This window comes from Sturnira hondurensis, unplaced genomic scaffold (genome assembly GCF_014824575.4).
Source record: "Sturnira hondurensis isolate 20B ecotype Veracruz unplaced genomic scaffold, ASM1482457v3 Scaffold0025370, whole genome shotgun sequence".
In the NCBI taxonomy this organism is placed as follows: Eukaryota; Metazoa; Chordata; class Mammalia; order Chiroptera; family Phyllostomidae; genus Sturnira; species Sturnira hondurensis.
The window spans coordinates 14,128,868-14,200,956 of NW_028098001.1; the positions used below are offsets into that span (position 1 = coordinate 14,128,868).

The window sequence follows — 72,089 nt, forward strand, 5'->3', positions numbered from 1 at the left end:
TGGAGTCTTACCATCCCAGGCAGTGCCAAGAAGTCAGCTCATGAGAAATACCTGGGAGACCTGGCTCCCACAGAGGTCCTGTGTAGCTTCCAGGCCCAGGGCCTTAAAGGGTCTTGCTGATACGACCTTCCCTGCTTCTCCTCAGGAGTGCGGTGCAGGGAACCACTATTTCTAGGAAGATGGCTTGCTGGCCTGGGGCAGCCCCATGTCACAGGTCTAGAAGCCCGGGGCCTCTAAAGGCAGGTGCTGCCAGGACAACTGCACATGGGTTTGGGGCACTGGCTAGGCCTCCAGGCTGTGTAAGGATAGTACTGGCCCTAGGAATAGTGAATATTTATACCATGAAGTTTTTAGTGATGATAAATATTTATAATGTGAAGTTTACCATTTTAATTACTTTAAGTGTATAAAATACAGTCGTATTAAATATATTCACAATACTATCACCAATATTTATCTCTATAACTTTTTCAGTTTCATTCCAGACTGAAACTTCATACCTAGTAAACAATTACTCTCTCTCCCCTCCTCCCCCAACCCCCTGGAAAGCTCTGTTCTACTTTTTGTCTCGATAAATTTGCCTACTCTAAGTAACTCATATTAGTGGTATCGTATAATATTTGTCCTTTTGTGACTGGTTTATTTCATTTAGCATAATACTTTCAAGGTCCATTCATGTTGTAGAACGTCATTCATTTTTATGCATGAATAATACTCTATTGTATGTATATATCACATTTTGTTTATCCATTCATTGACTGATGGACATTTAGGTTGTTTCTACCTTTTGGCTGGTATGGATAATGCTGTTAGAAGTTTTGGCACATGGTATCTATTTGAATCCCTGTTTACAATTATTTTGGATATATTATTCAGAGAAGTTTTAAAGCCTCCCTTCATTGTGATCATGTGTAGGGATGAAATGCCAGTTGTGTGCATCGTGCCATCAAGGGCTCTAATTCTAAGTACTGTTTCTATTGCTCAGAAGAAGGTCAAATCATGCAATTATTCATTTGTGGAAGTGACAGTGCCTTGAATTTTACTTCCACTTTTGAAGTGGAAGTAACATTTTTGTTTCCCAAAGTTCAGGAGAACAACTGCTTGTCATTTGCCCTCACTCAGTAGTATGTACGTGTATCACAGGTCTTTGTACAAACACTGGGCATTTCCCCAGGAGCACATAAAATCTCCATGGCACTGGCCACTCGGTGTGAAAGCCTGGAAAGAAGGAAATTGTGCCATTGAAATCCACATCGTCTTGAAGCTCCTCTTTCTTAGTAGCATCCAAAGTTAATGCTGACATTAACTCTCATGAAAACATGTGCTGAGGCTGTGAGATAGTAAAACTGAATCTCAAGTTTCACTATGTTTTGAATCAAGGCATAAGTGTGTGTGTAATGGAGATGGGTACTGTGATCATACCATTTGCAAGGAGCCTTTATAAGTTTTTTTTTTTTATATGTGAGGTATTGGCCATGGAGTAGATTCTAAGCATCTACCTTTCAAACTGGATCATCTCACGGTGTTAATAGTGATTAGTGGTTATCACTAATCGTTTAGTGATAACCAGCACCCAGCTTTGTGACAGATCTATAGACAAATGGAATTAGCCAGAATTCTAACCATCAGGACCAGGACTACACACTCCTGCTCAGAAGCAATTTAATTAGCAACCCCCTTGAGCATGTAGACTCTGTCCAAAGGCAGCGAGAGTAAGGTTCAAGTGAGCCTTCAACCTTGTAGGTCCAGGGTTTTTTAGTAATATTTTGTGTATTTACACATTTATACCAAACTAAGATACTGAAAGAAATACTGACAGTAAAGAAATTCATCAAGAGTAATTTCTTTGCAATAGAATTCCCTGAGGATGAAAACAAAAAGAATATTTTAACTCTGTGTTTTTGTAAGTTAGAGGAAAGATAATTTTAGTAACTCATCTGTTTTATTTATGTCTGCTATCTCTTCAGTGAGAGAGGAGGGATACAGCCATTTATGTCATTTTTGAAGATACGTACCTCAGAAATCCTTGGGACAGTGACTTGGATTTACATAAAGGTTTAAATGAGTGAATTAGGATGAGGGAGGGCATGAGAAGTGCACAGAGGAAGAGACAAGAGCCACTGAGTCCCTGTGGGGAGAGCTGTGTTGGAAATGCTTTCAAAGGAAAGACTTAGGATGCTGGGAATGAAAACAACTGACTTTAAAATGACCCAGGGCTAACTCTGGATACACATTATTATTTTTAAAATTTAAATTATTTTATTGTTGTTCAATTACAGTTGTCTGTATATTCTCCCCACCCCTCCTCCCACTGCTTCCAAACCCACTTCCCTCCCTTGCTTTCAACATCCCCCTTGGTTTTGTCCATGTGTCCTTTATAGTCATTCCTGAAAACCCTTCTTCCCACTGTCCCCCTCCCTGTCCCCTCTGGCTATTGTTAGATTGTTCTTAATTTCAATGTCTCTGGTTATATTTTGTTTGCTTTTTTCTTCTGTTGATTAGGTTCCAGTTAAAGGTGAGATCATATGGTATTTGTCTCTCACCACATAGCTTATTTCACTTAGCATAATGCTCTCCTGTTCCATCCATCCTGTCACAAAGGGTAGGGGCTCCTTTTTTTCTCTCTGGATACACATTATTATTAATTTAATTTGACATTAACCATTTCTTAAAAAGCCTTCCGGAGTTAAACATGTTAGAAAGTTTCTGAGAAAAGGCTTTTTATCCTCCAAGCCTCTACTTGCTGTGTGTCTGTGTGTACTGCTTGTAGAGTATGTTCCTGTGCAGGGAGACAGAAGCACAAATTCTGTGTCTGGGGCTTCATTCAGGAGAGAAAGTCATATTAAGTTCTTCCAGCCCTAAATTAGGAGTTACTAGTCCTTGGGACTTAATGTTGCTCTATTCGCTGCAGCTCTGCATTCCGTGGATTCTCCTGAGGAAGCAGAGGAATCTTCTTTCATCACAAATCACTGCTGGTTTGGTGACTACTGCTCCCGTCATTGTCTTTGTCTTGTTGTACATCATCCAATTTGGTGTGAAAAAGAAAGGTACATCATAGGAGTTACTGACTTTGTTCTTGGTTCTGCATGGCTTTAAAAGCCAAGCGCTTTTTGGATACTTCTTATCCTTACCTGAAAGTAATGTTCAAGGAAGAGAGAAAAGGAAGCAGAATATGTTCAGACTTTCAAAGGGAGTGGTATTATTCTTTATTCTTTTTTAAAAACTTAAAATGATAATAGTACTTCAGTGCATTTAGATTGGTCCTGTGCATTTGATAAGGCACTGCATTTATTGACCTATTGTCAAGCCGGAACAGGAGCCCCTCATAAACAAGCTGTGAGCTGGTTTTTTTTGTTCATTCTGGAAATGTAGCATCAGTTTGGAGGCTCCTCTCCATTTGTCTGAATTTGTTACAAGGAAAATAGAATATAAATAGAACATAGGAGCCTTCAGGCAGGGATTTAACTTATTTGAATCTTTACCAGACATTAATTGATAAAACGTAATTCTCTTTAAATTTAAAAAATATGTTTTCTGATTTTTTGTGTGTGGAATAAAGAAAAAAATTCAGAATATATTCTGAAGATAATTGAGAACATTATAGTATTTTAAGGTAATTAAATTAAAAGGTAATTTAAGTCCGTGTCCAGGAGGATTTCAGAAAAATATATTTTGAGCCAAAGCAAGAAAGTATTAGCTGGACTCAAGACAGACCGTTGCTTGGTGCTAGTAGAAAAGCTGGGTGATCTGGAACTGACTTTAGATTCTATGAAAGAAATGATTTATTTTGATGAAAACTCTTGGAATATATATGAAGTGAAGCCAGAAAGTGAAAGAAAATAGCAATGGTAATTCCTATTTTTGCTTCTCTTAAGCCTGGTAAAACATATTTGAAAATTCGTAATAACTGCATTCCTGGCTGAAATGTAATGTGAGCAGAATAGGTGGCATGTCTCTATGCTGTCTGCTCAAAATTCTGCTATTGACTTGAAATGGATACGTACTTCAGAAACAATTATTTCAGTGTACATTCATGCTTACCAATGTGCTGCCAGGGCATCAGGACTCTCAATGTAGTAAATTTGCAAAGCAGAATGTCTCCAGCCCTAGAACAATGGTCCACCCATATCTGCTATTCAATAAATGTTTGTTTAATTAATTAATGAAAATTGACAGAGAGGAAACTTCATCTTTAGTGTGTATAAGTGTAATCTTTCTAATAATGGGAGCTTTCCTTGGGGTGTAGGGGTTGTTCATGGCATTCAGAAATTTATATGAGAATATTTAACTCTTAGAAAGATTGGTCAGGTTGAAGGCTGGGGATAGTTACTAAAACAATTTCACCCTGGTCTAGAGACTCTTAAATTCTATACAAGTTACAGTTTACACAGGAAATAGGTTAGAGCAGAGGTTCCTAAACATTCTTAGCTCCCAGTGCTTTTTAGTGTCTTAGTGATTTTTTTTTTCAATTTTTTTATTTAATTATTTTTCAAGTACAGTTTTCTGTCTATTACTCCCATCCCATCCCACCCCCATCCTCCCCCCTCCCTCCCAATTCCACCCTTCCCAGTTGTTGTCCATGTATCCTTTATATAGGTTCCTCTAAATCCCTCCCTTATTTCCCGTGAAATTCCCTCCCCTCTCCCCTCTGGTCACTGTCAGCCTGTTCTCTATTTCAGTGTCTTTGGTTATATTTTGCTTGCTTGTTTGCTTTGTTGTTTAGCTTCCTGTTAGAGGTGAGATCATATGGTATTTGTCCTTCTTAAATGATACTTCTAGACCAAAAGAAAAAGCAACCAGTTCCATTTATTAGTTAGTTGGTTCTATAACTTAACACTTATTGAGTCTTGAAAACTTAATAACCATTTGAATAAATAATACACACACACATTAAAAGAAAAAAACAAGATTCTCATTTTGTTCTAAAATAGGTACAACTAGGCTCAGAAGATTGGGCATCATCCCATAAAGTGAAGGGTCGCTGGTTCTGTTCCTGGTTGGGGCACATGCTGGGGTTGTGGGCCTGGTCCCCTGTTGAGGTGTGTGTGAGGGGCAGCTGATCGATGTTTTTCTCCCTCTCTTTCTCCCTCCCTTCTCCTCTAAGTAAGTAAGTAAATAAATAAAATCTCCAGAATACCTACAGTTAACTAGCAATGGGATGTGTGTGCATGTTGTGCACTGCACAACTTCCCAAACTTCGGTGTTACTGTCACCCTCCTTTTCCTTTCCACACTAACTTGTATGCACTACTTGATTTTTATCCCAGCAATCACTGAAAACCAAGTTTCACAAAGATAGATATTTTGAAGAAAACAGGCATCTAATGTTAAAATGGTCCATATGGTATCTGACAGATGTCTGGGATTGCTACATTTTCCTCAAGAATTTAAAATGTCCCACTGTGTTCTGTGAGTTCACTGCTGTGTCCCAGAGCCCCTTGGGCAACATTTAGAAACCACAAAGTTAAAGTGTTAGAAAATATGCATAATGATGATAATGTCAACTGTCAAATTTCCAAAAAGAATACCAATGTAAACAAAACCACATTTATTTTTAACCCTGTAAGGGAGACTAATAATCTTGTTGAGTCTTAGTAACAAATCTGAAGTGGGAGGTGAAGGCATAGATATTTATGAGGTTTTGGGAGTTCTGGATTAAAACAGGTTTCTGAATGCAGCGACCTGATTGGGATTGGACAAAATGTGGGGCATAATAGTTTAGAATCGTTTGCCATGGTAAGGTCAGGATGTCAAGAGATTGTGGAAGCGTACAAGTAAGTAAGCATTTGACAAGCTCAGTTGAGGTTTATTATCGTGAGAAGGGAGGTAATTAGAGCTTATTGAGAGTTGAGGTATATAGATTTGGTAGAAATTCCTGAAATAAAAAAATAGTTATTAGCCCTTTCATTTTTCTGGACAAGTGTTTCTTGCAAGAGTAAAATCATGTTAATGTAAACATTAGATGATATGGTTATGGTTTTCAATAATAATGATAACTATAAATATCATTTATTGAGATTTTTTTGCTAGCCATGGTTCTCAGCACTTCACATGTATTCTATTTTAAAATACTCTCAACAGTTTTTAATCTTCACCTGAGGATATGTTTATTGATTTTTAGAGAGAGGAAGGGAGAGACAGAGAGAGATATATCAGTGTGAGAGAGAAACATTGATTGGTTGTGGCCCAACTGGGGAGCAAACCTGCAAACCAGGTATGTGCCCTCACAGGGAATTGAACCAGCAATATTTGGTGCATGGAACAACACTCCAACCAACTGAGCCCCCAGCCAGGGTGAAAATATTCTCAGCACTCTTATGAAGCAGATCTTGTATCTCCATTTTTAGAGCAAAAGGATATGGAAGGAAGACAGACTGGCTAATTAAACTTGCCTATGGGCATGGAACAAGGATAAGACAAAGTATGTGTTTTTTGTTTTTCTTTTAAAATAGTGAAAAGGCACAACAAGTGGGATAATTGTAATGTACAGGTTTGTGCATTGAATATTTAGTTTTAATATTTAAACATTCATATTATTCCTGCTGTGGCCGTATAATGGTCTGTGGGGCTCCCCATGCATTGATAGAGGGGCTTCCCTGGCTTGACCACACCTTAGGTGCAGCTTGTTGCAGCTTTCCTGCTTCCTAATCCTGGTTGTTAGCGATCAAGTGCCCTGGAGCTGACGTCAGGCCTCACACTACTGCCGACTCTGGCAGATGCCTGAATGGCAGCAAAGCCTGTGGACATGGAGAACAGACCTTCATCTAAGCAGCACAGTAATGATGCACCAGATCTCCTACGTTATTGTATATTAGTTGCTTAGTTATTGAGCCATGTTACAGATTGTGACTTCATTGTAAAAAAATACAGTGTTAAAGTGATTTGTATTCTTGCTAGCTTAAAAATATTTTACTTTAGGTATCAGCACTATGTAAAAAATCAGATTTTGTTACAAGAGTTCAGGTTCTTCCATTTTCAAGCTGTTACCTGAAGGAAGTTACCTAAACATCTATAAATTTCAGGCTGTTCTTTAGTAAGTTATGGTGAATAGGTACTTCACAGGGTTGTTAGGAAGTTCCTACAAGGTAATGTCAAGGTATATTAGGTATATCAGATTTTTAGCACAATAAGGTATTATATATGTGTTAATAATAATTATTATTATTATGTGGTTCTGTGAAAGTATGTTACATATAGCTAATTACTAGATAGCCCTATAATTCTATTTCATGCTACTTCATGCTAATAAGTTTATTCCCTGAAACACAGGAATTCATATGAATCATCCTCTAATTCTGGGCATATTGTAGTCTAATATCCTGGCAGCTCATTTACAGTAGACTAGAGATTTCTAAGCATAGTGCATAGTGGATTGAAAATGTATTTCTCCAAGGTATATTTTGAGTTGGTATTTTAATTTTCATGCAGACCCTTAACTGCAGGCATTATAATACGCAAGAATGTGTCAGTTCAAACATGTACCCACAGACACATAAATGCCATCACAGAATTGCCTACACACTGAAATTCATCTTTAGAAACCTTCCTCACCCCAAAGGAAAGCTCAAAGGGACTTTCACTATGATCTGATGTTCTCTGAGGGACAGTCCTACTTTTTGATTTTCTTTTAGTCCTTCAGGATGTACATCTCTCATTTACATAAAAAATAAATGCTGAAGGTGAAGGAGAGGATGGGGAAAAATACAAGAAAAGTAATATTTTTGTCCTTCCAAATTACTAAATGCCACCGAATTTATTAATCAGCTTTAAAAAGTCAAGTTATCATTTCTATTTATCAAACTAAAACATAAGTTATTCATTCATTCCATTAATTTTGACCACATATCTGAAGAACTAGAACATATAATTTACCAGTTAAGGATATACCACAAAGTTTATCTCCTATTAAGTATAAAAGAACACCTAATTGGCTATGTGGCCCTGGTCTTTCATTTAACATTAATTATAATGTCATACACCAGTTTTCAGTGGGTCTTGAAGTCAATAAAGTAATAATCATGACTTTTTATATAGTGATTTATTTTGTTTTTATGAAAAAGAGCTCAGTTAGAAGAATACAGTATTTTCCCTATAGCCAAGGATAGAAAGCTGGTAGGGACACTGTGACAGGAACTAGAACTGAAATTCAACAGGACCTGGGCACATTTTCTTAGCACATTGCCTGTCTCTGGAAATACATGGGACTATTTCTAGGCATCTCTCATTGTTATTTTCTTCCTAAAGTAAAATTTCTTTTACCCTACTTATAACTCTCTATCATGGCTTACTCAGAGGAGGATCCGCTGACCTAAAATTTTACAACATGTGACAAAGAAGCAGTCACCACTAACTGACCTTTCTCCTCTTTTATCCAGTCCCAAATTTCTGGGAGAGAGAGACTCATTGGCCCAGCCCAGTGTCTTGGTTATTAGTCCTTAAGTAAACTGGCCTAGAGCCGTAGAGTGAAGGCCTGAATAGAAACATGACTCCAGGGACAGGTTATGAGAGTTCCCAGAGATGGGGGTTATGGCAGGATAACAATGCCCAAATCACAATACCATAGTGAATGAAATAGTAAAGTAAATGAGTTCTTTAACACACTCTACCTGATATATTTTTATAAAGCTTTCTGCTGGTAGACATCACTTAGATGAAACCAGTTATTCCAATTCACTTTAGTTTTATACTACTACTTTGATTAAAAGAAAAAAATGGAAGAAACTAACTGGTTGGTATCGCAAGAAACAGAAAGCAAACAGTCTGTGGGCTGTTCTTATGCTAATATTATGATATGTATTATCTGTCATTATTGATATATTAAGTACTTGAGAATTAACATTATTGATATATTTCTTTGATATACTTCAAAAGTTATACATTTGATAAGAGACTTAGGGATACAATTAATCAAGGAGGTAAAAGACCTATACTCAGAAAACTACACAACACTGGAGAAAGAAATTAAGGAAGACACAAATAAATAGAAGTATATACCTTGTTCATAGATTAGAAGAATTAAATCATTAAAATGTCCATATTACCCAAAGCAATCTATAGATTCAATGTAATCTCTATCAAAATACTAATGACATATTTCACAGATATAGAATGAATATTTCAAAATTTTATATAGAGCCATAAATGACCCCTAATAGCCTCAGCAATTTTGAGAAAGAAGAACAAAGTTGGAGGGATCACAATACCTGATATCAAACTATATTACAAGGCCACTGTAATCAAAACAGTCTGGTACTGGCATAAGAAAAGACACACAGGGCAATGGAACAGAATGGAGAGCCTAGAAATAAACCCATGTCAATATGGTCAACTAATATTTGACAAAGGTGGCAGCAACATAATATAGAGTAAAATAGCCTCTTCGACAAATGGTGTTGAGAGATCTGGACAAGTACATGCAAAAAAATGAAACTTGACTACCAACTTACACTATACACCAAAATAAACTCAAGATGGATAAAACACTTAAATATAAGCCATGACACCATCAAAGTCCTAGAGGAAAACAGAGGCAGGAAAGTTTCATGTATCTTATGCAGCTATATTTTCACTGAAATGTCCTCTAGGGCAAGGGATATAAAGGAAAGAATAAATAAATGGGACTTCATCAAAACTAAAAGCTTCTGCATGGCTAAGGATACCATCAAGAAAGTGAAAAGGGAACCAACCATATGGGAAAACATATTTGCCAATGATACCTCAGACAAAGGTTTGATCTTCAAAATATATAAAGAACTCACATGACTCCACACCAGGAAGACAAGAAATCCAATTAAAAATTGGGCAAAAGACCAGAACAGACACTTCTCCAAGGAGGACATACAGAGGATCCATACACACATGAAAAAATGCTCAACATCACTAATCATTACAGAGATGCAAATTAAAATCACAATAAGATACCACTTCACACTGGTTAGAATGGCCATCATAATAAATCAAAATACAAGTGCTGTTGAGGTTGTGGAGAAAAGGAAACCCAAGTACACTCTTGGTGGGAGTACAGACTGGTGCAGCCACTGTGGAAAATAGTATGAAATTTCTTCAAAAGACTAAAGATAGAAATGCCTTTCAATCCAGCGATCCCACTGTTGAGACTATAACCTGAGAATCTTGAATCACCAATTCAAAAGAAACAGTCCAATGTTCATAGCAGTGTTATTTATAATCACCAGATGCTGCAAACAGCCTAAGTACCCATCAGTAAATGAGTGGATCAAAACACTGTGGTACATTTACACAATGGAATACTATACAACAGAAAGAAAGAAGGAACTCCTACCCTCCTTGGCAGCAATGATGGAACTGGAAAGCATTATGCTAAGTGAAATAAGCCTGGTGGCAAAAGACAAATACCATATGATCTCACCTGTAAGTGGAACCTAATCAACAAAACAAACAAACAAGCAAAATAGAACCAGAGACATGAAAATAAAGAACAAACTTTATTTTGTTCTTTATTGATTTTTGTTCTTTATTTTGTTCTTTTGTTCTTGAGAGTGACTAGAAGGGAGGTGGGAGGGGGATAATGTAGGAAGGAAGGGAAAGTGTCAAGTCAAAGAACATGTAAAAAGGACATGGGGAGGATTGAATGTGGGAGGTGGGTAGAGCATGGGAAAAATGGAGACAACTGTAATTGAACAACAATAAAAAAAGAAAGAAAAATCTACAAAAAGCAAAAATAAAACACAATCAAATATAAAAAATTTAAATAAAATAAAATTTACTTTTTCCTTTTTTCCCACTTCATTCCTGTTCTATTATTTCTCCTCTAGCTATCTCTCAAAATCATTATTCTTTTTAGTCATTTCATACACTTTTTCCTTATAATAATCATACTCTTTATAGCTTTATTAATCTTTGCCCATTTCTCATTCATATTGCTGTTGTAGTTAATTTTCTTCAATTTTGTCCTTATTTTTTCAATATTTTTATATCAAATTTCATTTTATTTTACTCTTCCTTTGTATTACTCCATTATGCCTTCTTCTTTCACTTTCTTACTTTCAGTTGAAATTATTTTTTCTTTTTCTTCACCTTGTTTCTATTCTTTGATCTTGTTTCTCCTGCCTCTATCTTATCAAAATTATTTAAGTTTCTTTTTGTCATTTCATATTCTTTTTTTCTGTCTTATAATATTCTCTTCCCACCTTTGTTGATCTTTCCTCATTTGTTGTTGATATTGCTATGGCTATAGTTTTTTCTCAATTTTGTTCCTATTTTCTCATCCTTTTTATTATTTTCAAACCTTTTCTTGCTCCATTTTGCCTTCTGCATTCCCTTTCTTGTTTATGTTTTAGATTTTCCCCTTTCTTCACCTGTTTTTATTGCCAATTCTTATTATTTCTCACTGTCTACCTTCTCAAAATCATTTTTCTTTCCTTTAGTCATCTCATATTCTGTTTTATCTTTCTTATAATATTTTTATTCACTTTCCACCTTTATTAATCTTTGTTCATTTGTCATTCATATTATTGTTGTTCTTGTGGCTGAGTATTTTTGCTCATGTGGGTTTTGTTTTCTCTGTGGTTTCGTTTTCTTTTCTTAGCACCTGTACAGGAGATCAAGGAGCACAGGAGATCAAGGTGATTGCACAGAAGATCAAGGTGATTGCACCACAAAGTTGTACAGGTCCCCTACTACAGAAGGCCACTTGATGAAGACAGGGAGTCAAATCAGATCAGTCTAATACGTAGAAACAAACAAAAAGAGTACTTAAAATAGGGAGAGAAAAAAATCCCCAATCAAAAGGGAAGAAGCAATCCCCAGAAAAGGAGCTAAATGAAATTGAGGCATGCAGTTTATCAGATACCAAGTTCAATGTAATGGTTGTAAGAATGCTCAAGGATCTTAGTGAGAACTACAAGGAACTTAGTAGTAACTACATCAACATGAAAAAGGACATGAAAACTGTTCAAAGAACCAGGAGGAAATTATAATACAAAACTGAAATGAAGAATATACTAGAAGAAATTAAAATCAGTCTGGATGAAGCAGAGGATTGATTCAGCATGTTGGAAGACAGGTAGAAAAAGCATCCAGTCAGAACACCAAGTTGAAAAACAAAACAAAAAAAAAGAAAGAAAGAAGCTAGTTTAAGGACAAAATGAAACATAATATTTCCATTGTAGGGATACCAGAAGGAGAACAAAATGATCCAGGGATAGAAAATCTGTTTGAAAAAATAATGACAGAAAACTTCCCTAACTTGGGAGGAAAAAGTAGCACATATCCAGGGGATCCTAATCAACACGAATCCAAAGAGGGCCATTATAAAACACATCATAATAAAAAAGCAAAATGTAAAGAGAAAGAGAGAATCTTAAAAGCAGCAAGGGAGAGAATGCTAGTTACATACAAGAGAGTTCCAATAAACCTATCAGCTGATTTTTCAACAGAAACACTACAAGCCAGAAGGATTTGGCATGAAATATTCCAAGTAATTAAAAGCAAGGACCTGCAACCAAGACTGCTAATCCAGCAAGGTTCTCATTCAAAATGAAAGGAGAAACAAATAGCTTTCCTGACCCCCCCCCAAAAAAAAGGCTAAAGAGTACACCTCCATCAAACCACCATTGCAAGAAATGCTAAAGGGACTGTTTTAGAAGTTGAAGAAAGAGTGAGAGAGAGGGGAAACACAGGTACAAAGGGAAACAAATGGCATGAGCAAACACCTATTAATAATAATCTTAAATGTAACTGGTTTAAATGGTCCAATCAAAAGACATAGGGTAGCTGAATGGATAAGGAAACATGAGCCACATATATGCTGTCTAAAACAGATCCACCTCAGAATAAAAGATCCACACAGACTGAAAATGAAGGGATGCAAAAAAAATCCAAGCAAATGGACATGAAAAAAAGCTGAGGTAGCAATACATATATCAGACAAAATAGACTTCAAAACAAAGGCCATAAAAAGAGACAAAGAAGATCAGTACATAATACTTAAAGGAGTTGTCCACGAAGAGGATATAACCTTTGTAAATATATACACACACAACATAGGAACACCTAAATATAAGAAAAGTTCTTGGAGGACTTTGAGGAGATCAATAGCAATACAGTCACCATAGGGGATTTTAACATACTATCAAAAATGGGTAGATTGTCCAACCAAAAAATCAACAAGGATATTGTGGCATTGAATGACACCCTAGATCAATGGACTTAATTAATATTTACAGAGTATTTCACCATGAAGATGCAAAATAACATTCTTTCCAAATGTACATTGATTATTTTCAAAGATAGACCACGTCGTAGGACACAAAACAAGCCTCAACAAATTCAAGAAAATTGAAATCATATCAAGCACCTTCTTGCATCACAATGGCTTGAACCTAGAAACCCACCTCAAGGGAAAAACTCAAAAGCATTCAAATACATGGAGGCTGAACAACATGTTATTACATAATGAATGTATTAACAAAGAGATCAAAAAGTACATGGAAACAAATGAAAATGAACACACAACAACTGAAAACCTATGGGACACAGTGAAAGCAGTCCAGAGAGGGAAATTCATAGCAATACTGGCTTACCTAAAGAGCATACAAAATCCTCAAATAAACAGCCTAACTGTACATCTGAAAGAGTAGAGGAACAACAAACAAAACTCAGAGCAAGTAGGAGGAAGGATATAATCACGATTACAGCAGAATTAAATGACATAGAGGCTAAAAAGACAGTTAAAAAAATCAATGAGTCCTTGAGTTGGTTCTTTAAAAAGATAAACAGAGTGGACAAACCCGTAATCAGATTCGTCAAGAAAAAAAGAGAGAGGACCCAAATAAATAAAATCAGAAATGAAAGAGGAAAAATAACAACTGATATTACAGAATTACAAAGAAGTGTAAGATATTACTACAAACAATTAACTATGCAAAAAAAATGGACAACCTGGGAGGAATGGGTAAATCTCTAGAAACATAGAATCTTCCAAATATGATCAAGAAGAAGCAGAAAACCTTGAGACACTGACAGAAAACGAGGAAATTGAAGCAGCAATCAAAAAACTACCAGCACACAAGAGCACTGGGCCATATGGCTTCACAGGTGAATTTTACAAAATACTCAGAGATGTAATTCGTATTTTCTCAAACTATTCCAAGAAATTCAAGAAGTCAGAAGACTCTCAAACTCTTTTTTATGATACCAGTATTATCCTAATTATAAAACCAGGTACATACACAACAAAGAAAGAAAATTACAGGCCAATATTTCTGATGACCATAGATCTAAAATCCTCAACAAAATGCTAGCAAACCAGATCCAGCAACACATTAAAAAGATCATACACCATGATCAAGTGGGATTTATTCCAGGGATGCAATGATGCTGCAATATTAGCAAGTCAATAAATGTGATAAATCACATAAGCAAAATGAAGGACAAAGCCATGTGATTCTATTAATAGATGTTGAAAAAGCATTTGATAAAACCCAGCACCCATTTATGATAAAAACACTCAGAAAAGTGGAAATAGAGGGGCCATACCTCAATACAGTAAAGGCTATATATAAAACCCTGCTGCCAACATCATACTTAATGGGCAAAAACTAAAAGTGTTTATCTTAAGATCAGAAACAAGATAAGGGTGGGCCCTTTACCACTCTTATTCAACATAGTACTGAAAGTTCTAGCCACAACTATCAGACAACAAAAGGAATAAAAGGCATCCCATTGGTAATGAGAAAGTAAATCTGTCCTTATTTGTAGGTGACGTGACAGTGTACATAGAAAAACTTATAGTCTCCACCAAAAAGCTACTCAACCTAATAAATGAATCTGGCCAAATAATGGGACAAAGTCAATATTCAGAAATCGACAGTATTTTTGTACACTGACAATGAGGATTTTGTATACCAGAAAGGGAAACAGGAAAAAAAATCCCACTTACTGTATCAACAAGAATAATACAGTACCTAGGAATAAATTTAACCAAGGAGGTAAAAAGTCTGTACTCAGAAAGCTATAGCCCTGGCTGGTGTAGCTCAGTGGATTGAGCATGGGCCTGTGAATCCAGACAATCACGGTTCAATTCCCTGTCAGGGCACATGCCTGGGTTGCAGGCCAGTTCTTGGCAGGGGACACACCAGAGGCAACCATACATTAATATTTCTCTCTCTCTCTCTTTCCCTTCCCCTCTAAAGATAAATAAATAAAATCTTTAAAAAAAAGAAAGCTATAGAACACTGAAGAAAGAAATTGAGGTAAATACAAATAAATGGAAGCATATACCCTGTGCATGGAATGGAAAAATTAACAACATTAAAATGTCCATATTACCCAAAGCAATCTATAGATTCAACATAATTCCTGTTAAAATACCAATGGAATATTCACAGATCTAGAACAAATATCTCCAAAATTTGTATGGAACCAAAAATAGACTTTAAATAGTCTCAGCAATCTTGAAAAAGACAAATAAAGTTGGAGGGACCACAATACATAATATCAAACTATACTACAAGGCCACTATAATCAAAACAGTCTGGTACTGGCATAAGAACAGACATACAGATCAATGGAACTGAATGAAGAGCCCAGAAATAAACCCATGTCTCTATGGTCAATTAATATTTGACAAAGAGGACATGAAGATACAATGGAGTAAAGATGGCCTTTCCAATAGATGGTGATGGGAGAACTGGACTGGTATGTGGAAAAAAATGAAACTAGACCACAAACTCACACCATGCACCAGAATAAACTGAAAATGGATAAAAAACTTAAATATACATCAGGATACCATAAAACTCCTATTGGAAAACATATGCAGTACAATTTCAGATATCTCATGTAGCAATATTTTTTTATATCTCCTAGGGCAAGAAGAAAAAAAGGAAAAAATAAACAAATGGGACTGCATCTAAATAAAAAGCTTCTGCACAGCTAAAGAAGCCATCATCAAAATGAAAAGGGAATCAACTATATTTGCCAATGATACCTCGGACAAGGGTTTGATCTCCAAAATATATAAAGAACTCATACAATGCAACATCAGGAAGACACACAATCCAATTAAAAATGGGCAAAGGGATCTCATTACTTACTTCTCCAAGCAGGATATACAAATGGCTCTTAGACATATGAAAAGATGTTCAACATCGCTAGCAATCATAGAGATGGAATTTGAAAACACAATGAACTTTTTCACCTCAGCCCTGCCAAAATGGCTATCATTAATCAATTAGTAAACAGCAAGTGCTGGAGAGGATGTGAAAAAATGGGAACCCTGGTGCACTGTCGGTGGGAATGAAGACGGGTGCAGCCACTGTGGAAATCAGTATGGAATGTCCTCCATACTGTTATTACAAATGGAAATGCCTTTTGACCTAGCTGTTCCAGTGCTGGGAATATCACCTAAGAATCACAAAATGCTAATTGAGAAGGACTTATAATCCCCTATGTTCATAGCAGCATTATTTACAATATCCATGAGTTGCAAATAGCCAAAGTGCCTATCAGAAGATGAGTGCATCAAAAAAATCTGTGGCATATTTACATAATGTACTATTATGCAGCAGAAAACAAGAAGGAATTCCTACCTTTTGCAACAGCATGGATCGATTGGAGACTACTATGCTAAGTGAAGTATCACACAGTAAAAGACAAATATCATATGATCCCACTTATAAGATAATATAATGAACAAAATAAACTGTAGTCATGAAATCGGGGATATACAGACACTTGTGTGAGGGGAAGGGGAATGTGGGAACTAATTGAAAGAAGTTGAAGAGATTAGTAAAGAGAGAATCACAGGGGAAAAGGGGAAGGACTCACATGAACAAGTATAAAGGACACATGGACAATAACTAAGGTGGGGGGTGGAAATGGGAGGGAGGTGGGGAGCACTGCGGGGGGCAGGGCTGGGAATATAACACAGAAAACTGTACTTGAACAAGAATTAATTTTTTTAAAAAAAACATACATAAAGGACCCATGGATGTGGACAGTGGTGTGAGGAATAATTATGGAATTGGGTAGGTGGGCTGTGTGGAGAGGGTAAAAGGGGAAAATTGGACATCTGAAATAGCATAAACAATAAAATATCAAAATGAAAAAATAAAGAAAAATTGACATCTTATTACTGTTTTCCTATTCAAAAACATAATGTCCATTTACTTAAGCCTCATTTTATATATCTCGTTAAAACTTAATCATTAAAAGAACAAGTAAAATCTTCATACTAAACAAAGCAATCTATAGATTCAATGCAATTCCTATACCAATTGCATATTTCACAGATCTGCAACAAATACTACAAAAATTTTATGAAATGAAAAAAGACTCCAAATAGCCTCAGCAATCTTGAGAAAGAAAAACAAAATTGGAGGGATCATAATACCTGATATCAAACTATATTACAAGGTCATTGTAATCAAAACAGTCTGGTACTGGCATAAGAACAGACACATAGATCAATGTAACAGAATGAAGAACCCAGAAATAAACCCACATCTCTGGTCAAAGAAAAATTTGACAGAGGGGGCATGAGCATACAATAGAGTACAAATAATCTTTTTAATGGTGTTGGGAGAATGGGAATGGTACATACAAAAAATAAAACTAGGCCACCGACTCACACCATACACCAAAATAAACTCAAAATGGATAAAAGACTTATATATAAATCAGGATACTGTAAAAATCCTACTGGGAAACATAGACAGTATAATTTCAGGTATTTTATATAGCAATATGTTTTGCTAATATATCTCCTAGGGCAAGGAGAAAAAGCAGAAAAAAATAAACAAATGGGACTACATCAAATTAAAAAGCTTCTGCACAGCTAAAAGCCATCATCGAAGTCAAAAGGGAATTGACTGTATGGAAGAACATGTTTGCCAATGATACAATGGACAATGGTTTATCTCCAAAATACATAAAAAAACTCATATGACACAATACCAGAAAAAAATCCAACTAAAAAATGGTCAAAGGCATCTGCACAGATACTTCTCCAAGAAGCACATACAGATGGCCTGTAAACATATGAAAGGATGCTCAACATCACTATATCACTAATAAATCAGCAAACAACAAGTGCTGATAAGGATGTGGAGAGCAGGGAACACTAGTGCACTATTGGTGGCAAAACAGATGGTATAGTCATTCCCCAAAAACTAAAAAATAGAACTGCCTTTAAACCCAGCAATTCCACTATTGGAATATACACTAAGAATCATGAAACACCAATTCAAAAGAACTTATCCACCCTTATGTTCATAGTAGTGCTATTTACAATATCCATGAGTTGGAATCAGCCTAAGTGCTCCTCAGTAGATCAGTGGATTAAAAAACTACAATACATTTACACAGTGGAATACTACACAGCAGAAAGAAAGATGGAGGTCCCACCCTTCATGACAGAATGGATGGAACTGGAGGCTACTATGCTAAGTGAAATAAGTCAGTTGATGAAAAACATATAGCACATGATCTCACTTATGAGAGGAATCAAATGAGCAAAATAAACTAATGAGCAAACTAGAACCAGAGGCATAGAATCACAGAATAGGCCGACAGCAGTAAGAGGTGAGGAGCAAGAGCAGGGACCGTTTCAAAGTAAGTGAAGGGAGCCATCACGGAACATGTGTGAAGGACCCATGGACACAGACAATGTGGTGGTGATTGACTATGTAAGTGGTGAGTGGGCTGGGTGGAGGGGGCAAAGAGAAATAATTGCAACAACTGTGAAACAAAAATTTTAAAAATAAATGAATAAAAAGAGTTGCCAATTTCTTCTGATTCTTTGCTTCTTTTCTGAAAGCTATTTATTCTCAAGATGTAACCATGTCAGACATGATTCCTCCAATAACTAAGTGCCAGTAAACATGTCCTTATGGAACGTCTGCTAATAATCAAACTTATTACCTCAGTACTCGTTCATTCATTCTGGAACTCCTGATAAGTGCAAATCTGACAAGTACTGAACATGCAGACTGATGAAGCATTTTTTCTTGCATGGCAGTGTCATGACTCATATAAGTTCTAGCAAGTGTGATGATTCCAGAGTAACGCTGAGTGCTGAAATATTTTTCTCTTGTCAAAATGCAATGAGTACAGAGTTTGACGAGTTCTGAAGCCAATGAGTACAGAGCTATGACTGTATATTTAAGCCCAACTCCATTTTTCTCTTAACTTTCATGCTTTCGTCTCCAAGTCAGCTCCTTCTACACACCCTGAGTGTTGAATGTCTCAGTTATATAGCATAGGTTCGGAGGCACTCGTGTCTTTTCTCTCCTTCTCCATCCAAGCTCACTGAGATCATTTTTTCTATTGTTAGTTAAAATTAATGATACTTAGCTTATCAAGGGTGACACTTTATAAATGTATAGTCAGATATCAATGAAAAAGACTAATAATAGTGAATTATAAATGGAAATTAATCTCCTAATAAATTAATAAGCTGTAAGAAATTAATATTTTATTTTTTGCCACTTCATTACACACATTAATGCCTTAAATGAAAAGCTATTACATATTCCTTAAGATCTGGTTGAATCATTTGTCAAAACAGGTATTAAGAGAAAATTCTTTGAGATCTTCACGAGTCTTTTGTTAATACAATTTTGGCCAGACATCAGTTTAAATATTTTGCTTTATTTTATGTATTTGAATTCTGGTTTAAAACATCACTGTTTTTTGAGAAACAGACAGCTTAGCTCATATTTAGCTAATGTTTTCTTTTATTCTACTTTGCATTGAAGGAGGTATTTGGGAGGCAGCTGTGAAGTACCCCGTAGAATTTGTAAACAGGGGTAATGAAAATCGCCCTTTGAGAATTAAATTATTAAGTTAATAGATAGTGGATAGTGGATCAGAGATCCGTAGTCATTTGGAAAAAAGAGATACACTGGCAATGTCAGAGCAAGACTTGACTGATTTACATTTAAAAATATAAGGGAAAAATAATAGTTAGTGGGCACATCATTAATCAATAAAGGCATGGAAAGTTGACCTAGAGGAGCAAGCAATGGCTGTGTCCATCCTTTAACAAAGAAAGAACATATTGCCCAATGACTTTATTGTGGAAATTATTCTTCAGGCCATCATTTGAATTATATAACTTATTTTTGTTGTGATTCTGTTCTCACCAAGGACCATTCCCATTGAAGTTTGACTTTCCTTAAAGGTCTGCCTTTGGGAGTGAGAGCTGGTTATGCTGATGTGTTTAAGAAGGTAGGACCACCATATCCCTATCTATTAATGAGAATTCTAATTTAATACATGATTCCCTGTCTACTGGGTGAATGAAGTCCATCTTCTGAAAGACAAATTGATTCTCAATGTGCTGACATTTATGGTTTTTCTCTCTAGCTTTATTGAGACATAAGTGACACATAAAGTTGCATGATGGTTTGATACACATGTATTTGCAAGATAACTACCACAATACGGTTAGTTAACACATCTGTTACCTCACATGATTACCATTTTTGTTGTGTGTGTGTGGTAAGAACTTTTAACATATATTCTTTTAGCAACTTTCAAGTATACAATACAGCACTGTTAACTATAGTCAACATGCTGTATATTAGATCCTCAGAACTCATTCATCTTATAACTGAAAACTTACACTGTTGCACCATCTTCATCCATTTCCTCCACCCCCATTCTCTTGTCCCTGGCAACCCCCAGTCTACTCTTTGTTTCTATGAATTTGGCTTCCTTAAATTCCACATATAAGTGAGATCATACAATTTTTGTCCCTCTCAGCCTGATTTACTGCACTTAGCATAGTATCCTCAAAATTCATCCATATTGTTGCAAATGGCAAGATTTCCTTTCTTTTAATGGCTGCATACTATTCCATAGTGTGTGCCTATATCCAAATCAGTAAAGTTATTGGTGAAAACAAAAAACGCATCTTTTATTTTGTGGAAAAACTAAACGGAATTGTTGGGCAACCCGATATTTTGAGTTAATTTTTGTGAGTGGCGTAAATAGGGGTCCAGTTCCTTTTTTGTTTGTGTGTTTTATCATTTTTTTATTGTTGTTCATTACATTTTTTCCCATTTCCCCTCCATTGCTCTCACCTGCCCCATCCAACAACTTCCCTCAAAGACAATCCCCTCCCCACTGTCCTTATCCATGAGTCCTTTGTACATGTTCCCCTTCTTTCCCCAGTTACCCCCCTCCCCCACTCTCCTCTGGTCACTGTCAGTTTGTTCTTTATTTCCATGTCTCTGGTTCATTTTTCGTCATTTATTTCCTTTGCTGATTAGGTTCCAGTTATGGTGAGATCATATGGTATATGTCTTTCACTGCCTGGCTTATTTCACTTAGCATAATGTTCTCCAGATCCATCCATGCTGTTGTGAAGGGCAGGAGTTCTTTCTTTCTTTCTGCTATGTAGTATTCCATTATATAAATGTACCACAGTTTTTTGATCCACTCATTTACTGATGGGCACTTAGGTTGTTTTCAACATTTGGCTCTTATAAATTGTGCTACTATGAACACTGAGGTGCATAGGTTCTTTTGAATTGGTGTTTCAGGATTCTTAGCATATAATCCCAGCAGTGGAACTGCCAGGTAAAAAGGCAATTCCATCTTTAGTCTTTTGGGAAAATTCCACACTGTTTTCCACAGTGGCTGTACCAGTCTGCCTTCCCACCAACAGTGTACCAGGGTTCCCTTTTTCCCACAACCTTGCCAGTACCTGTTGTTTGTTGATTTGTTAATGATGGTCATTCTGACCAGTATAAAGTGGTATCTGTGGTTTTAATTTGCATCTTGCTGATGACTAGTGATGTTGAGCATCCTTTCCTATGCATATCGGCCCTCTGTATGTCCTCCTTGGAGAAGTGTCTGTTCAGGTCCATTTTTATATGAATATTCAGTTTTTCCTACAAAATACTTTGAAAATACTATCTTTTGCTCCATTGAAAGTTCTTGGTTCATTTGTTAAATGTTAGTTGACTATATATGCATAGATTTGACTATATATGCATATATATAGTTGACTATATATGCATATTTCTGGGCTTCCTATTGTGTTCTATTTGTCTATGTGTCTGTTTTTATGCCAATACCATACTGTTTGATTACTGTACCTTTATAGTATAGTTTGAAAGTGGGAAGTATGATGACTCTAGCATTTTTCTCAAAATTGTTTTGACTACTAGAGATCTTTTTTTTTAAAGATTTTATTTATTTATTTATCTTTAGAGGGGAAGGAGAGAAACATCAATGTATGGTTGCCTTTCCTGCGTCCCCTGCTGGGAGTTGGCCTGCAGGAAACCAGGCATGTGCCCTGACTGGGAATCGAACCGCGATTCTCTGGTTCACAGGCCCGCGCTCAATCCACTGAGCTACACCAGCCAGGCTACTAGAGATCTTTTGTGGTTACATACAACTGGTAGAATTTTTTCTATTTCTGCAAAAAATGCCACCAGAATTTTGGTAAGAATTACATTGAATCTGTTAATGGCTTTTAGTAATATCATTTGCACATTATTAATTCTTCCAATCTTTGAACACAAGCTATTGTTCCATTTATTTGTGTCTTCTTCGGTTTCCTTGATCAATATTTAATAGGTTTCAATGTATAATTTTTCACCTCTTTGGTTAAATTTATTCCTAACTTATTATGTTTGATGCTATTGTAAACAAGAATGTTTTCTTTATACCTCAGATAGTTTTTATTTGTTTGTTTATTATTGTTTATACTATTACAGTTAATCAAATTTCCCCCCTTCACCCCAGATAGTTTGTCAATAGTGTATAAAAACGCATCTGTTTTTGTATGTTGCTTTTGTATTCTGCAACTTTATTGAATTTATTAGTTGTTTCTCATGGAGTCTTTAGGGTTTTCTCTATATAAGATTCTGTGATCTGAAAACAGAGATGATTTTACTTCTTTCTTTCTGATTTGGGAGCCTTATAATTCTTTTTCTTGCCTGATTGTCCTAGGTAGAACTTCCAGTACTATGTGGAATAGGAGTGGTAAGAGTGGACACCTTTGTCTTGTTTCTGATCTTGGAAAGATTTAATCCTTCTGTTTGTGAGTATGATGTTAGCTGTTGCTGATATTTAAGTTTTAAGCTTAAGTGACTGATGGTCAGAGCCTGTTACTTAATGATTTTACCACTATAAATGTAATTCTGAGATCTGAGGTCTGAGAGAGAGAAAGACAGAGAGAGAGATAGAGTGTGTTTCACCTGGTAAGGCTCAATTTCAATATTTTCTCTGAAACCTCTCCATACAAAAAACAGTGTAACTTCTTGTTCTGCCCTGGAAACCTATTTCATATTATGCTTTTTATGTAATCAATTCTTATCTAGGTGATAGATCAGTGGTTTATTTTATGTTGTAATAATGAGGTGGGCTTTATCAGTGTACTATAATCATTTTCATTGTCTCCTAAAGGTATTTCTTTTCTGTAGATATTGAGACCCCTAAAAGCATTCTTTTTGTGTATGTGTTGAGAGACAATAAATAAAAGTTAATAGCTTCCATATATAAAAGCTGTTACAGTGACATTCTCTTTTAGTTGGTATTTCAGAGGTTGATTTATTCAGTAACTATGTGACTCATGCAGGGGAAGTACTGTTATTTTCAATTTGTAGATTAGGAAATTGTGGCTTATATCATTTAATCAACTAGCCAAGCTCACATGACAGTGAGCACAAGCACATATGCCTCAAAACACTAATCCAGTGCTCTTCCAATTCTGTTACTATACCTTGCACACTGGATTACAATTTTTTAAAGGTTCCAAAAGTTAAAGTTTGAATACAACTTGTTTTTATAAAATGTTCCTATATCTGACCAAACCATGATGAAAAAGATGATTATAAATAACCCATTCATGAAATGTTTGTCATGCACCTACCATGTGTAAGACACTGAGCTAAATACCTGAGGTATGATGGAGTACAAGGCAGACAGGGTCCTGCACTCATCAAGCACAGGATGTGGGAAGTCTAGTGGGAAGACCGTCATTAGGCACACGATTACACAGATGACTATGTAAGTGTAAATGTGGTGATAGGCTGGGGACTTGAGGGACATTCCTGCAGGAGTGGGAGCGACATTTCAGCTGAGGCCTGTTGGAGAAGAAGTTAGCCGGGCACAAGAAGGGCTAAGGACGAAGTCTCTTTATTTGGAAACCATATTGTGTTTAACTTAATCATCTCAAAGAAAAAAAAGAAAAAAACTGAGTTCTTCTTACCAGAACTTTTTGTTCATATTCAAATTCCAGCATCAGGGAGAAGGAGGGTGGGAGGAAGAAGAAAAGAGATGCTGCTTTAAATGAGCTGAACCTTGATAATTAATTACCACCGCTTCTTGGTTCTCATTATTATAGTATAGCTGAAACTTCGAATAAAAATTCCCCAGAAGATTCAGGGATAGCTAATAGGATATTGTGTTACTGTAAAAGCAATTAGAGGTCCAAACTTAATTGTCTTAATAAACCACTTAATCATTCATGACAGAAAAGAGAAGCCACAAAGGACCACAATTCTTAGGCTTTTCAGTTTTCAGTTTTCAAAAGCTCATTAATAAAGCAGGAGGTTGAAGAGCAGGCTGCAAAATTATTTTATCCAGAGGTCTCAGTTATTATTATGCTACATTTGTGAAATCACTTTGTATTAATCCTTCTTGGTAGCATGAGGAAAATTTTGAAGGAGTCCCCATACAGAGATAATTATAGGCATCATCATGACAAAGGAGAACTAAGCAGAAATTACTTTGAAAATAAAATTTTGATCATGAGAGGCTAAATAGCTTTCATAATAAATCAATCAATAAATAAAGCCCAGACCTTGATTAACTGGAAGCATAGGGGACTAGTTTTTTGACCAATTATTAAAATTCTTCCAAAATAAAGTAACCTTTTTTAAAAAAAGCCTATCTTATTTTTTTTAGATTCTATTTATTGATCTTTAGAGGGGAAGGGAAGGAGAGAGGGAGAGAAATATCAATGGACGGTTGCCTCTCGTGTGATCCTTTGGTTTGGAGGCCCATGCTCAATCCACTGAGCTGCACCAGCCAGGGTGCAAAATGTGCCTCGTTGGTTCTGTGTTGTTTTGAGCCCAAGGCAATTAAGACTTAACAGACTGAGGAAAAGCTTTTTGCCTGTCCCTTGACTGCCTAAGAGAATTTAAACAAGGAGCTTATACCAGAAAGATAGCTAATACCAAAGATAACTTTTTATATTAAAAAAAACTTTAGCTGCATGGCTTAGCAAAGTTTTGTTTACTAAACATCTACTCTTCTCATTTCCCTGTGGTTTGTCTACCTTCCTTAGAGACTCCAGGCACCTACCTCCTTCTCCTATCTCAGGTTGGTATATAAACCTCAATTACCTGATCACTGAGGAGCCTCAATTCCCTTCTTAAGTCTTTCTGAGGCTTCTGTATATACAAAATTAAATTTGTTTTTCTCCTGTTAATTAGTCTTATGTCATTTAATTAAGAAGGGAAGAAGAGAAAACTTGTCTGCTTGTATAAGCCATAAGAAAGGGAGAAGGGGAATTCTGGTTGCTTCTCTGGCATTGACTCCCTTCCAAGGTGTATGTGCTTTGGTTATTCCTTAGGATCCTTAGGCAGTTGTCTTTTGCATTTCCCTTAAGTTTATAATTATTATCAGTGTGAACAGAAGAGTTGGTCTGGACAGGAGTCAGCCATATCACTGTACCCAAGACAAAATTTTGCCTTTAGTTTTTATGTCTAGCATAATAACACAATAATTTTGCATGCTTGCTACTTTTAAAGATCTCTTAATGAATTTATTGTAAAAGGTGATTAAATGATTTATATACTAGGTAAAGAGTAAGATAGAGTTATATAATGAAAAGAAATGATCTCTTAGAAATATTGAGTAACATAAGCAAGTATAATGTGTTTTAAAACAAAAACAAAAATAGAAAGTGTATACTTGAGTATGGGTATCTTTTTAAAATTTGAGCATAATTTTAATGCCATGTAAGAAATGTATTTTCATTATTCTTCTCTTTCTCATTTTTTTGGATGTGCTAGTACATTATCTTCTTCTAAGTAAATTTTAAGAGCATATTGTTAAGTGACCATTGTTCCATTTTTCATATAATATTTTAAAAACTATAATTGGACATTGTCGCATTCTGGCTTAAGACTCTTCAATTGTGTTCTTTTAAATTCATGATAGTGATAAAATAATAATAGACAACATTTATAGAACTATTTTTAAGTGGTAAACTATATGTCAACATCTTATTTATTTTTCACATTAATTAACTAATTAATTAATTATTGTTGTTCAAGTACAGTTGTCTCCATTTTCACCCTACCATGGCCCCTCACCCCACCCATCCCCACTTCTCACCCTCAAACCTACCCCCTTTGGCTTTGTCCATGTGTCCTTTATATATGTTCCTTGATGGACCTTCGCTTATTGTTTTCCCCCACTATCCATCTTCCCTCTCCCCTCTGTTTACTGTCAGTTTGTTCTTTATTTCAGTGTGCACAATTTACAATATCCAAGTGCTGGAAGCAACCTCAATGCCCACCAGTAAGTGAGTGTATAAAAAAAACCCTATGATACATTTACACAATGGAACACTATGCAGTAGAAAGAAAGAAGGAGCTCTACCCTTCATGACAGCATGAATGGATCTGGAGAACATTATTGTAAGTGAAATAGGCCAGGCAGTAAACAACAAATACCATATGATCTCAACATCTTATTTCGTTACTGTTTCCAACCTGGCTTAGATACATACATAGATACATGTTAACATTCCCTAGTTCCCAGAGAAACTAGTTCTGCAGTGCTATGGTTCTTTGACCTTGGGCTATTTAAATGATATTATTCTTGGCATACAGGTCTGTTTTTGTCTACTTTCAGTCATGAACTTCATGATAAGGATCAGGAACATTTATAGAATCTATAATTCTGACTAAAACATATGTAGTATTGAATTGAAGAGGACAGTTAATGCTAAAGAAAATGACATATGTCCCTCAAACTCAAATACTGGCACACTCAAAGCCAGCTCAGCACTTCTCAGGGCCTCGTATTTCATCATGGCTCTGTCAACACGGCCTGATCTATATCTTCAAAGGAAAAATGGAGGCAAATGGATGATTAACTTCAAGCATTTGTCACTGAGATTAAGCTTGGAGCAGTCCTGGGCAGTGTGATGGATGTCACAGAAAAGCTCCTTTATATCTGTCAGTCAAATGGAATAACTGTGAAAGCGTGTAATGGTATAAAAGAATCCTCATTGCTCACCTTCAGCTTTCCTTTTTCTCAGCAATGTTAACTTCTGCAATGGAAATGATATAGCCAGAAAAGGGATGTTTAGGACACAGAATGAAAAAGGAAAGACATATGTATTCAACTTACCTCTGTGTTTGGCTTTACCAGAGACCCTTTCTCTTCCTCCATAATTTCACAAAGTAAAATACATACATGTCTGTCACTGGATAATATGTATGGTGGAACAAACTTAGGATTTTGATTCAGAAGATGTGTGTGTTGGTCAGTTCTGCCACATATAAATGTGAGGCCTTTGGCAAGTTATCTGCTGTACCTGTTCTAAGTTTCATCATTCTCATCAATAAAATGGAAATAATAAGGCTTCTTCATAGGATTTCGTGAGGGTCAGTGTACATATGAGTACTTGGCATGTGGTAGAAAAGACCTTATAAAGGTTTAAAAGAAAAAACACATGTAAATGTATATGTGTTCATGTACACATTTACAAGAAGAAAGGCCAGGGGATTCTTGTCTATCACACTTTCTAATATAAGTTAAGCTGAGAAGAGGCTATTTTCAGTACTATTTTTATTGATAACATACAGGTCGTCAACCACAACAATTTATTATACATATATAAAAACAGGGAGGTTTTTTTTTGGTAGAGTGTTTCTTCACTATTACACAAATACTGCACTAGTTGGCAGTATTTGACATTCTAACACAGAGAATGTCAAAACTAGTGGTCTTTAGAGCACGTTGCTATGCTGGCTAGGCTCGTCATCCTTTCTGAGTAATTAGTTGACTCTTTAAATAGCACAATATGAGGAGATTTATAAACCATAATTCTTGTTTAATAAATAATCTTCATTTATATTCAGTCACTAAAATATCACTTGATATATACTTTGCAAAATGACTTGTTTCTTTTTTGATAATTAATAGTGATGCTTAAGAATAATTTTACTTCTAAGACTCTAACTTCCTGTTAAAGCATTAAGTCATTATCTGTGGTATCACCTCAGACAGAGAGGATAATTCCTTTGATGAAGATGCTGGATTGTGTAGGATCCATCTAATTCAGGACTATTGGGGTTCCTGTCTCATCCCAAGGAAGTGGTGTGGTGCTGGATAGCAGGAACTACAGTCCTTGCCTGTAGGAATGAAGAAGTAATGCACCCCCTCCTCCTGGAATTATCTGACTGCAGTTCTCACTGGGTCATGGGGTAAGAAGAAAGGGAAAAGGAGAATGAAAATACAAGAAAGAAGAGGATGTGCAAACTGCCCCCTGCACCTCCCCACACATACCTATTGTGGAAGAAAAGAAAGAAAATGAACACAAAATTACAAATAGTAGGTAACAAGAAGAGGCATAGATACTTGAAATATTAGGTATTTTTAACATAACACTCACTCTTCTCACCATACTCTAAAAAAAATTTTTTATTGTTGTCCAAGTACAGTTGTTTGCATTTTTCCTCCACCCCTCCCCCTCACTCAGGCCATGCCCAACTCCCACCCTTGATCCTATCCCCCTTTGTCTTGTGTATGTGTCCTTTATACATGTTCCTTTGAAGAACACATTGTATTTGAAGGAAAAAAATTATGCCCTGTAAATCCTGGTGCTCAATAACTCATAAGATCCCACTTCTCAGATGGGGACAAGGCTCTGGGCATACCGGGAGACTAGACTGGTTTTGTAAATGGTTCATCAGTTTTCTATAGGCTGCAGTGCAGGGCACCGTGGGGGTGATGTGGAGGGAACCTCTACTAAAGAACGGGGCACTGCAGGAATGGGGAGGGAGAAGTAACACTTTTCTCATTTTATTTTACTTTTGAATTTACATACATTAAAACTCAGTCCTTATGATGTATAATTATAAGGCTTTAACAAATGTATCAAGTTTTGTGTCTGTCGTTACCACCCTGATACACTCTAATGATTCTCTTGTACTGCCCCTTTGCAGTCAAGTCACCTTCTCTCCTTATGCTAGCAGCCACTAATCTGTTCTCCATTCCTGTAGTATTGCCTTTTCTTTTCTTGTTTTCCTTTTTTATATTGAATGTATTGGGGTGACATGGGCTAATAAAGTTATATAGGTTTCAGGCATGCAGTACCTCATCTGTATATTGTATTGTGTGTTCACCACCCCAAGCCATCTCCTTCCCACACCATTTACTCAAGCTTTGCCTTCTTTTACCTCCCCTCACTCCCCCTCCCTTTGCCTTTTCCAAGATGTCATAAAAATGGAATTGTACAGTCTGTGGCTTTTTAAAATTCTTTTAACAGAAATCTTCTCAAAACAAAAGTTTTATTATTTTGATGAAGTTCAATTTGTTGATTATTTTCTTTATGGATTATGCTTTTGGATACATTGGTAAGCAAAATAGACAGATTCCTTTCCCTTATAGAATTTGATACACTAAAATAGTGTATTGAAATTGACATAAATATTGTAAAATGGATGATTAGGGTAAAAGGAACTGGAATTTCAGCCAACCCTAAAGGTCCACTTGGGGAGAGTGGTTATGAATTTAAAATGAGAGCAGCCAGCAAAGTTTTACATCTATTCCTCCAACTTTTATTCAGCTGCTCATATGCCAGTGCAGATGGCATGAAGTCATGCATGGTCAGAGATTTGACTTAACTGGGTTAAGATTGTCACCAAAAGAGTATAGTGGCAGGAGAATGTGGCAAGGGAATGGAGAGTATATATGGGATACTAATTATCGTAAGTGTTTTGGAATCTTAACCAGGCAAGAAGAAATGGAGAATCTGAGTTAAGTGAAAGCAGAGAAAAAAAAGTTAGGTTCATAAATTGGAAGTTACACTGCATCAATGGATTGTTGAGGTAGGAGCAAGGAGTGAGATAGCAAGAAGGTGGTGGTCAGTGAGTGAGCCTAGAAATTGAGATTATGAATGGTGATAGAGGTCCAGGTATTGGGATGACAGGGAATAATGAATTAATTGCTGAGAAAGCATAGAGGGCAGAATTAATGGGGGTGAGGCAGATGGAATTAAGAGGCCAAAATTTGGGAAGAGTCAGGAGGATATTTCAGTGTCCATGGATGTGGAAATCATAAAAGTCATTGTAAGCATAGTGTCAGTTGGTAAGATGCTAAACCAGGTACTGTCATCTAGGAATTTGGTGACCTGGACATCTGTAGATGCATCCACTTGGAGTGTATTAGTTTCCTATTGCTGCTGTAAATAATTACAACAAACACACAGTTCTGGAAGTAAAAATTCCCAAATAACTTTTACTGGGCTAATGTTATGGTATCAACAGGGCTGGATCCTTCTGATTAAAGGATCTATTTTGCAATCCTTTTCAGCTTTTAGTGCCTTCCTTTTTCCTTGGCTTGTGTTTACTAAAATTTCTGTTTCTTTTCTTAAGGCAATATATTTTATTTTTTATTGTTTAATTATAGTTATCCTGCCTTTTCCACATTGCTCACCCCTCCCCCTTCCCCACTGCCACAGTCAATCCCCTCTGTTGTCTGTTCCCACGAGTCCTTTATTTATGTTCCTTTTCTTGCTCCTTGCCCTTTTTCCCCCGTTTCTGCCCCCCCCCTCCCCTATGGTCACCGCCAGTTTGTTGTTTATTTCCATGTCTCCAGTTCTATTTTACTCATTTGTTTGTTTTGTTGATTAGGTTTCAATTATAGGTGAGATCATATGGTGTTTGTCTTTCACTGCCTGGCTTATTTCACTTAGCATAATGCTCTCCAGTTCCATCCATGCTGTGGAGACTGGTAGGATCTCCTTCTTTCTTTCTGCTGCATAGTAGTCCATTGTGTAAATGTACTGCAGTTTTTTGATCCACTCATTTACTGATGGGCACTTGGGCTGTTTCTATTATAATACTACCTTCTTGTATTTCACCAAATCTCCCTCTGCCTTTTTCTTTAAAGGCCATTTTTATTACTTTTAGGATATGTCTCACCTAAAAAAACTTATGACACTCTCCCTATATCAAGATCCTTAACTTGATCATGTCTTCAAAGTCTTTGCCCTATGAGGTAATAGGACCTGGATATTTGGGCAGGGGTGGGGCAGAATTCAGCTCATGACATGATGGTATAGACTGATGGAAAGAGCTTCAAAGAAGCCTGGAGGTTAAGTAGGAGAAAAAATAATGGCCTGAAAGCAGCAACCAGGAGGAAGGAGGATGCCCATTTTTACATCAGAGAGGGCAAGGTGAGAAAACAGGCTCCACTTCAGACAGATTAAACAACAGAGGCATTAGGGGATAGTCGAGTTTCCACTGGATCAAGAAGGTGGAGGGAACTTTCAGAGAAGATTTTCGTGGATATCATACATTGAATCCTGGGTGTAAGGGAAGTGTTTGGGGAAGAGGGAGGGTGTGAGGTTAGGCCAGATTTGGAATAGGCTCTACTTTCTATGATTATTAAATACTGTTGAAAAATCTGGAACCAATATAACATATCTTTTCTCTTATTGGTGACTTAGTGTTTTTGTCTGAATGTTTTTGTCCCCATATTGTTAAAGTTCAGTAGTAGCTTTACTAGGTCTGAGTTGGTGTTAACTACTCTGGGTCATATTTTCCAAGTGTTCAGTGTGCCTACTTAATGTGTAGATGTTAGGGTTTCTTCCAGAAAAAATTCTTTATATGGTACTTCAAAAATTTGTTTTTCCTTATTAGGTATTTTAATTATTAATATATCAACTTGAGCTTTCTTTATATGTCTTCTATGTCTTTGACTTTCTTGAAATTTTTTCAATCCCTTCTTCTAACCTGTCCACTGAGTTTTCATGTCTACTCTTCTTTTAGCAAACCAAGAGGCTATTAGTCTTTGTATGCTGAGTGTTCCTTTAGGTAGCATTCTATGCTGATTCATGATTGCAATAACTTATTTCTCTCAGAGTATTAATGAGGGTTAGGATTTTTTAAAAGTTTTCTTCTACATGCATTGTCTTTTTCTTTTTTCCCCTAAATATTAAAAAATTATTTATTTATTTTTAGAGAGAGAGGGGAAGGGAGGGAGTAAGAAAGAGACAAACATCAGTGTGTGGTTGCCTCTCAGGTGGCCTCCACTGGGGACCTCGCCCACAACCCAGGCATGTGCCCCAACTGGTGACCCTTCAGTTTGCAGCCCATGCTCAGTCTACTGAGTTATACCAGCCAGGGCTGCATTGTCTTTTTCTATTTCAAATTTCTTCTTTCCTATTTTGGTTGTTTTCTGTCTTTGATTTCATACGTTTTCTTTTTCTTTAAGGTGCATTTTGTTTTGGAAATGCAGCTTTGGTGGTAGGAAGTGGTTGTTGGTAGGTCATTTTTATTTTTTTTAAAGATTTTATCTATTTATCTGTAGAGGGGAAGGGAAGGAGAGAGGGAGAGAACATCAATGTATGGTTGCCTTTCGTGGGTCTCCTGCTGGGAACTGGCCTGCAACCCAGGCATGTACCCTGACCCGGAATTGAACCACAATCCTCTGGTTTGCAGGCCCCAGCTCAATCCACTGAGCTATACCAGCCAGGGCTGATTTCATAGGTTTTCTTAAAAAGTCTGATAATTCTTGGTTGACAGCTCATAGTAATAATAAGAGTAGCAAAAAGTTCATTGGAAGCTCTGAGTGTATGGGTGAGGCTTATTAATCTTGAGCTTTATTGTGAGGTATTTCTTTGGGAAATGCTTAACGTCTGTGTCTTATATTCTTTCTCTTGAACTGGTTAGAGGGAGTACCCAAAGATTTTTTTTTCGTTTACCTGCCTGGATGATATGTATGTAGCTGCCAGAATTTTGGGAGCAAAGTGAGAGAACATAATGAGGCTTTCCATATTCAATATATAAATTTTTACTTAATTCCTTTGTATGTGTGGAATATCCCAGGGCAGAAGACTGTTATTACTATCTGAAAAATTATATACCCTTTAAAATTCAAATAGAAAATACAATGAGAGACTACTTTATAGCCCTGAGTGTGACAAAATGAAAAGGCAGGTAACAAGTTTTGTGAGAATGTGAAGGTGGAAATCTCATGCACTGGTGGAGGGGGTTTGAAATGGTGTAACCACTTTTAAAACTAGCATGTTAATTGATTTAAAAAGTAAACATAGAATTATCTTATGTCACAGAAATTCTACTCCTATGTCTATTCCAAGGGAAATAAAAATATGTCTGCACAAAAACTTGTACACAAATGTTTATAGAAGTTTTATTTGTAATATATGAAAAGTGAAAACAACCAGCTGTGGCTGGCTGGCTTAGTTGCATGGAGTGTCATCCTGTGCATGACAAAAGTTGTGGGTTTGATGCCCGGTTAGGGTGCATATCTAGGTTGTGGGTTCAACCCACCATGGTTGGGGTGCATATGGGAGGCAACTGATTGATGTTTCTCTCTGACTTTAGTATCTCTCTCTCTCTCTGTCCCCCCTCTCTCTATGTCCCTCCTTTCCTCCTCCTTCTTCTCTTTCTAAAATCAATAAACATGTCCTTGGGTAAGGATTAAAAAAAAAAGTGAAAACAACTCAATGTCAATCAATGTCAATGGCAAATGGTTAAACAAAATGTGGTATATATGGACAATAGAATGCTATGTGGCAATACAAAGGAATGAGGTATTGTTACATGCTATAACATAGATGCACCTTAAAAGTGTTATGCTAAGTGAAAGAATCTTCACAAAAAGGCACAGTGAATTAATCAATTTATATTAGAACATAAATGTTAAATCATTAATTTAAAATACAATAAATTTTAATTCATTTTAATAAATGATTTCTTTGAGCTGAGAGGACTGAGGGATTGGAACATGATAGTTAATGGATATAGGGTTTCTTCTGGGGTAAAGAAAATGCTCTTAAATTGATTGTGATGAGAGTTGCACAACTTGATGAATATAAGGTTTATAAACCATTGAATTTCTATAGCTATACACAGATTTCTGACTGCTTGGGAGGTGAGTCCCCCAAACCCCACATTGTTCAAGGGTTAACTGTATACCCTTTAAATGGGCAAATTGTGTGATATGTAAGTATATCTCATAGAGCTATAAAAAATATACCTGTAGTTCTCTGACAGTGTAGGAGAGAAACAGTAACCTAGAGACTTTTGAGTAGAGAAGATCCGGTCTTAATGCTTTCTAAGAAAGTTCTTAACCAATTCTTAAACCTTTACTGCTGATTTAATCCATTTTCAAAATATTCTGTCAATTCCTCACATGTCTGGGGATCTATTTTTAAGTTACGTTACATCTTGAACTTTTTTACAGCCTTAAGATTCAGCTTTCTCAATGTGCCAATCTAGTTATGCTTCCCGTGTTTCCATTTGGCTTCCAGCTTCTAAAAGAGTTGCTCTACTTTTTAAAGTCATTCACCAGCATTTTCATCAAGTTCTAGAAGGAAGTACAAATAATACCTGTGTTTATTCAGCCCATGATAGATAAAGGTCAGCACAGCAACCTTTATCTGGAAGTCAATAGGCTACATTTGTTTGCTTTTTAAAATTTATATTAGAAGAAGGTTTGAATTCTTAAGATCTGTCTGCTTTTATATCTATAAATATTACGATATATGTGCAATTTTCATGAGTTGTGTTGATAATTTATAAGAAAAGCAGATAGGCAAGATGGTTTAGCAATTATACCAGAACTGAGTTACAATTGGATCTATTCCAGCAAGATGTTATTTGGGGGATGGCATAAAACATATATAAATTATTAGTTAATTTAAGTGAAAACATTTAAAATTGCCTTTTTAATTAACTTGAAAAATTTTAGGAAGCTACATTACTTCACATATTAATAAATTCAGATACTGAGTAATTAGCTTTTGATTTTAAGAAGTGCTCTTTTCCTTTGGTAAGCACTAATATTCCTCTTTTTAACTATCTATGTTATAATTTCTATTCTGACATTCACTGTATTATGTACCACACCTTCAGTTTATATTTTAAAAGATGGTGGATGCAATTTTTAGAGTTTTCTTTTTATATTCTCAGGTTTGGAAGTTTTCCTCGCTTCAGGAAAGATGCCAGGAAGATGAACACCAGAGTGAAGAACTAAAGTAAGTATCCAAATCATATTTCTATATCATGTGCCTCTATTTTATAACTATTTCATCTCAAAATGCTTTCCCCATGGTTCATTTATATGGTTTTCTCAACTCTTGGTATGTATAGATACCTATTTATTGCTATCTATGTATTTTCTATCAGTTCAGAATTCATATATCTTATTTTCAGAATTGCCTCATTTTAGACTCAAAGATCCAACAAACCCTTTGTAACAGTTCAAATTCTAAATTTCCTTGCTCAAAATCTATTAGATAATGAGAAGAAAATGTAAATAGTTAAAAGTTGAATTTGAGGGAAACATACAAGTAGAAAAACTGTGTGCAAGCTTTGGTAGTTACATTTAGAAAGGATCACAGAGTAGTTTTATTAAGTTTAGGAAAAGTTAGTATTGACATGTGTTTAAGATAAAATGGGAAAACTAAGGATATGTGGTTATTTGTAAAGAAGGGTCACAGAGGAGACGACAGCATCAGCCTACTAAATGGAGAGCGATGGAAGACAATAACCACCAAGTGAGAGAGCGATGGATTCATAGGTCATTAGGTCCTTAGTTCAGTGAATTTGAGGAAATAAAGAGAGATAAAAACTCTTTAGAAAAAAAAGGTGAAGGGATACCATTCAGAAAACATTTTGAAATCACATTTGTTTGTAAGAATGAGAGGGAAAGAAGTTGTAGAAGAAACTGGATTAGAATGTGAGGAGTAAGAAAATTCCAGCTGAGTTATAAGTTAGTAAGATGTTGTAGCTCATGGGAGAAAAATGAGAGGGCAGGATCTTTAGGGTGAGAAAGAGTGAGAATGGAATGATAAGAGATGATCATTTATGGACTAGGACCACAGCAATTGAGAGCAAAGGGGCCAATTTCATTAGAAATGGTATGAAGTCTGTATGTAGGTGCATAAGAAGTGTGCCTCCTGTGGGCCCTTGACCACACACACTGGCATTCTTTAATATCTGGAGGGTAGGAGTGCTATTGAAATGGAAATAACTTCTAAAAATTGTAGAAAACTTTCCCTTTGCTTATGCCTGTGAAATTAGGCCAGTTAAATCAGTTGTCTTGAAAGACCAAAGTTACAGTTTCAATTTCTGATCAGGGCACAAATAATAATGCATAAATATGGTGGAACAACAAATAGATGTTTCTCTTCCCCTTCTCCTCTCTCTTTAAAGTCAATAAAAAAGTATTTAATATAAATTTCAATGCCATTTTCTCCCTGATTACAACTTTCTGTTATCATTTTATGGTTGAAAAACATGGTGTAAACTGTCTTTGAAAGTATATGCCTTATTGATTCATTCATTATAATAATTTGTTGTGAAACTGAACTCCTGGTCAGTGGAAAAACATTAGCTCCCACTTTCCCTCTATGGTAGCTGTGACTCTGGACCTCAATCATAAATTCAACACTTTAGATTGACATACAGAAGTACTTTATTTCATTTTTTAAAATAATGACTTACTATGTTTGCTCATAAGAACAACAATTCAGGTGCAGGAGTATGTTCTGCTGTGGTGCAATTCTATGCTCATATTAAATCCAGGTAACCCTTAAAGCTGGAAGGTTTTCTCAGCCACCCTTGTCAAAAGCAGAGAGCACATACATTTGCAGTTCTGACTATCAACATTCCACCAAAGTGTATATGTAAATGCCCGTGCCTTCCCTGTCTTGTATAAATTACCTCTGCTTGGATCTGTAAGTTTGGTAGCCTATCATTATTGGTAACTTGATTTCCAAATCCTATGTAGTCTCCAAGAATATGAAACCGTACAATAAAATAAACAAATGATCCCAAATGTATTTCCATTCATCTTCTAAAGTTACCAAGCCTATAGAACTAAAAGCACAAAGAGAAAAATATGATGACATAATAAAATATAACTATATTAATGTAATTCAATGTGTAGTAAATATCTTTAGTAAGATAGTTGGTAAATGTCATTATTGAGAAAATGTAAGAACATTTTATAAATTGTTTAGAAAATATGCTAATGGCCCACTGCCCAATGAATCTATGAGAAATTATTTGGTTGCTAAGGTGAGCAGTCTTATATTTATATATCATCTTCCATGCTTTGGCAACTTTGTCAGAAAATTATGCATATTTTATTTTTATGAGATTTTTCTACTATAAATTACTATATCAATCTTTATCTGTTTGTTAAAATAGCGAAGTGTGTATTAAGTCCCCGATTTATTGCTAAATTATGATTTCATGTGTCTCATACTTTAAAACACATTAGATTTCTGCATAATATTTCTCTATCAATCAGCCACAGAAGGCTAATTATTGTATGGAATTTTAGAAGTATTATTATACTGGACACCCAGCCCTATCATTCATCAGGCATTTTATCCCATGTCAGTCAATAAGGTCATCACACAAGATCAGCTATAATGCTTCATGGATTTTGACTGTGTATTGCATATGGGGTCTTTTATATTAATTTAACTAAGTTAATGGAAGAGTTCCTACAAAGTTTTGGAGTCTAGCTCTGATTTTGTAGTTGGAGTAATAGGATAGAGTCTGCTGATCCGCTATGGTGTGAATTTCTGCCCCCCACGCCCACCCAGTTCATATGTTGGAGCCCCAGTCCCCAGGGTGACTGTATTTGGAGATGGGGCCTTTTGGAGATAACTAAGATTAAATGAAGTTGTGTATAGCCCTGCAGTCAGTCAGTCAAGTGGAGTTAAGACCAAGGTAAATTTGAGATTAGGTATCTCTTTAAGAAATTGGCTTATTTTTTTTAAAAGATTTTATTCATTTATTTATCTTTAGAGGAAGGAGAGAGGGAGAGAAACATCAATGTATGGTTGCCTTTTGTGTGTCCTCTGCTGGGAGTTGGCCTGCAAGGAACCAGCCTGCAACCCAGGCATGTGCCCTGACTGGGAATCGAACTGCGATCGTCTGGTTTGCAGGCCCGCGCTCAATCCACTGAGCTACGCCAGCCAGGGCGCGCTTATTTTTGTTTTGTTAAAGGCAAAATTTCCAGCCTCCCATTATGGGCTGCCTCTGTTATATCTTAATTTTAAGGATTTTTTATTACTTCCTTGCCTCTGGAATAGACTTCTAAAATTGACTTCTGAATTTTGTTAATTGCAGTAATGCTTAGTATAAGAAATTTTACACAATTAATATGATATTTTGTTATAGGAAATTTAGAAGTCATCTAGTTCCATCACTTATACTAATGACCCAGGTATTTTGGAATCCTGCTTGGGGGAAAGTGAGAACTGGGAAAGGCCCTTGGAAACCATCCTGTGGAAACCCCACCCCTCCCTGTACACTTATTTTATTTTTATTGTGTTTGCTTCCTTTTAATGTAAACAGAATAGACAAACACATTAGAAACCCCAACACGACACAAGAGAATCCACACAGATTTATGTATAGATATTTACGGACCCTTCCAAACCAGAAGGCAAATGGTGCCTCTAGCTTCTTTTCCTTCCCTAACCCTGTCCAAAACCCAAGTGCTGAAGCAGCTGTCAGAGCCTCTAGAGTTGCTTCCAGATGAAATTTAGCATNCCCCCCCCCCCCCCCCCCCCCGCCAAAGCAAAACCAGGATTCTGACTTTCTGGCCCTGGCACTAACCCTAAACCCTCTTCCTTGGCAAACTGATCCACTGTGGATTTGCATGTCTCAAGAAGAGTCACTGTGACCCCTGAAATTCAGATGCAGTGGGTTCCCAGCCCATCCCAGCTGTTCCTAGCCTTGGGCAGAATGAGAAATGAGTTGCACATAACCATGTCCAAGAGAGGAGAGTGGGGAGGAGTAAACAAAGGGAGGATCCCAAGCTTAGAGAGGACAACTCCCAGGCAGGAAATTGTGATCAATAAGAGGCTCATTCTGGACTCAGCAACTAACTCTGTGCTGGTCTGGGAGGGCACAGTGGGGCTGTGCTGCCACCTGGAGGGGGCCAGGTGGCAATGGACCAAGTCAGGCCCTGAGGCACCTGGACACCACTTTTCCTCTTCAGTCCTCTGCCTGGGAGCTTCACTGAAGCAGCTCTTGCCAGGAAATGGGGTTGGAGAAGACTTCCCTTTCTCACCAGAGGTTGTAGTTCATCAGGCAGTCCTCAGGCAGGCCCACTCATTGGCTTAGGACACTCTGCAGGAAATTGACAAGAGATAGGAAGTCAGGGTTACTGTGGGCCCAGATGCAGGAATGGGTGTTGAAGCGTTCAGTGTTGGCACAGAGGGCACATTCCTCTGCCTACAAGTTCCAAGGCCAGGCATCAAGATTGTTATGGTAGACCCAGTCGTCATTCAGCTGAGGACACACCTTTTTGGTTGATGGCAGACCTTATCCTCATGTTGCTTTTTTTCCACTGCTGCCCCAGATACTTGGTCTGTACCTTTAGCAGCTTCAGCACATAGGGCTGCATCATTGCCTGTTTTACCTTCTGGGCCCACTTCAGGATGGGGTAGGCACCACCCATATCAGCTTCCCCAAATGCTTCCATTTGGTCAGTTTGTTTAAGATCCAAAGCAAGTGGATACAAGAAAAGGGGTTCCTCTAGCAAAAGTGGTTATTGTCACCAGCTTCCAGGCTCTTGGCAGTCAGCCATGGCTGCTCAAACACCATGAAGGGAAGATAACCCAGTACAGAAATGCTGTTCTTGGCAGTGAACAGTAGGACATGATGTTTTGACTGAAGAACTTCGGATCAAAGGGGTGCAGTTGGCAGGTGCCAGGTGCTGGACTATGTATTCAAATTGGGAGGCAGCAGGACAGCAGAAACGGTCTTAACAATGGCCTCTTTGTGGAGGTTCACATCCAGCCCCAGCTTCACGTGTGCTGCAACATTGTGGTGGGCATAGCCTCAGGCAGGACATCTGCTAAGGTGTTGATCCAGTCTGTTTTCAGACTTGAGGTGGGAGTTGTGCCTGCAGGCATCTTTAGCAGCACCGTCATGCACTGAGGCAGGCTGGGGAGCAGGCCTGGTCAGAGGGTTTCTGTGGGGATTTGCTCAGTGTCCTCTTCTTCCCACGCCCCCAGAGGAGAGTGCAGGCACTCCTCTATCTGTGCCTGGACCTCTGCAATGGATGTGTACTCAGGCTGATTTAGAGGCTTGATGCTTTGGTGGATTGGCCTGGGCGGTCCCACTACTGTGTTCATGTCACGGCCCAGAATGTAACCTGTGAGTTTGCAGTGGCTGGGATCAAGGAGCATCTTAATGTCTCTCTCTCTGTGTGAATTTGGGCGACCTTGGGAGCGCCTATGGGCAGGTAAGCCCGTCAGTCTTGGGGTGCTGTGGTGGGGGAGGCATCACCTCGTCCCACTTGATGGGGAGTATTTCCCCATCCAGAACTTTGTCCTCATCATTCTCCCCTTCCTGAGACCCATCAGTCTTGTAGGAAATCCATTGCCAATTTTATATCTTTAGCTTTCAGGTTTACAAAAGTAGGATGATTACTTTGATCATTTCCTTCCCAAAGGAGACTTTCTTTTCTTGTTAAGGTATACCGTTTGTCCTTTAAATTAACACAGATTTTAAAAAAAACAACAGGATATGGTCTTTGGGCTTTGCATCTGATGTTTTCTCCACTGCATGCTAGATTGGGAAATAGTATGGCAATTTGAGCAAATTTGTTGCTTTCTGAGATACCGTCTTTGTAAAATGGAGGACATAGTGTTCACCAACTAGGGTTTCTGTAAGGGTTAAATGAGTTAATGACATGTAGTAAGGGCCCATTGCATAGTAGGTACTTTAGAGAGAAATTATATTCACCATGCTACCTTCTGTCCTCTTCCACCAACACTGTTAATGTGATGTGACAGTGACAGAAAGCAAATTTCAGCAAAGGAGTTACATATTGTACAATCTTACAACTCACTAAAGTTTCAAAGTAAAACCATTCATTTTTTCTTAGATTATTATGTGAAACCTTTGGATTCCTTCCTGTTTCCTCAGTTTTGACCAGAAAGTCCTCAAATGATGAGTGTGATAGACCACAGCATGCAGACATTTCTATCGGAATTCAATTTTTCATGAGTAGTTAACACAGACCATTATTTTATTGCTGTAGACATACTAACTGAAATATTTTATGCTTTAAAAGCGGACAGCTTAGTCCTGGACTGTTTACATATCGCTTTACTCTGCTGGAATCAGGATTCAGTTGGAATGGAGGAGAAACTCTGCTCTGCTATGATTGTAAAGTCACAGTGCAAGCAGAATCAGCCACACTAGGCTCAGGTCCATTTACTCTGATGCATTATGAGTAACTCAATTTAATTGAAAATCACCACCAGATGTTGTTATTAGATAATTTATTAAATGATTTCTATAGCAGCAGTGACTTATTGGTCTTGTGTGCAACATAAAATAATGAAATGGCCATTTAAAGATTACCATTGTAGTGTATTATGTAGTCTATGATTAACACATAAATTATTTTTACATAATAAGCCATGATACATGCAAGGTCTGGGATTTTAAAATGACAACCAAAGAAAGCGAATGAAGTTTTATTTTACTAACGACACATTGTAACATAAAATAGATAGATATCTGATAATGACTACTATACACCACTGAAAAACTTTTTTTTGGTCAAAAAAAGCAGAAAATAAGTAGAAATTTGGAAACAGGGCGTAAATTTCTCTACCATAGAGCTTAGATTTTTCTCTACCAAAAATCTTAGATTTTTCTCTAAGATGCTTGAAGTTTTTATGTGTACAAAAGATGTCATGAATATAATTTGAGACATTTGGACAATGTTGTAGATTCCTCAACACCCATTTCACTCCCACTGGTTAGTCTCTAACCATTGTCATCTCATTTTTCTGGCCAGTTGTAGGGGCAATGTAGCTTCACTAGAATGTAAGCTCTATGACAGGAAATTTTACTGTCTCATGCACTGATGTATCCCTATGATTTAGAATGGTGACAGGCCCATGGTAGATACTTGATAAATAATTGTTGAAGAAAGAATGAGAGACAAAAAGAGAAAAAAAGAGAGCAAAGGGGAAGAAAGAAGAAAGGAAGGAAGGAAGGAGGGAAAAAAGGAAGGAGGGAAAGAAGGAAGGAGGAGAGGGAAGGAAGAAAGGAAAGAAGGAAGGAAGGAAGGATTGAAGGAAGGAAGGAAGGAAGGAAGGGAGGGAGGGAGGGAGGGAGAAATGGAGGAAGGAAGAGAGGGAGGAAAGAAAAGGAAGAAGGACCAAGAGTGACATAAGGGGAGAGGATTGCTTGGGGTTTCTGGATTCAATCAATCAATCAATCAATCACTATAACTCTTTTCCTACCTGACGTGAGCAAGGACAATTTTGCCCTATTGGTTCTGGTATTCTAAGACCATAAGGACAACCAGCCGTAGGATGGAATGAATCTCATTATCTTAAAGACATGGAAAGTGCATAAATTCTTGATGATAAAGTTGAGTATTTTAATTAATATTTCTACCTCTGAACTTGATTATGGTATGGCAAAATACATTTTAACCTTATAATTCGAATGAAGCAGAAGTTTTATTTTTTGCTGCTGAATACTTTCTAACAGATAAAATCTGGATTTCAGAGTTTGGAAACAAGATATTGAGGTTGAGAACCAGTCATTTTACCAGTCAGAACCCGGTATGGCACCTGTAGTGAAGTTCTCTGTAATCAGTAATAAAAATAGTAATAGTCTTCTTCCTTGACACTATGTGTCAAGTTCTGTGCTAATGTTTTCAATACAGTAGATCCCTATGCTAGCCTTAATAGGTGGGTATTTCAATTTGCTATGTGGAAATTAAGGCTTTAGGAAGTTAAAAAAATTTTATGAGATACATAATGACTAGGGGTGGATCTAGGATAGTAATTAACAAGTATTGGACTCTAGGGCTCAAGCTTTGGGCCCCTGACTGCACTCACTCAGACCTCATTTTAGGCTTTTAGAGAGCTGCCTTGTCTTTTCTTTTTTTTTTCTTCCACATCTTTTTTTATTGTTCAAGTATAGTTGTCTCCATTTTCCTGCCACCACTTCCCTCAACCCCAGCCATCTCCACTTCCCACCCTCAATCCTACCCCTCTTTTGTTTTGTTCATGTATCCTTTATACATGTTCCTGAAATCCCTTCCCCCTTTCCTCCACATTTTCCCCTCCCACCTCTGCTATGGTTACTGTCAGTTTGTTTTTTATTTCAATGTGTCTGGATATATTTTGCTTGGTTGTTTGTCTTGTTGTTTAGGTTCCACTTATAGGTGAGATCATATGGTATTTGTCTTTCACTGCCTGGCTTATTTCACTTAGCATAATGCTCTCCAGATCCATCCATGCTGTTGCAGTGGGTAGGAGCTCCCTCTTTGTTTCTGCAGTGTAGAGAGCTGCCTTTTTAAATTCACATGCACTGTAGAGAGATGCCTTTTTAATTCATACCTACTTAGAACAAAATGAAAAATTAGGGCTCAGCTTCTCCCCACATAATCCTCAATTTAAAGCTTTTCCTGGCAGTGTAAGTATATGCTTAATTACTCAAAATTTCTAGTTTTGCCATTTGAATTGTACAAAATGGTGCTTCAATGTATTTCTATGCAGCATCATTGTTTTGGAAAATTTGGTATAAAGAAAACTTCCAGAATGATGGCAGATGAATAGGTGGAGAAAAATTTCAAACCAAATATACTGATATAGTGGTTACCTGGAAGACACATTTTTTAAGGGGTTCAATTTCTGTCTTATTTAGAAAGTGAAAAGAATACATAGGTTTAAAATAGTATTCCTAAGCAAAATATGTCTACCTGTTTTTTAATGTAATAAATTATATTTGAATGGAGAATAGTAAACTAAAAATCAGTGTTTGACCCTGGCTGGCATGGTTCAGTGGATTGAGTGTACCCTGTGAACCAGGGTCACTGGTTCAATTCTCAAGCAGGGCACATAAGTTTTAGGCCAGGTCCCCAGTAGGGGGTGCACAAGAGGCAGTAGGGAGCACACAAGAGCTAACCACACACTGATGTTTCTCTCCCTCTCTTCCTCCTTCCCTTCTCCTCTCTCTAAAAATAAATAAATAAAATCTTTAAAAAAGAAGGATAAAATAATAAAGTCAGTGTTTGTGTTTACTGCTGTTAGCACTCTTAATATTTTTATCTTGCTTGCCAATCCTTTAGTCTCACTCCTTAATTTGCACAGATGAGCAACGTGTTACTACATGCTAATATTAATGAAGAATCATTCCACATAAATATTACTGCCAAAGTCCCCTTGAAAGAATTTCTTATTCCAAAAAAGATATTATTTTATAACTCTTAGAAAATCCTCAGGCAAAAGCTAAACTAATTCTGATGATAATGTCTGGAATCTTGACATTTTCACTATTATCTTATCTACCCTTTTAATACTACTTCTCAGTTTTTCCAACCTTAAACTCATTTAATTTTTTATTAGCTATAATATTTTCTAGCTTTCCTTGATAATTTTATCCAGAATGTGGGTGGTTCTTACAGTGCTAAAACTTTATTCATATCTTGAGGTAACAGTTTTCACTGACATACCAGGCAGTATGAAAGGCAAGGTAAGAAGCAGATAAATAAGACACAGTTCCAGTGATAGATTCATGGATAGGCATTGAAAATGCAAACTGTTAAGAACTATAAGAGAGGAAGATAAGAGGAGAGTGTTAAGAGGAATCCAAAGAGCACCTTAACCTGCTCAGAGAAACTGGTGAAATGTTACTTGAGTAGATAATTCCTCAGATGAGCCTTAAAAAATAAGAACAAGCTTGTCATGTAGGAAATGCAGTGGAAGAAAGGAATGGCATCTGAGAGAGAGGAATGTGAGAGCCTTCTGGAATGGTATATTATAATAAATTAAATCTTCACAAAGGTCCTGTGAATTCTTATGGTTATTCTCATATTATTGGTGAAGAAACTAAAGCTTGGAATATTTAAGTCATTACCATTTGCCCAGTTCTTTGTTGTTCTTTTTTTCTTTAGTTCATCTTTCTTTGTTTATGAATTTATTATATAAAACCCTGTCACAATTATTCAATAAGTGTCTGTTGAATAAATACAGGAATCAAGGGAGCAAAAATGTCATCTTTATTTATAATAAATAATTTTAACAAAATTTTTTGTGATTTCATGTTGGTAACCAACATGATTAGAATTTACGTCAAAGCAATTCAACTTGCTAGAAAACTTTAGAAAATGAAACCTCTCTCAGTATCTCAAATAAAGGATTAGTTACAGAAGAGTTAGAAGATCTAGAAGAACAAAAGGAAGAGGAGAGTTGCATAGGGGAGAAGAAGATGCAGAAGAAGGAGGAAGGACAGAAAGAAAGGGAGAAGGTTAAGGAGGCAGAAGAGAAGGAGAAAGGGAAAGGAAAAGGAAGGAGGAACATGAGAAGGAGGAGCAGGAGTTGGAGAAGGGAGAGAAGAAGGCTGAGGAGGAGAAAGGGAAAGGAAAAGGAGGGAGGAAAAGAGTGAGAGGAAGGAGACAGAGAGGAGGATGGCACAAGAAGGGGAGGAGAAGGTAGAGGAGGAGGACAGATGCTGAAATTAGAAACTGCCAGTGAGTATCTTTTCACATGTTCGTTTATTATTTGAGTTTCCATTTTGTGAATGTGAAATACCATTTAAATAATTTGCCCATTTTTATATTGGGTTTCTTTCTTTTTGCATTGCTTTGTAGAAGCATAGAAGTTCTTTTTTTAAAGATTTTATTTATTTCTTTTTAGAGAGAGGGGAAGGGAGAGAGAAAGAGAGAGAGAGAAACATCAGTGTGTGGTTGCCCGGGTCTCACTGGGGACTTGGCCCCCAGCACAGGCATGAGCCCTGACTGGGAATGGAACCAGCAAACCTTTCGTTTGCAGCCCGTGCTCGTTTGCAGCCCCGAGTTACACCAGCCAGGGCTCGATGTTATTTATACATTTTTCGGGCAAGCTTTTTTAAATTATGAGTTGCAAATGCCTTTTCTGACTCTGTTTTAGCCCCTTTTTGGTGTGTTTCGGTAAATAGAAGTTCTGTTTTAACTGAAGTGGAATGTATCAGTTTTTCCTTTGGCCTTTCTGTCTTGTTTGAAAAATTATTCCCTCCCTGAAGTAATAAAAACATTATTCTATATTATATCCTGAAAGCTTGATAGGTTTGACTTCCACATTTGGGAAATTATCCTACCTGTAATTAATACTTGTTTTAGCTGTAGAATATTGTCATTGTTTCTTCTGGGAAATAGAAATCAGTCCAGGTAGTTCAACATGCAGTTATTTCCAGAATGTATTAGGGAAAAATGGGAAGGCCCAGAGAAACAAAAGGAAGACACAGGAGGTCTTGAGAGAAGCAAAACTGAGAAGTTGCTACCCTGAGATCAGGAAACAGCCTAACACCTGTAAGTTGAAGCCTATGGTTCATCATCGATGAAGCCACTAAGAAAGGTTATGCTGCCACTGCTGATGGTAGAACTGAGTAGGATGCGAGGAGCCCTGCTGATGCACTGAGGACTGCAGCGGCTGGCCATCACCTCCGGTTTCCTGCCATAGTGCTGACGTCATTTTTCCAGCAGAGGCCAAGAGAAAAGAAACATACTGGCTGCTTTCTTCCTGCTTTTTAGTTTCCAGTGCTTCTCATGGGCCGAACCTCACAGAAAACAAATGAATACTATTGATGTGATTTAAAAAAACAAAAACATCTTATCTACTTTTGTTGTTGTTTTCATGGGTGGGGTTAATTTGAATGACCTAGTCTGTCTTTACTGGAAATGATGTTTCTGATACTTGGTTTAAGTTATTTTTTATGAATTATAAATGCTTACTGACTTACAGTTTTATTCAGAAATTCCATTTTCCATTATATTGGGGGGTATAAAATATCATCACCCTATTATCTGCTTAACTTATTTTTTTAGCAGAATAATATGCATGTTTAATAGTTTATTAGAATTTATTCTGTTTTCATCTGTCTCTTCCTAATTTATCAATCTCCATGAAATTAATCTACTCTTTTGATCTCAAGATATATGTTATGAGTTGCCACAGTAGAGCTAGTGGTAGAGCTATTATATTTTTAACTACAATTGAGCATAATAAAAGTCATAGATGTGTCCTTATCCTTTGGTAGAAAAGTGCAATTGGATTTTGTATTGCTTCCATATCAACCTTTTTAATTCTTCTGTTTCACTTACATTTAATTCTGACATATTTTCCTTTGTCCTGATGTATTTTTTGACATTACTTTCCTTTCCTGAACTATATCAGCAATCTCTCAAATGCCATTTGTTATACATCTGAGAGTTTTGCATTATCTCAAAAATTGAGATCTTTAGAAAAAATGTATTATCAAGAAATACATTTGAAAATTTTATTTCAATTAAAGTTTATATTGAAGAATATAGTGTTTTCCTTCAAAAGGCACTCAAACAATGCAGGTACAATTAACTTAACTATTATCATTCAACTATCCATTGTTAGCATTAAAAACACATGTCAGAGCTGCACATTAGTTGTCAGACTATGATAAATCCAGAAAGTAATTCTTAAGTTAGCAACCACTTCTACTGACATATCTTCTCTTCAGCTTGTTATTAATCCATTCTCATATCAGACTTGACAGTGACATTGTGAGAGATAATGGCCTCACTGTGTGGATCATTTACTGAAGCTTCTGAATTAAACGTAATAACACCTGGTACATCTATAGAAAGAACACATTTCATCTAAAGATTAAGATGCATTATAAAAACCTGTCAGAGTACCTTCCATACTTCAGAGAAGCATTTATCTTGCTTGCAAGATTGTCAGTTTGAATCATTGCCTGAGAGAAAAAAATCACAAGCATACAATATTGGATACCACTATTCCATTACTATTAATTGTGCTTCTTTCAGCCTCTCACTTCTATTGCCCAATGTATATAACTTAATCTATTTGTCTTAAAAAGTAGGAAAAAAACCCACATTCCCTTTTGGAATTTCTGGGTTAATTCCAGTATTTAAATAGATACAATGAATTTTTTAATGAACTTATTTACTACTTACTAAAATACCAAATTATAGGATAATTTGTTTGTTCATGATTGAAATTTCATCAGATTTAGCTGAATATTTAACATCAATGCACTGCAACTGGTCTGTTTTTGACATTTGGACCCAAATTAACTGCAGCATCCAACAGAAAGGAAAGGTTGACTGGAATCATTATGGATTGACTTAGCTATATTTTCTTCCGAAATATCCCGAAGGTGTGTATTCATTGTAGGCAACTGTCTTCTCTTGAAGCCACAATGGATCCTTCATCCTTTCCATCAAAAGAATTATTAAAAAAATGGAACTGCCTTTTGACACAGCAATTTCACTGATGGGAATATAACCTAAGAATTCCAAAACACCAATTAAAAAGAACTAATGGACCCCTATGTTTATCCCAGCACTTTTTACAATAGCCAAGATTTGGAAACAAACTAAGAGCCCATCAGATGAATGAATTTAAAAAAAAAAACAACAAAAAAAACCCAACTCGTGATGGAATACTACATAGCAGTTAAAAAGAAGGAATTCTTACCTTTTGTGACAGCATGGATGGAATTGGCGACTGTTATGCTAAGTGAAGTAAGACAGTTGGTGAAAGACAAATACCATATGATGTCACTTATAACTAGAATCTAGTGAACAAAATAAACTACCAAGCAAAATAGAACCAGAGACATAGAAACATGGAACAGACTGCTAGCTACAAGAGGGGTTGCGGGAGGTGGGGACTGGTTGAAAGAAGGTGAAGGAATTAGAGAACACAGATGGATGACCCATGGATATGGACAATGGTGTGGGATGGACTGTGGAAGTGGGAGTGGGCTGGATGGAGGGGAACAAAGGGGAAAAATTTGAATAACTATAGTAGCATAAACAATAAAATATTTAAATTAAAATAAAAAATGTACAAAGATAGAAATAGCAATTTCCTAAATGCTGACATGACATACAAGAATATCTCAAGTTTATTTATTTATTTATTTATTTTCAACGACATGTATTGAGTGTCCTTATATGCTAAGTATGGGGACTATAGGGACAAATAGGACTGTGGAATTCCTGCTTTCAAGAAATGCAGGGAGATGACTTTGCCATTCCTTAGAAGCATGAATGGGCCAGCAGAAAGTTATATCTGAGTGCCCAGACTGAAATATAAATGGGGGAGAACTTTCTTTCTCATTACTCCCTCTCAGACCCCTTCCTTATTCTCCTCTTATTAGCATGGGGACAGGTGGGAAATATGGAGCTCAATGGTCTTCCCATCTTCCTCGTCTTTTATAGACCCCTTATCACCTTTAACTCTCACACTTGGAAATGATGTGGAGATGACTTCCCCATCCAGAAAAATCACTGAAGGAGTCAGTGTAGCATCTCCACACAGTATACCCAGCTTTAACAGGTATCAGGTGAAGATGCTTGTATGGGAAGCACTTTATCTGCCCTTCCATTCTCAATGAGATCTTTGCTGGATAGCGTAATCTAGGTTATAAATCCTTGTTTTTCATCATTTTTAATACTTCTTGCCAGTCCCTTCTAGCCTGCAAAGTTTCTTTTGAGAAATCAGTTGACAGTCTTATACAACTCCTTTGTAGGTAACTATCTGCTGTTGGTGCTTTAAAAATTTCCTATTTTTAATCTCAGGCATTTTAATTATGATGTGTCTCAGTGTGGTCCTCTTTGCATCTATCTTGTTTGGGACACTCTGTGCTTCCTAGACTTGTATGTCTATTTCCTTTACCAAATTAGGGAAATTTTCTTTCAACATTTTTCAAATAAGTTTTTAATTTCTTGCTCTTTCTCTTCTCCTTCTGGCCCTATGATTCAGATATTGGTACATTTGAAGTTGTCCCAGAGGCTCCTTAACCTATCCTTTGGGGGGGGGGGGATTCTTTTTTCTTCTTGCTGTTATGATTGAATGTCTTTTTCTTCCTTGTGTTCCAAATCATTGATTTCATTTGATTCTTGGCTTCATCCACTCCACTGTTGGTTCCCTTTAAGTTTTTCTTTATTTCATTTAGTATAAACTTCATTTCTTCCTGGGTCTTTTTTATGTTGTTGATATGCCTAATGAGTTCCTTGAGCATCCTACTAGCCAGTGTTTTGAATTCTGCATCTGGTAAATTGCTTATCTCCATTTTGTTTGGTTCTTTTCTCTAGGGCTTTGTTCTGTTCTTTCATTTGGGTTATATTTGTTTGTCTCCTCATTTTTGAAGCCTCTCTGTGTTTGTTTCTAAATAGCAAGTAGAGCTGTTTTGACTCCCTGTCTCAGTAGCATGGTCTACTGTAGAAAAGCATACCAGTAAGTTGGATGGGATAGAGCCATAGCTAATCACCTGGGTGGGGCAATGCATGTGAACCAGGTTGATGAAGTCTCCAATATAATGTCACCACTCTGTAGCTCTGTGTGGAGGAGGTTTTAGGAAGGGGACAGTGCCACTGCCTAGCCTCTGAAATGTTGTCCAGGAGGAAGCTGTCCCTCAGCACTTCAGCTGATGCCAGATGCCCCAGTTTCTTCCCCTATGCCACTTGTTCTCTTCCAGCTGCTACCCTGGTGCTGGAGCCCAGAGGGAGTGGGTCAGCATAAGTCCAAAGTCCCTTGTGGGTCCTTTTAGAGGAGATGCCTAAGAGTCACTTGGTTTCTTCCACTTCCCCACCCTCACTAGTTTTTACAGTCAGAATTATGGGGACTTACCTTTCTAGCACAGACACCCTGACCTGGGTGGTCTGGTGTGGGGCTAAGATCCCTTGCTCCCAAGGGATCCCTCCTGATTTGTATCTGCCCTGTGTAGGTGTGGGACCACTTGTTCCACATCTGTGTATCTCTGTGTCTTCCTCCCTCCTACCTGTCTGGTTGAATGTCACTATTTTAATCCCTTGGTTGTTGGACTTCCATACAGCTTGATTTTCTGAAAATTCTGGGTAATAGTCATTTGTAGTTTACTTGTAATTTTTGCTGTGATTAGGCAAGGATGTGAGCTGTGTTTACCTACAACTCCATCTTGACTAGAAATTAAGTTTTTTTTTAACAAAGCATCAAAATATTTCTCTCCAGTTCTGAGATTAAAATGAATTTCAATAAACTTCTTAGAAGGGTTCAGTTCGTCCTTTCTTTTCCTAAGGAGGTGATAGTTATTGGGGTCAAGAAGTCATGCCATCCTGGAGTCTGCGATCTCCTTCCCCCACCCTGCTTCATATTCCATGTAGTCAAGACTCAGAATTCTCTGCCAAGTGACACAAGTCATCTTCCAGGTTCTGAACAGGCCTTTTCCTCAGTTTGTTCCCTCTCAGCAAGTGTACGCTTAAGGAATGGCTTAACTAGGCAACTGGAGGCTGTTAGCCAGAGGAGAGCCTATAAGAACAGTGCAAGTGGAGTGAATGTTAGGACTGAAGTGTTCTCATGTGGTAACACAAGGCAAATGTGTCATAGGACCATCCCCAGAGTAGATGAGAACTGGGGCAGGTGGGAGACAAATGGCCAGGGACCAAGACATCTAAGAATTGGAAATTTCAAGTTGGTCTTCCAGGTCATTGTGAGTATATGAATATATTTGTCAAAGTAGAAAGATAGAATTTATTTTATTTAATAACTTGTTAGCTTGAATAATACCTTTACATATTTAAACATTATATGTAATCCTCCATTTATATTCTTCTACGTACAATGATACACATTTGAGAATATTTTTATAGCATTTTAATTAATGAGCTAATTTTCCATTAAAGGAACAATGGTTAAATAAAACATGAGAGGCATAAACTATAATAAGATACTATTCAGTAATTAAAATAGTTTTAGGCTTATAAATATTGACTTGGAAATCACACGTTTATTGACAAAAATGGTGTATAACTGATGATTAGTATAACTGCAGCACTAGGAGAATAAAAATAAAAATGAGCCAGTAAAATCTAGGCATGCTTGAGTAAACACAGAGGATGGTGAATGTGCTTTCCCACCCAACTGACAATACTGGCTCCCCAAGAAAATAGCATTGGGGTGAAGTAAAAACCTTTTGTATTACAAACCCTCTATATTTATTGAAATGTTATAGAAACTATGAATTCTTTCATAATTTTAATAATATATAACATTGTTCTTAAAATGGTTCTTATACTGTAGAGTTACAGAAATAAGTCCTACAAATCTCAACTGATTTGACAAACATAATTTACTTTATGCTGGATTTTCTGTGGGCACTACTTAAAACTATTTTCTTCTGAAACAATAGCAATAGGGAGGAAAAATCATTTATTGAATTCTTGGGTTGTATTGTTGTTGTTGAAACACTAATATTCACTAGTTTTCATAGAGATTTTACATCTTTTTCTCTTCATACTCCCCCTCACTCTCCCCAGCCTCAACAAGTGGCTTTATTTCATTGTCTTTAAGAAAGTAGAAGCCTTCGTGTGGAGCTCCAAAAGGTGTTCTATCCACAAACTCAGAAATGTAATGGTGCTTCCACTCTTTTTCCCTAATAACTACAGGGACTTCCTTCCTCCTACTCAAGACCAGCCCTTCCACCTGTGCCCTGGGTCAATCTGATACTTTCTTGCCTTCAAAAAAACTTTTCTTTTTCATATATTTCTTCTCACTTTTGCATTGTCATATTTTATCTACCGGATTATTTTTATTTTACAAATATGATCAATATCTTTCACCTTAAAAAAGAAACTCAACTATCATTCCTCCGAAAGTGCTCTGTCACAGTTAAAAACGTACTCCTTGTTGCCAAATACAAAGAATACTTTTACGTCCTTGTCTTTATTTTTTTGAAAAAAAATTTATTTTAATTGTTGTTCAAGTACAGTTTTCTGTCTTTTACTCCCATCCCAGCCCGCCCCCGCAATGCTCCCCACCTTCCTCCCATTTCCACCCCCCTCAGTTTTTGTCCATGTGCGTCCTTTATACTTGTTCCTGTAAACCCTTCCCATTTCCCCCTGAAATTATCTTCTTATCCTTTTTTAACTATTTAGCACCATTTTATACACACATTTGAATTTTACTATTCCATGGTCCTTAAAGGATATACATTTTTTTCTGAGTTCCTTTTTATCTCTCTGACAATTCCATTTCCATCCCTTTCGCCAGCTTATCTTCCCTCATCTGATATCTAAAACTTCAGGTCTTCAGATACCTGCAAGGAAGAAGCACACGATTGCCTTAAGGTTAGGGTTTGAAGGAAGAGAAATATAGTAAATTCCAAGAATGTGCCACTTGAGACACAGAGATCTTTGAGATGAATTCAACCATAGATTGTATATTATAAAAATATACTTTTATAGGAGGATAACCATATCTTATATAAATCTATTATATTCCATACAGTAAAACATAAGTGGAAAGTTGTTTTAAAAGTTATGAGAAGCATTACTGAAAATGAAAAGCTTGTGATATTTCAAAATTTCTCCTTCACTAGTTTCAAATTACCAAGGGGCTGTGTCTGCTGGCAAGACAGACAAATTATAATGCTTCCTTTAAGCTAGAGGTTGAATTAATATGGAAAAATAGATATGTCAGTGATAATTCCTTCAGCTACAATGATGAGAGGTGCTGGCACTCGTGATTGAAGCTTCCTGCTGTTGCTGCCTGTTTTATAACACCAGTGGGCTGTTCTCAGTTTTTTTCTGACATTCATCTTAATCTAAAAACTAGATTATAACACTTCTAAGAGAAAGGCATTTCAAATTTATCAAAATGGTTTAGTTTTCAAAATTTTCCCCTGAACTAAAGCTTACATTTAGTGAAATTTAATTTTTATTAAGATAAGCCACACAATATTGTTACCTTATTAAAGCTACACAAGAGGTGTAGCTTTCTTTAATTCCTTGTCCTTGTGAAAGTAATTTTGGCATCGTGTCTAAATTAGAAAATTTTTCTTCCACCTGACAGTCAGGCTCATTTTACATCTTATATGAAGAATTCGTTTGTAGCATTGCCATTTATGTCCCTGACTTTCTTTATCCACACATTAACTACAGTGAGAATTCAATGTCATTTAAGCAAACTTAAATGACCTGCAATGAAAGATTCCTCATTAAGCAGATGCTAAATGTTTAACATTGACCTCCGATAACCCTGTGTTTCAGCCTCTGACATTCTCCTGGTACCTCAGGTTTGCAGACATAGAATCATCTTTAACCATTCTCTTTCTTTTACATCTTATATCTAGTAAGTCTCCAAGTCTCATTGAAATGAGCTTTGTTTATGCCACTTTCTCCTCTATTAACAATATCTTCCTTGTTTTAAATCACGTATCAGAAAGGATTTGTAAATATAGACATCCTGTTCTCACTGTTGATGAGAAATACCCTAAAACAGGCACTCGTCCAAATATAGACTCAATTTAGTTTGCTGATTATTTGAGCCCTTTTTAAATATTTAAATCAAGTTATTTCTTTTTGTTTTGGTTTTGGTTTTGACTATTGAGTTTTAGGAGTTCCTTACATATTTTTGAAATTAAACCTTTATCAGCTATACGGTTTGCAAATACTTTCTCTCATGCTAGAAATTGCCTTTCCATGTTATTATTTGTTTCTTTGGCTGTGCAAAAGCTCTAAATCTGGTGTAGTTCCTTTCATCTACTTTTGCTTTTGTGCTTGTGCTTTTAATGTCATATCCAAAAAATCATTGTCAAGACCAATATCAAGAAGCTTTTCCCTATGTTTTCTTCTATGTGCTGTATAGTTTCAGGTCTTATACTTAAGGTTTTTAATCTATTTTGAGTTAATTTCCCCTTGACCCTTGACCCTGACCCTTGGCCAGCTCCTTCAGCTAGGACATCAAACAGAATTTCTCCTTTGTCAGGGAAAACCAATTGGCATTTGCCAAAATACTGCACAGTAAGTAGATAAAAATCTAACTTTTCTTTATTTCTTACCGGCTATATAAACAAGTAAATATACACCAGGGGTGTCAAACTCATTTTTGACAGGGGCCACATCAGCCTCACAGTTGCCTTCAAAGGGCCAAATGTAACTTTGGGACTGTATAAATGTAACTACTCCTTAACAGTTAAGCAAGAGCTCAGTGCTACCACTGGGTAGAAACAAGGCGCCAGGCCAGATGAAGCAAGGAGGATGGCCGGGTTTGGCCCATGGGCTTGGGTCTTCCATCTCTGATATACACAGTCGTATTAGAAGGTATATAACAAGAGATTGTTATTTGTTTAATAAACAGTAAAATGAGGCATTTGTCTTCAGGGTAGAGTTGGATCACTAATAGAAGTTTCAATGCCCAAGGTTATATTAAACTTTATTTAAAGCCAGGCCGGGCTCCTTTGAAAATGACAGTGGACTGCTTTCCACAATCCCTTACGAAAACTTTAGTTTTTGTTTCTGGAATCATTGGTGCGGTCTTAGATTCATTTAGAAATAGGGAAACCATATGTTACCAGTTTGTCTAACACGTTTTCATTTATACGTCCTGTTTGGCATCCTGTCTAGTTAGTGCTTCTTTTTATTTTCAAATTCTCCCAGTTTAGATGATAAGATAGTCACAATATTTTTCACTGAGTAAGTGACTATGGAATCTCTTGTTGAGTTCTCTTCTTCCCATTAGCACGTGTCCCTCATGTTGCTTTTTCTCAAAAGTGTTGTTTTAAAATCTCTGACTTATTTATTACTTTTGTCAGGAGCTGAGGGCCAGATCCGCTAAAGCTGGGTTTCTTAGGCCTGAGAGTTGATAGTTCTCAGACAAGGCAACCAATGAAGTGAGAAATAAAGAAACTAGAGATAAAGTTGTATGACAAAGCTAACATACAGAAAATCAATGGGGAAGACGTAACAAAGGACAAAACAACAACAACAAAAACAGCAACAAAATCCTCTAACTGAAATTACAGTCAACGGTCCATAATTTGATCTCATAGATAAAAACAAATGTAAAACATGGAGTTTTCCATGGTTTTTAACAAAAAAGAATTATGTGTTTGAGACCTCGTTTAAAATAACCTTGACAGTATGTCCCTCGGGCTTTTAATTTTACTTAAAAGGCAGCAAATGTTTCTGTGATATTTGTCTTAAATACATCATCACCATGGAAAATCCAAGTCTTCTTTAAAAGCCTATAGACCTTATCTTATAAAACTTTCTTAGTGGACCTCATTTTCCAAAGTCTTCTATATCTTCAAGTTACAATTTAGTTTGTCACCTTTGTTATATTGTTTAGTTATCCTTGGGCAAAGAAAACAGTTGTTAGAACTAGGATTAAAAATATTGTGTCTTATAGAGCTTTCTCTCATTTTGATATAGATTGTGGGTCAGTAGAGATGGTCATTAACTAATTCTAGTGACCTATTCCTGCCTTTAGCCCCTCAAATTGTATTTCCAATCCCACTTGTTCTTTAGCTTACCTTCTCAGGTCCTGGGACTCGTACACAGAGAAGGATGTGAGGTACTCTTTCTAAATGCCAGCCCTGCCCCAGATATGTCCCTCGACTTTCATAATTAATTACTCCCCTGAACTAGTTCCTTTCTTCCCCATTTTCTTCATTTTTTTGTTTTAAAAATAACTCAGGTTTTTAAATTGAACATTTTACTCTGTTCATCCTTATACTGATGATAGCAGCTAGAATTTTAAAAATTCTGCTCTGACTACAAAACAACAGTCAGAATTTGTATCCTTCCATCATACATACTTCTCAGCTACTTTGCATCTTTGCTCTCCCTATTAGCACGCTTTTCCTGAGACAGTCATTCAGGCTTTCTCCATTTGGTTTCTTTACAATCATCTGATACAAAGAGAATACTTTTTGAAGCATCACATGAATAAGTCAATGAGTAAGTTTTTTCTGATGGTCGTTTATTTCTAATTTCTCTCACAAATAATATAAATGCTGGAGCTTTCAAATGCAGCCTCTCAACCTCTACCCAATCAACAAATGAGTCCTTGTCTCCATAACAATAAGAACTGTTACATGAGTTGTGAGATTAATGACAACTACAACTAAATTTCTGAGATTAGCTTTCTGTCATTCTGGAAACTGGGTGTAGTAGCTTGATAGCTTTGAAATCTGTTGAGCCTGTTTCAGGGTAATGATTCAACTCTACCCTCAGGACAAATGCCTCATTTTACTATTTATTAAACAAATAGCTTAAATCTCTTGCTATATATCTTCTAATACTTTTATTTACTACTTAATATACCAACTAGGGAATGAAGAAAAAAGTTGGATTTTTATCTACTTACTGTGCAGTATTTTGGCAAATGCCAATTGGTTTTCCCTAACAAAGGAGAAATTCTGTTTGATGTCCTAGCTGAAGGAGCTGGCCAAGGGTCAGGGTCAAGGGTCAAGGGGAAATTAACTCAAAATAGATTAAAAACCTTAAGTATAAGACCTGAAACTATACAGCACATAGAAGAAAACATAGGGAAAAGCTTCTTGATATTGGTCTTGACAATGATTTTTTGGATATGACATTAAAAACACAAGCACAAAAGCAAAAGTAGATGAAAGGAACTACACCAGATTTAGAGCTTTTGCACAGCCAAAGAAACAAATAATAACATGGAAAGGCAATTTCTAGCATGAGAGAAAGTATTTGCAAACCCTATAGCTGATAAAGGTTTAATTTCAAAAATATGTAAGGAACTCCTAAAACTCAATAGCAAAAACAAAAACAAAATAAAAAACAAATAACATGATTTAAAAATTAGAAAAGGACTCACATCATCATTTCTCCAAAGAAAATATACAAATGGCCAACAGATATATTAAAACATTCTCAGTATCACTAAGCATCAGGCAGAATTATCACCTCACACTTTTAGGATTGCTATCATCAAAAAAAAAAAAAGAAGAAGAAGAAGCTAACTTGCAGCTGACAGAGGGGAGGGTTTAGGGGCTGGTGCAAAAGGTGATAGGATTAAGGGGAAAGAAAACCAAACTCATAGACTCAGACAGCTGTATGGTGATTACCAAACGGAAAGGCGGGTGTGCGGAGGTAGAAGAGAATAAAGGGGGAATAAATCATGATGAAAGGAGACTTGACTTGGGGTGGTGAACACACAATACAATATACAGATGGTGTATTATAGAATTGTACACTTGAAACATATATAGCTTTATCAACCAATGTCACCCCAATAATTCAATAAAAAAATTTAAAAAGATAACAGATATTGTTGAGGTTGTCAACAAATTGGAACTCCTGTGCAGTATAGGTGAAAATGTAAAATGGTGCAACTATTATGGAGAACAGTGTGGTGATTTTTAAAATTATTAAAAATAGAACTACCATAATATCGGTCAATCCCACTTCTAGGTGCATACTCCAAAGAATTAAAATCAGGATCTTGAAGAGATATTTGCATTCCCATGTTCATTACAGCACTGTTTACAATAGCCAAGATATGGGAAAAACACAAGTGTTTATCTATAGATGCATGGATAAAGAAAATGCAGTATATACAAATAGTGGAATTTACTCTGCCTTAAAAAAAAAAGAAGGAAATCTTACTATTTACATTAGCATAAATGGACCTGAAAGACATTGTGCTAAGTAAATTAAATCAGTCACAGAAGGGTAAATACCACATGATTCCCTTTACATGAGCCATCTAACAATCAAACTAATAGAAGTAGACAATGCAATGAGGGTTACGGGGGATGTGGGAGAAGATTAAGGGAATCATTATTCAATGGGTATAAAGTTACAGTATGGAAGATAGGTAAGTTCCAGAGACCTTCTGTACAACACAGTGCCTGTAGTTAAAAATGAGGTGTTATGTACTCAAAATTTCAGAAGATAGTTGTGTTCTTCCCAAAAGAAAACAAAATGACACAAGGAAACTTGGAAGTAAAGGATATGTTTATTACCTTGATTGTACTAACACCAGTGTGTATGTATGTCCAAACCCACCAAATTGTTTATGTTAACTCTCTGTGTGTCAGGGGTGGTGGTTTTTTTTTGTACACTGATTTCACCTCGAAAAAATGGGGAAAGAAAAAAGGTCATGAGAAGCTGCAAATGCTTGGAGAGAAAGGATTAATATTTTTACCCCCACTCTATTTATAGTGGTTGATAAGTTTCATGGCTTGGAAGATAAATGTACTGCCTATAGATGAATCATAAGTGCTCAAATTAGAGTTTCAGTGAAGTAGCTATTAAGTGATATAATGTTCTCTATCTTTTCTGTGAGACTATAGGTAACATTTATTGGAAGATTATCATGAAATTGAAAAAACCTTCAAAGGCCATCTAGAATCTTAGAGAGATTTAAGTAGAGGAATATGCACCATTCCAAACTGTCCTCTGGAGAGAAGACTCTCCCCCTTCCAGTAATCCATGCCATTAATGCAGTGCTCCTGACTGACCACCCACTGCATCTTCCACAGGTTATGATGTAGTAGGTGTTGGCTAGTTTTCAGAATAGTGGCCTTTTCATCAGTTACACACAGGGAATGTGTTTTGGACAAATTGTTCAGGAAAAACATGATAAAGAGAAGTGGGAAATTCAATTTTCAGTTACACCTATTTGATGAATACAACTAAAGGAGCAATAGGAACGAGTCATTAGTTTGGGCTGCTCAGCACTGAAATAACAAATCTTCAGGATTAATCCTTCCACCTCCTGCCCCCAATTCTCACATACTTCTTTTTAATAGAATCTGGATAGGGATGTCTTGTTATGAATACTAATTACCATATTNGATAAAGAGAAGTGGGAAATTCATATTTCAGTTACACCTATTTGATGAATACAACTAAAGGAGCAATAGGAACGAGTCATTAGTTTGGGCTGCTCAGCACTGAAATAACAAATCTTCAGGATTAATCCTTCCACCTCCTGCCCCCAATTCTCACATACTTCTTTTTAATAGAATCTGGATAGGGATGTCTTGTTATGAATACTAATTACCATATTAAGTTGTCAAATACTCACTTTATGTAGAGAGATTTTGCTATTATTGTTATAATGTGCTTAGTTATAATTGAAATTAAATATAATTTTCTCAGCTTTTGGTAAAACCATATGATCAAGTTAAAGCTCACTAGCTAGCTCAATAATTTAAAAAAATACTATTACAAGATAATGTTAGCCTGTAAGAAAATAATTAGTTCTAAAGTCTTGCACAAGAAACAGTTCAGTTCTTAGTATTCATGAAGTAAAAATAGTACTTATTGAAGTATAGTCATTCAAGCATATCAGAAATTATTTTTTTCATTGTGTTGAATGATAATTTGCCTTCAGTTTAATTTGATGATTATTAACATGGAAGACAATCATCAAAATCAACTTTTAGATGCAAGGCCATATTGATACCTCTTCAATGAGCATTTGCAACAGGGAAATGGTTATCTATCAGCTAAATAAGACTTTCACATATGTTGGTTTTGTGTTATATATATTTACTAGAAAAATGGGGGCTATATCAACTTGAATTTACATATCCTGCTTCTGAGAATTTATTGCATGAATTAATAGCAAGATGAAGTTGATATCTGAATTTTATAAGCTAATGATTTTGTAGCAGAATCGGAGGATGCTAACTGGAATTTTCACTCTGAGATTTAGAGTATCACATTGAATTATGTAATGTTAATACAAATTTTTTATTTCCATTAGATTATTAGTCTCAGTACCTTTATTTTAATAACATGAAAATCATGTTGGTAATGCCATACTTATGTTTAATGCTCTTGTCTAAATGCATGCTCACATTTTTATTAATCATTTTGATTTCTTAAAAGCCATGTACAAAAATGTTGGGTAAAGTAAGTAAAGAGAGTGGATTTAAACACAAGAAGCAAACAGTTGGGTAAGAGAACATTAAAAACAGTTTGCAGTGAGGTACTTTAGGAATACTTCAATGATGTTTTATAATATACTGTTATTAAAAAAGAGAGAACGCACACAATGGAAACTTAAATTTACAAATAACTTTTAAGATGATTGGGGCATACTTCAGGTTGCATGCAGGATACAGTTTTATGCTAGCGAGTGAAAAGCCATGGGTTCAGAGAATAATCCAAACCAAACTCATGAAGAATTCACTGAGGTCTGTGTTTACCAACTGTATTAGTTTCCTAAAGCTGTCATGATAAAGTATCACAAGCTGGGTGGTTTAAAAGAACAAAAATTAATTTTCTCACAGTTCTGAAAACTAGAGTCCAAGATTAAGGTGTCAGCAGAGTTGGTTCTTTGTAAGAATTCTGTGGAAGAATCTGCTATCTGCCTGTTTTAGCCTTTTGGAAGGCTGGCATTCTTTGGCAATTCTTGGCTTGTAGATGCATTACTACAATCTGTCCTTGTCTCCACGTTGCCTTCTCTGTGTCTTCACACAAAAATCAACATGGCTGTGAAAAACCTACTCCGTGCAGATGGACTCCAAAATTCATGATTAAATATGGAGAGGTCCTTGGCGCTGCTCAACAATCCTACCACTTTTCCCTAATCAATTCACTTTTCTTCTGGACAAGTAGTTCACACTTTCTCCTCTCCCCTCAGATCTTCAACTCCGCTTTCACTTCCTCACTCTCAGATAATAACTTTATTATTTTATTGAGAAAACAAGAGCAGAAAAGATGTTTCATCTCCCACCACTAAAACTATATGCATTTACTTACATTTGTACTGACGAGTCTGCCTGCAGTCTTCCATATGAAGAGCTACGTTCCATTGAAGGCTCACCCTTCGCCATGCACTGGTGCACGGCTGCTCCTGGAAGGGCAGCTCTGACAACTTCCCTTTCTCTCCTTTGTCTTTAATTGTCCTACCCTACCAGACCATTCCCGATGACCTATCTCTATAATGTACTAACTATCACCTAAAAACCACGTGTCTTTTTTAATCTTATATCTCGCCCCATGTATAGCCCCACTCTGAAGAGTTGCCTATTTTTGTAGCCTCTACTCTCTCACCTCCTGTTCTTTTCTGAGCCTGCCCCACTCAGGATTTCACTTCGACCATTCATTCCATTGATAAACCGATCTTACCAAGTTTATCAATGACCCCTAAATTACCAAATCTAATAATTCTTTCTCAGCATTTACTTTACGTTACCTATGAGCAGCATTTGGCTCAGTTAATCACATTCTCCTCTTTTTAATGTCTTCATTTGATTTCCAGGACACACATTCTCCTTGTCTATCTCCAACATCTCTAGCTACATTTTCTCATCTTCTTGAACTCTTAATTTTACAGTGCTTTAAATGTCAGTGATGTGCAGATAATGCCAGGATATTTATGTCTAATCTTGATCTTTTCCTTGAATATCAATTAGGTTCATCCAATGCCTATTTGTTGTATCTGTGTGAACTTTTTAAAGTGTCTCCTCAAACTTGAAGAATAATATATCTCTGATTCCATTTCTTCTCTCCTCTAACACATGTTGTCCCAGTTCTTCCTATTGTCTTCCAGTGTCATCAAATGGCAGTTTATATCTACCAATTGTTCTGGCCAGAAATCTTAGTATCATCTTTGACTTCATTGGTTTTCTGGAACCCCAGCAAACATTTTGTGCTCTACCCACTGACTGTATCTAGAATCTATCCTTGTCCACGCCACCATTACTATTTTCCTGGATTATTGCGACAGCTCCCAAAGGTCTCTTTGTTACCACTCTTGCAATGTAATGTTGTATTTTCTCATACATGAGAAACTCACAACAGTATTCTTTTATTTCCTCTGTTCTGTTTTTCTACTATTGTTCTTATATGTTTTTCTTCTGCATGCATCAAAACTCACAATAAACTGAATTATGCAAGAAATTATTATGTAAGTAATTTTAAATGGGTAAAAATTGTGTCTTTTATTTATACTAATATATTTACCACTTTCAGTGCTCTTCAGTTTTTGGCAATAGTATTTTTTTAAATTTATAACTTATTATTTTCATTTAGCTTGAAGAAATTTGTCTAATATTTTTAGGCAAAAATATTAGATGAATTTGTCTAATATTTTTAGACAAGTGCCAAAATAACAAGAAAGAATATATTATAAATAATGAACTGATGGCTACCAGAATGAAAATTAAAAACATTGTTTAAAATTATTGTTACTGTGTTGGCTTTCCTGCACAAATAGAAATGCTTTTCCTCTATTGATTTAATTTTCCCCTTTGCATTTCTTATAAATACCCCTTGTCTTTGTATTCTAATAGAAACATGATTTGGGCTTTGCCTGAATTAGTGTCTTTTGGAATAGCTCTTTTTTTTAAATATCAAATAAATGTCTGTTGCCTCTTCCTTTGAAAGGCCTTTTATTTTTTGGTTAACATATCCCTTTTTGTACAATAATGGTCTTTAGTTACATTTCAAAAAAATTAGAATGCTGTTGGTTTCTCAGAAAGGGACTCAAAAATGAAGAAAGCTCAGGGGTATACCTGAGTTGCCAGATGAGGTCCAGGGTTGATTTTAACCTAGTGGGTTGTCAGGTAGAATAGGCCAGTGGGGCCAGATTGTGTTGGTAGGTCGGCTTTTTCTTCATATGTAACAGAGAATCACTGAAGATCAGGGCAGGGGAATAAGCTAGCGTGAAATGAGGGAGAAAGTATGGCATTTAATGTTAGAGGTTAAAACAGTTGGGCCTGACTTCATTTCTTACTTCATGATTGATTTAGACATGTTGGTAATTTTTTTTGAGAATGCATTCCACTGGAACTAATACAATATGTTTTGTATATTATTATGAGAATTAATTCAGATAACTTTTACAGAAGCCCTTGGTAAGCTAGAAAAGTACTGTAAATGAGTGTATTATTATGATTTTTATGAAGAGAGTGACATGAGCAATATTTTGGAAAGGCTATTTTGGTAATGGCATGCCAGTGGGAATGGTAGGAAGAGGCTGTGGGCATGGAGACTATAGGATGTTGTCCTCACAGGTCTAAGAAGTCTTCAAGCCTCTGTCACAGCTAATGTTTGCTGAGTTGGAATGGAGAGGACATTCAGATCTAGGGTGTCACTTCTCACCCTGTAATATGCATTAAAATGACTGAGGGTGCTTGTTAGAATGCCAATTTTGAGTAAGAGGTTTGGGGTGGGGCCTGAGATGATTTTTAATAAGCTCCCCAATGATGCCAATGCTGTTAATCCACAGAAGGATTAACAGCATCCTTCTGAATGCAGGCCTCATGTAGCGTTCATTCAGAAGTTGCTGAGGATGAAGCCCCCGAGGTTTGCAGATGCCTGGTGACAGTTTGTTTTGCTTTTAGATTTGGTCAATTCTAGATAGTGAAAAAACCAAATGTCTGTCACTGTGGAGGGTTTCCTAGCAATGCATGTTGAACACTGTGGGTTATAGCATATTCAGACAGCGTCTGTCTCTTTCCTTGGGTTATATTTGTCATTTTCAATTGTCCTATTGAAAAAAGCAATTGTAATGAGGAAAGAGAAATATACCATAACAAACAAATGATGATAATATAGATCCAAGAAAAATAATGCCATCTTCCTGTGTTGGTAGCATTAAAGTGTTCTCATATAAAAGTTTAACTTAATATTTTCTACATTATGAAAATTTAATTTTGGGAATACATTCTTAATATTGACAAACTAATTACTTATTAAGCTCTCTGAATTTCAAGTTTACCTCTTAAGGAAAGGGCCTGAGTTTTGAAGCCGTGACTAACATATCTGATCATCAAAATTGATGGCATTCTTTCTTTCTGTAGATTTCAGAGCTTTTGTTTGAAAGAAGAATATGTGACTAAAAATGAATTATACTGATATTGTAAATATGAGTACTTATCCCTTATTTTGCTTGGAGTATAAACCATCACAAAGCAACTGGTTTCATTGACTATTGGCCTGTAACTTGATGGCTTCAATAGTTGAAGTATGGATTCAGCCCAAGGTGGCCCAAATAGGCTAGTATATGGAATAATTGTTCATGAAACATCTCACTTAAGAGCTCATTGTAATTTTCATGCAACTAAGCTAAACATTTTCTCTGTATTAACACTATTATTTGAAGGAATTAAGTACATGTTCCCATTTTAGTTTCAGTTTGTACAAACTTCACACTGTGAATTAAACTGAAGTTTAATTGGAAATTTCACTTGCCCTTTAAAATCTTTTGCATAAGTATTTCAAAGTAAAAACTAGTTGGATTAATCTGTTTAAGATCACTTAGCTCATATTTCCATAGGCTATAGACTGCCTTAAGGATTCTGTTAGATTATTTGTTTTATTGAAATGTTTGAGTAGGTAAATCATGCACATGGTAAAAAGGTAAAAATGTGCAAAGAGATATTAAGTTAAAAGTAAGTCTCCCTCTTGATCAGTTTACTCTGTGTCAAAGCAAAAATTGTATTAAACAATGTTGAACATGCAAATAAATTTTTATGCAAAACTATTGCAACAAGGAACAACACCAAAACTCAGTTTGAGTGCAACTCCATAAAAAAAAAAAAAGTGGTGTTGAGGAGGTAGGAGAGTTTTTAAGATCTGGGCTGAGGAAATCATCTTAAGCCACCCTTTTTTGCTAACTGGCATTACCCAAGGGAAAATTAAACTTTCTCTTGTCTTCCCAACAGGAGCTAGTCTTATAAATTGGAGCAAGACACCTCCCTAGGTGTTAGGCTCCTCCTTTCCCACAGAGACTGGGAGATGGGCAGGTCTTCCTTGATGGCTTCCTTTCAAAGAGAGGGATTCTCGGGCCTTTAGAAGGATAGTTCTGGGTTATATAACTGGCAATGGGCTTTTAAAAAGATTTGCATCTCAAAGGGGTAGAGAAAGAATTTAAAAGACCAGTTTTCAAAAGTGCTGGAAGAAAAAGGATGTGAGGAGTCTGGAGTAGGGAGTAACCTGTGTAAGATGTAGTCAAGCTGAAGGGAATGATCAAGCCATTTCAGTCACATATCCCCTCACTGCAGACCTGCTGACAGTTCTCAGATGTCCCTTTCCAGAGAGATCTGTGCCTGTTGAGTGTAGATGTACTATGCATTTTTGAATATAAAATATCATGTAACTTGTTTTTAATGTTACAATATATATTAAAGTCTAGTAACAAAGTAAGTGTTATACATTTAACTATAAATAGTATCTGACTTTATCGATGTAGCTAACTATTTAAATAATTCTCAATTAATAGAAATGTAGGCTGTTTTTAGGCTTTTGCTATGACTAACCATGCTGCACATTGGAACACGCTTTGTTTGCACTCAAGAGGGTATTTCTTTAGGGTAAATTAGTAGAAATGGTATTGCTGGGTTGAAAAGGTTCATTTCAAGTTCACTTCAAGTTAGCTGTTACTAAATTGCCTTCCCTAGGGTGTATGAATTTTGGCTCACATCAACCTTTGCAAACACAGCATGTTATCAAACTTTTTGATGTTTGCCAATGTTATAAGTGAAGAGTAGTCACTTTTTAACTTTTAATTTGCATTTTGCAGTACGAACACCCATGCTGTCAGCATATAGGTATTCAAACTGGGCAATGAATCAATTGTCAGTTGCCAGGTAGAAATGGTTTGCTGTGATGAACTGCCCATTACTGATAAAATGTCCAAATCATTTTAGGAAAAGTGTCAAAAATTATAAAATGGTTAAAGGACCTTTTCCATTTACAAAAATCTTCAAGAGACAGAAGTTAAGAAACAACCTTTGATAAAGGAACTCTTCATGTTTGCGTTTTTTCTATTTCCTAAATTTCCCCTATCATGTTTCAATTTCAAGCTATTTTTCCTTAATGGTTTTTTCTGATTCTTACCTATGCTATAGATAATTACAAGATTAGAAAATTTGAAGGAAAGGGAGATTTTTAAAAAATTACTGGCAAGTCTAACCCTCATTTCCCCTGAATCACTTTTAAGGAAATATAAAAGAATCTGGTAAGGAGCAGAACCATTCATTACTTGAGGTCTCATTGAGTTCATTTCCCTGTACAAATGTTATTTCATTTAAGCTCCAAGACAACTTTCCAGATAAGTGGTGTCATTTTCATATTATGTGTGTGCAGCCTGAGGTTAGGAGAGGGAAGTAGTTGGGCAAGGCTACTCAGCTAGGAAATGGAGCTGGAATTGTATCCCTTTTTCATGCCATTGCAAAGCCCTGCTTTTACCACATGGCATATTTTCTCTGCCTATACTGTGTTCTATAGAAAGCGTTTGTCAATTCATTATGGCTGGCATCTAATCCTAACTTAGAAAGGCCTTACTGTCATTTCTGGTTTATACTACAGTGATATACAACGAGGTTTGTCTGGAAAAAGTCCAGCCATTGATAATATAACAAGAATGGTTTGTACAACATTGATGTAACCAAGGAGGGTGGGCTGGAATGCACGTGCCTCATGAACAATGACAACTTCATGGTATACACCCCACTAACTAGTGGGCACATGTTGAGTGAGCGTGTGCACTGTGTGGCTGTCACATTCAAAATGACGGAGCCAGTAGAGCAAACAGTTCTGCATCATATTTTGTGTTAAGCTTGAACATTCCTCCATGGAAACTATTTGGGTGATTCAGAAGTCCACAGCTATGGGAAACTAGTGATTAAGAGATTTCAGACCTTTGATGAGATTCAGGAAAATATGATGGGACAACTGATGGCAATTGGGAGAACTGTGTGAGTTCCCAAGGTGCATACTTTGAAGGGAACTGAGATGTCATGGGCCTATGTATGATGTTTCTTGTATCTTATATCTTCTTCAATGAATGTCTTTATTTTTCATAGTACATGTCTGGATACCTTCTGGACAGATCTCATATACACAGACATTCTAGAAATTCAAGAGTTGGTATACATGAAAAAGTAATGTTAGTTTAATGGATTATTTTGAATAGGGGAGTAAGTGAGAATATGGATTCATGTGACCCAATGACAGAGAAACTATTTTGTTGACATTCAAGTTGCATTTGTTTTTTGTATATCTTTCCGAGAGGAATTTCAATAGATATCTTCACAAGAGTATATTAAGATTCTGTGTTGACAAGGCAGACTGTTAATTGAACTCTGTTTTTCCCCATAGGATATTTTAACAACATGGAAAAGAATGCCCCAGCTTGAATTCTTTAGGATATGATTTCTTTAAAACAGTAATAAAGGTTATATGAAAAAAGAATGCATAATATGTAAATTTGAGAAATGATGTGGTTCTAAAAAAAACATAAGCAGATTGACTTCTTGAGGCTTCAAGGGGATTTTGGAATGCTGAGTTTCCCAACCTCATTTGACCTAGAACTTCCTTTTAGTGAGTATTCTAAAGACCAGCAATTTTCAACCAGTATGCCATGGCACACTGGTGAGCTGCAAGAATTTTTAAAACACGCCATACCTGACTATTTAGCCAGGGGCACTGACCTCTTTTTCCTTAGATTGTGAAATTAAAAATGACAACAAGTAACACAACAATCGCTATCTGGTGTGAATGAATCAAAATTATACTTATTTTTTATCAGATCAGCAACAAATGTATTTTTTTTTTTTGGTGTGCTGCAATGAGGTGAAAAAGGTTGAAAATCACTGCTATAGAATAACGTGCAGGAGAAGTCTACTGTGAAATGCTGCTGTAGAAACTGCTGTCCGTGAACAAGGAATGCAGATTCTAACCTGAGAACCAAGATATGTCTCAGTTTATACTATGGTTTTAGGTTCATTGGTTTCTAAAATGTAGAGTGCCTTCAATTTTTCAGGTACTTCTGGCTTAACATTTCACAAGTCTTTCACTCAACTAAGATCCAACACACTTAGACTTTTTACTGCCTTTATGAGCTCAGAAGTCTGTCTGCTGCACTTAATACTGAAGAATAGCCAGGCTCGTGACCATCAGTTATTACATTTGTTTCATCCCTGAAACCCTGACAGTTTGTGATGTAGATAAACAACCAAATTTCTTTTATGAGATTGTTGTGTATTCACCTCATAAATGTCTGAAATGTCACTATGACAAAGATTGTGCCATCTCAGAACATAACTTTTTTTCTAATTTCTATTAAATATTTTATCTCAAAGCACTAAAAGTAAGTGATGGTTGATGAGCAGTAGGTAGTAAATTTTTCAGGATGAGCCGCTCATTCTTCAAAATGCCAGGTGTGTTTGCTCGCAACAGCTCACAGCCGAGTGCCTCCTCAGCAATTGTCCTCAGCAAGAGGAACAACTCACACTTAATGACTAGTGGTATGGCTGGCATACAAAGGCCAGGTCCTACTTCAGTTCTGGACAACTCTAAGGGGCAAGTGTAGCTCCAAATCTCCCTGTGAAGTCTGCTGAGGCTTTTAGTACAAGTTCATCACATTTTGCCTCTCCTTCTGCCCATCTGGCTTCCCATGTTCTTCTCACATGTGTTGGTCCCAATGGCCCTGCTCAATACACTTTCTGTACACAGGTCTATGTTCCAGACTGTTTTCTGATGGATTTGACTTAGGGAGTAGTATTTTCTACAAGAATCTAGGTCTGCCAGGTGTCCACAAGCACAGAGGAGAATGGACCTTGTCAGGCTGAGTTTATCTCTACTTGAGTGAATTGAGGTAAATATATATAGTCTGTCTAAAAAGAAATATCTGTCTAAAGTACATTACCCAAATGCTTTTGTAGAGAGAGTTTAGTCTTTAATCAAAATGAAGAGTTTCTACTTTTCTGAGTTTAGGGAAATCTGGATAAAATTTCATATATATACACATATATATATATTTATCATAATCATCATCATGACCTTTCCTAGGGAACTGGACTTGACTCATGTTGTCAGTCCGCCATTTTCAATCATTACACCTCAAATACTGGGCCTACATTAGGTGTAAGGAAGAGATGAAGCAGCTTGACTCTCCTTATGCAGCCTGCATTTCTAAATGAAAACATCGCATGTGAAGATCGCCAAATCTTGACTACCTACCAAGCTAAGTCAAGAGGCTACTAATCTAGAGATACTCCAGTAGTTTTGAGAAACACTGTAAGTACAGAGAAGGGCTAAGCTTGAGGGAATGAGGAAAATTTAGTGATAGAGGAATGAATGAAGGAGAGTTGAGGGAGGGAATGTGATCATTTGACTTCTGACAGTAAATGTTGCATAGTAATAATCATCTCCTTTCTCTCTTCCAACTCCACTCTCATTTATTCAGCATGATTATGTGTCAGATTCTGGGTATATCTTTTATCTTGTGTTACGCGATAGGCATTTTATCCCCATTATGGAGGAAAAAACTAATGCTTACAAAAATCAAGTAAACTGCCAAATTACCTATCTAGGTCCAAAGCCACATTCTTTCCATTATATGTTTATGATACATATTTTGAAAGAATGTTTTGTGCTCTTTTATAGCAAGATAATTAACCATATCTATATTCAAAAGTTTCAATTATTCTCAATATATCAATTAGGTTGAATTTTGCTTAATAAATTGATATTGACAACTAGATAATTTCATACTTGGAGCTATAACAAAGAGGAGTAATGGTAAAAGCAACAAAGAGTTCAAAGGGAATTCATACACTAATTAGGCCTCTTTTGTAGATTAACTAAATAGCTTGGAAAGAAAATATGCAAATGTTCTGGGAATACATTGACTTATAAATGCTACAAGAAAAAGTATCATAATTATGCCATTACATGTATTGAAAAATATGGTTTACCAAGTTGATTATGAAAATTAAGTGAATTAAGTTGGTTTCTATAGTTGCTGAGTTTAAAAGAAATTTGGAAAAACTCAGAATCACTGTGAAAACTCTCCTATTTCTTTAGGGTCAGAATATAACTATCTATGAGAACAGAAGGAAAACTCTATTATTCTCTCATCTATGTATCACTTCTTGGACTACCTCAGAAGAGAAAGAGATTTGTATCTATGGAAAATGAGGGAAGAAGAGATATAAGGAATTTAACTTCTATTCCCTTGGTATCTGCAATGAAACCAATCAGGATTTAAGAAAAAGTTTTAAAAGTAACTCAAATTTACACACATCTAGCCTTGGATAAAATTGAAATTGTAAATTAGGTTTCTTTATTTCAGGCTGAAGTATTTCATAGAAGTAGTTATGTTAAATATTAAATGTTAATGCTATTGATGAATTATCTAGTAAAATCAGCAAAATGTATGATGTTTATCATTTGACTCACCAATTTTTAAATGTGAGGTATATATTACCCAGGTTTACATGAACTTTACAGTGAAAAGTATAAACATGTAATTTTTCAGCAAGATTATTAATATTGTTTATGGTGTCCATCTTATAATATGAAGTAAGAGGCATATTGGACATATAACAGAATTTTAACAAAGATGTATTGAGGTAAATCAACAAAAAATGTTTCAGTTAACATATTCTCTATTTCACATTTTAATATGGCTTTACAGCAAAAATAGAATATAAATAAAAGTGTTTTAGAAATAGATGATTCTGTAACTATTAGTCAAAATTTTGTTCATTATATTATAAATGCACTAATGGAAAGTCTAGTCAAAGGAAATCAGTGGTAAACCCTTAGTAAAATAAGAACTTCATCTGAGATATAAAAATTATTTTCTAAACTTCTCAAGTTTATATTTATCCTTTTAAGTATAAATTAAGATAAAATGAAGAATATAGTTTTATTATGATAATTTCTTGATCATTAATATGTGCACACGTGAGTAAACACTAATTTGTTATTTTGCATGTTAATGTCACAAAGGCATTATCAGATATTTATATCCAAATACATGATAGGTAATTTTTTCTCCAGGAAAAGATTTTATTTTTCTTGCCTGCTGCAGTGACAATGAGTGTCCTACAGCTCACATCCTCTGAAACATGCTTATTTCAGCCATTGCTCTGGAAGTTACACTTTGTGAATGCAGTTGTTTGCCAATATGGTTAATTATTGTTGATTGATGGTTCAAAATTTTAAGTCATTATTTTAGTGTCTCTCATTCAGTTTCAAACTACAAAGTCATAGTTACTTAATATATAATCACTAACAACAAGGGACAAGACAGAAAATTCTGTTGCATTAAAATTTAATGAA

The 72,089-nt window shown here is 36.3% G+C and overlaps 1 pseudogene; it reads right to left on the reverse strand.

The window, feature by feature from the left end:
• Positions 1–39,253: 39,253 nt before the first annotated feature.
• LOC118982311 (striatin-interacting protein 1-like) lies at positions 39,254–51,012 on the reverse strand (annotated as a pseudogene).
• Between the last annotated feature and the right edge of the window lie 21,077 nt (positions 51,013–72,089).